This window comes from Chroicocephalus ridibundus, chromosome 9, assembly GCF_963924245.1.
Source record: "Chroicocephalus ridibundus chromosome 9, bChrRid1.1, whole genome shotgun sequence".
Taxonomy (NCBI): domain Eukaryota; kingdom Metazoa; phylum Chordata; class Aves; order Charadriiformes; family Laridae; genus Chroicocephalus; species Chroicocephalus ridibundus.
This window is the reverse complement of record NC_086292.1, coordinates 19,352,938-19,424,753: the sequence shown is the minus strand read 5'-3', so window position 1 is coordinate 19,424,753 and position 71,816 is coordinate 19,352,938. Positions and strand designations below refer to the sequence as shown.

Sequence of the window (71,816 nt, the reverse complement as noted above, 5' to 3'; positions counted from 1 at the left end):
AGGGTGCCGTGCAGCAGCTTGTCACCGCCATCCTGCGAGCTAGGCGTTCTGCTCTAGCAGACGGAATGTTTTCAAGCTCTCGGAAAGTTACTTTTGAGTTTTGGGTAATTTATCGCCAAGCTGATTTCACCGTCATTAGCTTTTGTACGTTCAAACAAGGTTTAATTTTCTTTGGAAGATGCAGACGTGTGTACAGCTAGATAATACCCTGTTTATTTTACTGACTAATTCATCACTTAAAGTGCAGGACTATAGGTTGAGAGACCAAGACTTACGCACAGTCCCATACCCCTAAATCAGGCCAATAAAAGTTAAATTCGCACTGTTTGCAAGCACTTTATGCAGATGGAAAATGTCACCTTGTCTGAAATACTTTATGGTGCGATGCTGAAGCAAAAAGAAATCCCACAGTGAGAGATTAAAAAGCTTCACTAATGGTTAGCTGGGAGGCACGCGGATCTGCGCCGCCTCCTCCCCGTGCGATGGGGAGGATTTTCCGGGAAGCAGCATCTGGCTGCAAATGGAGCAGCTCCACGAGCTCCAGAGCCCTGACGCCCACCTGGGCATCCCTCAACCCAGTCTGGAGTTGGGGTGGCCATAGGGGACGTGGTCAGCCCCACCGATGAGGAGCTTGTTGGCTGCCGGACAAGCTGCCGGGGCTGTTGCATCCCCTCAGGCTGTTGTCCCACGTCGTGGCTTTAGTGTGTCACAGGGTTTGTGGGACGAGGGTTTGGAGAAGGCTCTGAAGCGGGTGGTTGTGCTGAGTATATTTTACCACTCGGTTATCGAGGGTCATGGAAGGGCAGGACATGGACCTGTTGGAATGGGTCCAGCGGAGGGCCATGAAGTTGATCACAGGGCTGGAGCATCTCTGTGAGGACAGGTTGAGAGAGTTGGGGGTGTTCAGCCTGGAGAAGAGAAGGCTCCGGGGAGACCTTCCAGCCCCTTCCAGTATGTGAAGGGGACCTACAGGAAGGATGGGGAGGGACTCGTTATCAGGGAGTGTAGTGACAGGATGAGGGGTAACAGTTTCAAACTGGAAGAGGGGAGATCGAGATGAGATCTGAGGAAGAAATTCTTGGCTGTGAGGGTGGTGAGCCCCTGGCCCAGGTTGCCCAGAGAAGCTGTGGCTGCCCCATCCCTGGAGGGGTTCAAGGCCAGGCTGGACGGGGCTTGGAGCAACCTGGTCTGGTGGGAGGTGTCCCTGCCCAGGGCAGGGGCTGGCACTGGATGGTCCCTTCCAACCCAAACCATTCTGTGATTGATTCTATGATCCTGTGTTTCTGTGATTCAAGCCACCTCCGTGCTGTCTCCTGCTACCCAAGACAGAGCCAGGGCTGTACTACAGCCATGGTGGGAAACGAACTTTTTAAAAAGCAGCTTAAAAATTAGAGAGAGGACATACTAACTTGGCCGGTGGGCCACTGTGGGACAAACCCAGCATGGCAATAGCCCCTCCAGTGAGTGCTGGGCTGCCCAAGGGGTGCCCTGGCTGAGGGGAAGCCCCACTGAGACCCCAGCTCCACGGAGCCAGGGACGTTTGGAGCCCAGGTCCCCGCTGCTGGCCCTGCACTGGGCGAACACGAAGCCGCTGGAGATCAGCGTGCGTGGACCTGTTCAGCTGAGCCGAGTTGCGCTCACTGAAGCAAAATCAACAGTCTCAAAAGCCCAATTCCCGGGCGGGAAGAGAGATAAATCCTGGGGGGAGCTGTCGCCCCGCCGCCTGCCCGTGTCGCCCAGGCTTGTCCCGGCCACCGAGGCGGGAGCAAGGCTGATTTCCACTTGCAAAATGCTGCAAAACTTTGTCCCTCTCCCCGCAAAAAGGCAAGGGGGGGGGGGGCCGCCCCACTCCCCGTGCTGCTCCGGCTGCAGGCAGAGCATTAAATGCTCTGAAAGCGGTTTTACAGCAGGGAAGTGGAGACTCTGCAAACAGCTAATGGGTGTATTTCAATTCCCTATTAATTGCATATTTATTACTCGGCTGCTGCAAGGAAACGTCATGTTACGTTGATTAAAGCTTTGCAAGCTGTACAGTAAATATTTTAAACAAAAAAGGGTTTGATCTCTGTTGCTGTTGGGAAGGGTGGGGGGAAGCTGCCATTAGAGTTGCTATAATTAGCAAACCCCGTTACAGACAGTATTTCCCACAGGCTCTGCAACATGCTTCGTGTGTGTCTGCATGTATTCAGACAGAATATTATTTTATGTATACGTTTTCTATAAATTATATATATTTTTCTATAAGTCTTGTGTGCAGGGAAAAAAGGAGAGAAGCAGCAAGCCTACGCCGCTATCTCACATCTCGCAGACGGGAAAGATAAAAGACTTAAAAGGCAGAAAAGAAAAGGGGATTTACGTGCACTGACTGAAGTTTGGAGGGGGGGTGAGATGACCTGCCTGCTAGCCCTGGCTGCCCAGATAACGTGTCTGATTAATTAAGCCTTCGCCTGTACATGCTTCTGTTACTAACTGCCAAGTCCCTGCACATATGCTGTCGGTCTCTCTCGTTTGATGGTGTCAGTGATGGACCGTGCGTACGGGAGGATTCCACCGGGCCAGCTCTTGGAATCCTCCGGACGCGGGGTGGAGATGACCAGCCACAGCCATCCCCAGAGCTTCATCTCCTGACCGTCTGCCTGGTGTCGCCAACGTATCCCAACAGCAGGGCTATCAGAGGAGAAGCAGTCCGTGCTTCTGACACGCTGCGTCATCTTCATCTCGCGTTCAGCCCCCGCTCACCTTCTGCACAAGAGGCTGCAAAAACACCAAGACCCACAGCAAAACGACCCAGCAGAAGTTGCTGCTCCTGCGCTCACCTCAAAGGGGCATCGGTTTGGTCCCAGCCCTGCGCTCCCCAGCGTGTGGTGGCGGCGGGGTCCCCGTCCCCAGCCCAGGACCCTCTGCCTGCCCCCCAACCCCGCGCTGGCCAAGGGCAGCTCCCTCTTCCCCCGGCTCTGCTCTTCTCCGCGTTTGACGTGAATTAGAGGAGACATCAGTCATACCCGGCCAAACAGCCGCAGATACCTGCCACAGGACAGGACAGGCTAAAATGACACTAATAGAGGAGAGACAGCTCCAACTAATAAACCCAGTGATTTGCAGCTCAGCGGAGTCGCCAGCAAACCAGAGGGGTGTCGCTGCGGGGGGGCTCAAACAGCCCAAGGCTGGGCCCCGGGGCTGAAAGTCCGGCTCGAACACAAAGTAGTGCTGAGCTTTGGTAAACTGCTTAGGGGTCAGTACACCCTTCGGGGCACAAATTCGTGACTCTCTTCAAATCTGGTTTCTGTAATCCCCAAACCAGGAGCATGGGGGGCAGCCCACCCATCCCTCGGCAAGGGGGACGGGCTGGGTGGGGGGGTGGTCCGGGGCCTTCAGCTTTTAAATGGAGTTAGCAAAGCCTTGGTCATACAACGCAGGCACGCAAATACGGAGCCATTTATTTTACGGCGTAGCCCTGAGCGCAGCCACGGTGCTGCCTGTTCCCGGGTTGTTTCCCCAGGGTTCGTAGCTGCTATAGACAAACCAACAGGCAATTTTCAGGAGCAAGAATTGGTTGTTGTCAAGTCTTTGGAGTTTATTAAGCTGCAGTATTTGACTTGGCTCATTTCCTACGGTGGCTCCCTCTTGGAACTGTGCGATTGCAGGGGATGCAGCAGTTGTTAACAGTAAAACAAGTTTCAATCTCTTATGATTGTACATGAAGGCTCGGAAGTGTAAGCCTTCAAAGGCACAAAATACAGAAAGCAAAACCAGAAATTATTCAGAATTGGGGTTTTGAAACCCCTTTCAAAATTCAAGGGACCTTACGCCTGATTTTTGAAACAAAAGTTGGCAATGCTAAAACTAAATGAGCCGTATTTACATCCCACTGATTTCTGTGAATGAAAGGGTGGCGGTGGGGGGGGGGCACGACTCCATTTGGCAAGTCCCGGTGCAGAGAAAAGAAATTAAATAAACAAAGCAGGAACACAGTACTTTCAAAAAGAATCAAACAGCATGGACCATTAATGTTTTAAGAGATAGGAGCTGTATGTGAGCCAACCATCCCCAAGATATTTATTCCCTATCTTTAAAATAGGGAATTGCATTAGAACAGGTAGGATCTTTCAAAGCAGGGAAAATTTTTAAGGGCACTCACCATACTTTAAAGAAGACTTCAAAAACCATCTCCAGCATTGAGCTGGATAAGTTGGAGAGATTTGTAGGTTATAGCAAGGGAGAGTGATGGGAATACATACGGAGCAAGCTGGTTCCTGCAGTAAACAAACCTCCCCCAAACTAGTGGCGAGCGCTTCAGCTCAGGAACAAATGGCTTCACATCTAGAAATAACATTTTAAAGTGAGACAAGGTGCTGGGTAAACACCAGCCAAGAGCTATAAACTATTGTTATAGAAGGTGAAAGCCAACTAGCCTTGGCCATTGGGTTGGCGAGGAAGAGCGTAGCTAGACACTCCGTTCTTCATAGACTGAGATGTAGCCTTGAGGAAGCTAACCCTTGAAGGCTTTGAAATTAAAAATGATGAAAAAGGAGAAGTTTTCATTACAAAGGAGGACAGCATAACACAGCTATAGAGGCAGAGCTTCAAACAGTGCTGCTTTAAATCTGCAACAAAGCCAGCAACTGCACAGGAAGAAAGCGAATCTGCGCTTCTATTCATCCTGCACCATCAAGGGCAACACGCAGCTCGCCTTTCTGTGCATCCCGGCCGGTTTGTAAGAATGAACTATTTTATCTCAAGGAAAGAGACATTATCATTAATTGACTTGCATAGTGCTTTTCACTAATGGCTGGGTGCTGTAAAACAGAGATACTGTAATCATGCCGAGAGTTTGAAAATTAGCAAAGATTGCTGGGCTTTATTTACCCCCCGAAAGAGATGTAAGTGCCACCCCTCAGGCCCTGCCAGCTGGCAGCTCCACGTGGCAAGCGGTGGCCAGGCTGGGGTTATCCCTGTGAGACAGAGGTAACTGTACCTCCTGCATCCTTGCAATATTGCCCCACCACCACGTTAGGATTTGTTGTTATTATTATTAATTTTAAAAACCATCCTGGTCTTCTTTTTCAGTATTTATTATTAATTTTTATAATTATTATTCTATAATGTGGAATAATTAGATAATATACTACACATAATGCATCTACATAATATACTGCATCCAGCTCTAGAGCCCTCAGTGCAAGAAGGACACAGAGCTGTTGGAGCGGGGCCAGAGGCCACGAAGATGCCGGGAGGGCTGGAGCCCCTCTGCTGTGAGGACAGGCTGAGAGAGTTGGGGGCGTTCAGCCTGGAGAAGAGAGGGCTCCAGGGAGACCTTAGAGCCCCTTCCAGTATGTGAAGGGGCCTACAAGAAAGCTGGAGAGGGACTTTATACAAGGGCATGTAGCGATAGGATGAGGGGTAATGGCTTCAAACTGGAAGAGGGGAGATTTAGATGAGATATTAGTAAGAAATTCCTTGCTGTGAGGGTGGTGAGCCCCTGGCCCAGGTTGCCCAGAGAAGCTGTGGCTGCCCCATCCCTGGAGGGGTTCAAGGCCAGGCTGGACGGGGCTTGGAGCAACCTGGTGTGGTAGGAGGTGTCCCTGCCCAGGGCAGGGGGTGGCACTAGATGATCTTTAAGGTCCCTTCCAACCCGAACCATTCTGTGATTCTATGACTATAGAATAATTACTTTCAGGATTTATTCTTCTGTCTCTGTCAGCTTCCAGAGTTGCTTCAGGGATGGACTGAGGAGTTGAAAGGCTTTGTTTTCCCATAGGTTGGGACAGATGAAAATCAGAGCATTCCCAAGGCCGCTGTAAATGGATCTTGTTCCTTGTTAGCCCTTGCGTGAGTGAGCAGAGAGCGGTACAGCCCTATAAGCCTCCAGCCCTGACTTGGTGCCCATGACCGGCAGCAGGGCTGGACTGGGGTCTTTGGGCCAGCCCAGTACCGTTCAGTGAAGCTACTTGCACCTCATGTGCTCCCAGGGACACCTTTTCCACCTTCCCTGAAGGCCAGCATGTTCCCAGATAGCGTGAAGGGTCCTTAATATAATATAAGATCAAGTCCAAGACGCTCCATTACCAAGGAGATACTTAACTAATGTTCTGCTTGTAGTAGGAGGTCACAGGAGATTTATCTGAAGAGATGCACATAGAAAGAATTAGCAGACAAGCCATTTCCCAACCTCTAATACCCTCACCTTCTTAGTTGCTCAGCTGAAATGCCTTAAGGGATACGTTTTACAGGAGCTCAAAAGTGAACTGGAAACTGCTTAGATCACACAACTTATGCATTTTAAATAGCGGTGTAAAATACCGTGCTTTACAAAAGCACACTGTTGTACTGAGCAATAAAGACATGCTCTGAGTGGTGATGCTGGAAAAAGTTGCAGGAAGTACGATAGAAAAAAAAACCCCACATACAGCAAAACAAATCTGTGACTTACTAAAGTTTATGATTAAAATTTAAAGACTGTTCAAGTTTTATTCCCCATAGCTGCTGCTCCCTGGACAAGAAGAGGCAGAGAGAGACTGACCTTGAATAATTAAGCTGGTCTGTGGCACCAGATCAATTGCTGGTATTGGCAGAACTCCACAATCAGGCATTTTGAAATGCAAGTGTCAAAGTGCATGTAACTATGGGGCTTTTGGTGCAAAGCAGCCAATATAGAGGAGAAGAGGTGAAGAGTGAGGGAAAATAGATTGTGGACTTTTGAGCGCAGTCGTGGGGGAGGGATGGGAAAAGTTTCCATTTCCTAACGCTAACGGGCAAAACTTGCAGCTGACACAAACCCAGGACGCGTTTTTTTTTTTTCTCCTGTAACCTTTTAGAAGTCACCTGGAGCAAGCAGAGTGTCTCCTGGGTGACTTAAATCCATCACCAGTTCTGGAAGAGACTCTGAGCAAGTACCAGTCAACAGTTTAATTGAAAAAAAACTTTGTAAATCCAGGGAAACATCGCCGTTCAACATCACTTACTGAACAAACCCAAAAGTGGTCAAATCCCGGTAGATGTTCCCAGGTGGGGGGGGGGGGGGGGGGCATTTTTGCTGCTGTTTCTGCACTCCCTCAGGTCAGATAGCACAAAGGTGACCCACCAGAAAGGGATGTGGTGAATTTTATAACAGCCAAGAAAGGCTTTATATTAATATCAGCCAAGAAAGACTCTGTATTAATTTCAGGAGCCATGGGAACTCCTATTTAAATCTCTTCCCAATCCCTTGACCTACAGCTGTGTACGTGGAAGAGCGGCATCAGGCAGACAAGATAATCATTGTGTTCCCAGTGCAACAGTCCTGGAAGATGCCCTTGATATTGGCATTATTCCTAAAGCTCTCTGCCAGACCTTTCTATCCCAAATTCAAGACGCCTTAGGTGGTTTTCCATGGAAAAGCCAAGGGATAGCGCGCCGAGAGTATTTTTCACACACAAAGGCACCCATGCACCCCTGCCCGCTGTCTCTCCCCAGCCACAAGGAAGGTGGCGAGATGTTGGCACAGCCGTCACAAGGCATCGGGGACTTTCCTGGTCCCTCTTGCAGGGTGGCCTGCACAGCTTCTGCCAAAGGAGGAGACCGCGTGGTAACAAGGGATGGGAGAAGACGTGGCTGTTTCGCTGCTGGTTCCGTAACTTTTATGGCATGTTTTGTGGTGCCTGGTGTTTTCCAGAAGGCTTCAGCCCCTGGAGTCCTGTGGTGAGACAACACCAGCCTCCCTACATTTAGTTTTAGAGCTCATAGTGAGTTAGTTTCCAGTTTTCTCAGATATACCTTATGGCTGCAAATTCCAGGAGGAAATCAAAAGCAACCCAAATACATTAAAAAAAGAAGACCATCGATTCTCAAACCGAATCATTATAGTAAAGACTTTTTAATCAATATATGGGGTGGCCATCCTGTAGTGGTCTGAAGACCTGGCTTAAAGTAAAGCGTGGGGCCATGGAGAAAGCGTCATTATGGGCAGGTGCTGGCCAGATGGGCTGGGGAGGAAGGAGGAGGAGGACGTCTTCCTCATGTTCTCCCAACCCATGGCCATTTTTTCCAAATACAGGGAGGGCCCTGCTCTCGCTCAAGTGTGAGTATAAAGGAAGGCAGGAGGCAGTTCGGAGATAGAAGAGTCTCTCGAGACTTACGGGGCTGGCTGCTACACCATCCCCGCACTACTCCAGCTCACATTAGTGCTGGCACATTACAGGCCTTTCATCGCCTTTGTTCCCGTCTTTCCATTTCATGGGCTTTGGGTTCATGCAGTTTCTACGACGGAGTGAAAGGGAATCAGCAGCCCAGGCTCCCCTCCTCGGTGGAAATGCTTTGAAACTTTCAAAGAACCCAACTCTTTCCCCACATCCCTGTGTTAATATGCACCAACTCCACTCTTGACGCACTCCATTGTAAATGATGTATGAAATGAAATCTCCTCGCTCGCCTAATGCAGAGAAGAAAGGCTCTGTAGGCAAAGCTACAACATTCCCGTCTGGAGAAAAAGGCAGCGAAACCTCAGACTCCTTATGAACGATTTTTATTTTTTTTTTAAAGTTGTTGCTCTTCAGTGTTGGTGTTTCTCCTTTTTTTTTTTTTTTTTTTTTTTTAACTGAGAGTGGGGATTTGAATTCAGATTTCACAGAGAAACCCAGAGCACTCACATGTATTTCTAAGCCTTTTGTGGTGATGGTGTGACTGTACTCATCCCCTCGTCAGAGGGAATAGCAGCAGTAAACTCATTAGTCCCACAAAGCGGCAGAGGGAAAAGAATGGCTTAAAACTCGCGGGAGGGAAGGGGCTGGGTGCATGGGGAAGCGGCGGCGGATGTTAAGCTTGATCTGGATTTGAGACCTCCTCCCAGTTTTTTATGAAGCTGTTTCCAAACCAGACTGTCTCAGCAGTCTCCAAAGGGAAAAGGGATCAGCGCGCACTGGGAGCGACCGAGAGCGAAGCCTGAAGGTCGGCGGTTTAAAGCAGCAACTACATGAAGGGCTGTACCCAGGGGCTGGAGCAGATGATGGATTAGTTGAGGGCAGAGGGAAAGTCATTGGGAAGGGAGAGTGGAGAAGGTGACCGAGACTTTGCAGGAGGCACAGAGAAAGAATCTGCTGGTGCTATATAGTCATCTACTGCTCGTGAAGCCCTTAGTAGGAGTTTACTCCGGGTGGCCCAACCTCAGCAGCTCTTGGGCTCAGTGTGACCCGTGTGTGGTCCCAGCCCACACCTGTGTCCATGGAGCCACCCTACGGGTTGGTGCCCTGCTTTGGCCAGGCAGAGCCCGGCCGGGGAGGAGGGCGGCTCTGCTGGCAGGGTCACAGCTTCTCTCCAGTGCCTTTTGGCAAGACCAGTGCAAGTTAATGGGTTGGTCCCTGCTGTCCCCACACCCACAACAGATACCTCATCCTCTCCAGGATGACACTGAGGCTGTGGCCAAGCAAAGCTTTGCAAGAATAAGGGGATAATAAGCCACGCTGTGTGAAAACAGACACAGGGACCCCCGGTTCTGGGCTCCCCAGTTCAAGGAGGACAGGGAACTGCTAGAGAGGGGACAGCAAAAGGCTACCAAGATGCTGAGGGGACTGGAACACCTCTCTTATGAAGAAAGGCTGAGGGATTTGGGTCTCTTCAGTCTGGAAAAGACGACTGAGGGGGGATCTTATCAATGCTTATAAATACTGAAAGGGTGGGTGTCAGGAGGATGGGGCCAGGCTCTTTTCAGTGGGGCCCAGTGACAGGACAAGGGGAAACGGGCACAAACTTGACCATGGGAAGTTCCATCTCAACATGAGGAGGAACTTCTTTCCTGTGAGGGTGGCAGAGCCCTGGCACAGGCTGCCCAGAGAGGTGGTGGAGTCTCCATCTCTGGAGACATTCCAAACCCACCTGGAGGCGTTCCTGTGCCACCTGCTGTGGGTGACCCTGCTCTGGCAGGGGGTTGGACTAGATGATCTCCAGAGGTCCCTTCCAACCCCCACCACTCAGTGATTCAGTGATGATTCTGTGACACTCCTGCAGCAGGTCCCACCTCTCAGGCCAGTTGACAGTCCCCAGACTGGTGGGCTTTTTGGTTTCCTCTGGTGACAGTAACATACCCAAGCACCGACTGCGTTTGTCTCACCTGCAGCCAGGAGACGGACACCCCATCCTTTGGGCTGACACGCATCTAGCCTGCGCTGCTCCTGCACGGCATGGGCACCGCGCTCTGTGTTTCTTGGCCTTGTGATGCCTCCTGCATGCTGCCATCCCAGTGCTGCTGCCACCAGCAGTAAACTGTGCCTAGACCTTATAAAGCTTTAGTAAACTTCTAGGGATGACAGTTTTATAGCTGACAGATGAGCTGCCTTGATGGATTATTAGACACCGTTAGCCACTCTTGCTAGACTTTATGTTACTAATGAGTTTTAGGGGCTTTGCTTTCATTTTTCTTTCCCTTTTGTTTGTTCTGAGCAGCAATGACAAAACAAAATGCTTCAAGGCAGCAGCTGGAGCTTGAAATTAATAATAAAAATAAGTTGAGCCAGTGGTTGGGTGCAGAGTCATGCTAGCAAACGCATGTGTTTCCTCCAGCCGCCATACTCGGAGCCGGGGCTGGGCTGGCACGTCAGTGCTGCCAGGGCAGGCAGGGGAGCAGGAAAGGGTTCCAGGGCTGGAAAAAATCAAAAAGCTCCACGTCGAGTTTCCCTGGGCAGTGGCGAGAACGAACACTTCCATAGCAATGAGGTGCCCCTTGCTCCCTGCTGTCCCTGCCACCCGCCATCCACGTGTCCCTCTCATTGTGGGGACACACCATCCCTCACCCCCCGAGCAACCCACATGTATTCATTACACCTGTAATAAAGCTGCCCTTTTTACATATAGGAAAGTACAACCTGCATGAGTTAAAAGTCTTTTTTTTAGAAAAAAATCCCCCAAAGCCCCAAACCTTTGCATAGGCAAGCGGTTCTGGCACGAGTTCAGCTACCATTGACCTCCTCACTCCCCCGTATTCATGAAGTTAACAGCAAAAATATCCCTGTTCGTCGGAGAATGGCACCATTATTTCATAAAGCTGCTTTATTTCCCTCGCTCTTTCTGTATTGGAAAATTTCCCCGACATAAACTGAACGTTTACTGCAGGCAGATTTTCTTCTCATTGTTCAAGGCTAAGATGTGAATGGGAACGGCAGGAGGCCAGCTATTCACTAGCTACATAAAGTGAAAATGATATTTTGAAGAAGATCAAAACGAGTAGCAAGTATCCAACCACTTCCACGATGCGTCGCATCATTTTGGCCACAGACAGGTGACAACAAACACAGCGCATCAACCCTTGGGAGCAAGATGAGATGCAAAAGTTTTTAACCAAACTCTCCGCAGGGAACATAAACCAGAGGAAAGCAGACCAAATAATAAAAGCCATTCTCAGGCAGGTTTACTTGAGCTGTGATTAACAATAATAACATTAATAATACTTTTTATTACCAGGTTTTGCCTTACCCTGTACTACTTATGAAGCAGTGCCATCTTATTTAAAAAAAAAAACAAAACCAACCTATTATTCCCTTCCTGGGACTTTGACAGGGACAAATCTGACAAATAAATAGCAAGGGTGCTCCTAGCTGGATGGCTGCATTGTGTAACATTAGGGAAAATTGAACCCCTCTGGTGTTACCCGACAGGCTGCTTCGGGGTACCCTGTTGCAAACGCATCAAAACAAACACATTCAGGAGTTAAAACCTTCAGGAAAACACAGGCGGTGTTTCCCGGCTTGCAAATTCCTTCTTCTTTCAGGGCAAGAACGTGTTCATGACGTAGCCGTCCTTCCTCCTATTTGGTACCACAGGTGGTAGCTCAAGCAGGATAACGCTGCTGGAATAAGCATCTCAGGAGGCTCGGGCCTGGAAAATATTAACTGTATAGTAGCTGCTCTGTCAGAAGGGATTTTGTAGTTTGAGAGATGTCGATTGACACCGGCAGGCGGGGGATGCTGGTTGTGCTGCTCTCCGTGACGGGTCGCAGCAGGGAGGACCGTGTCCCACGCCCCAGGACCCGCAGACACGCAGGAGTGGAGCTGTGCTGCTTGCGGGTGTTTCTGACCCCCAGCAACCTGCTCTCGTTGGTCCAGGAGGAGAGAAGAAACGCTAAGTCAAGCAGGGGGGGTTAACCCAGCACTGCACCCTCCCAAATCCAGCATTGCACCCTCCAAAAGGCTCCGGGAGACTCCTGGGGTGGCGCCGGATAAACGAGGAGCAGCTCAGCACCCAGAGGGGCAGGGAGACAACTCACGACAGCAGCGGGGACAGGCCCAGCTTTATAAACAGAGCTTTAGGGGCTCTTCATGTCACGCGAGCCTGAAAGGATGCCGCCTTGGAGAGCCACCATTTTAAACTCATAAAATTCACTCCAACAAAGCCGACGAGCACCATACAAGTTCCAGCAGAGCACTCCAACGCTCCCTGCCCACAAGGCGGCTGCCGGGGGAGGGAAGGGGGGATTTTCATCTCCCCAGAAGGTGAGGGCTGGTGCGGAGCCCCCGCCCCCAGCTCCCGGCGGGTACCGGCGCGATGCCACCCCGGCGCACGCCAACATCAGACATCCCCCGCGCTGCCGCTCACCTCATGTCAGGCACGTCAAGTTGGATTGAGCCCAGAGGGCACTCTCCAATTATAAAAAAAAAAACAACCCCAGAAAAGGTTTAGAGTCGGAGAGGGGCACACACCAGCTTTACGTGCCACCGCCAAGCCCATTGCAAACCCCCTTCCATTATAGTCATGCTAATAATAATTGTTAATCAGTTTTTTAAAGTCATTCACATGAAAAGCTATGAGCTTTTTTTTTTTTTTCTTTTTTGGAGCTAGTATAAATCAACCTTATAGGCAAAAAAATAAATACAGGCAGACAGCTGTACAGATCACACTGTCACACCAATCACTGCTTAAAAGCACACACTGTAAATAGCAGACAAAATTCACCCCCAGTGGAATGCCATTGACTGCACGGGCTGGAGCTGCAGCAGGGATAAATTGGCCTATCAAAAATACATAAAAATTTAGAAACAGAATTCAGTGACGTGCGGGAATGATTTATCATAGCTATGTCACTTAAAATGACATTATCACTCACGAACCCGTTAAATATTATGGGCTCTGTTAAGATTCCTAAGAGGCCAAACAACAAAGGCGGCGGTGGCAGTGGTTGGATGGGGTAGGAGGGCATTCACACGCTGACCCTGCGGCTATCGGCTACTCACCCGCTGTGGAGCCGAGCCTGGGGACGGGGAGGGGCACGGGCACGGCTGGGCACTGTGGGGTGGCAGCCATGCCGTGTTCCTGACCATGCCTCCTCATCCCCTGCCCAGGGCATCGCCAGACCCACGTAGCAGTGTCTCCTCGGTCCCTTGTCTCACAAGTGGGACAGTAAAGTCCAAGGAAACACAGTGCTTCGGCAGCCCGGCACCTTTGTCCTCACCCTGCCGAGTTCTGCTGCAGCGTCCCAGCTGCGTGACGCCATGGCCGCGGCGGCACTCTCGCTGCCTTTCCATTTTCAGCAGCTGCAGTTTGCAAAAGGGAGCCTTGCAGGGAGTGGGAGGGAGGGAAGGAGACATCTTTTTTTTTTTTTTAATCTTTCCTTTTTTTTTTTTTTGTGTGTGTGTGTGACTCTCATGGTGTTACCACGATCTCAGACCTCTAGCAAATCACCAGGCTGCTTCGTAGACCACTCATCAGAGGTGGGAGCCGAGCACACGGTGGTGTCTTAACAGCCGAGCACGGTATTTAGCTACAGTAGGAGTCGTTAGGTTCGGTGCATGGGCTCATCGGGGAGTATTGCAGAGACATTGTGTATCACAGTATGCATTTAATGACAATAATCATGTTTTCATGGAGATGGGCTGAGGAATTTTCCTCTCGTCTGGAAGTGTCCAAACCCGGCAGTTCTGCTCAGGGACCCGGACTCGGGCGGTGGCGTGGCTCAGGGTGGCTTCAGCCATGGGCCAGCCTGGGGCAGAGCATGCCAGGGGAGGGGAGAGGATGCTGGAATGAAAGAACAAGCAACTGTTTTCTCTTGAAAAAGGAAAAAAAACTCACAACTTGCTCAATGGCCTTACCAGGATTTGATTATTGCAGATACTGGGCAAGGCAGTGTCAGTCATAAAGCAATTTTATTAGGGATATCAATGTAAATAAATAGAAGGATTTTTTTTCCTAGTGTGCTTCCACGCTTGTTTTGAAAGGCTCTTTTCATTACTCTCACAATAGCTCAGCTCCCCTTCTCTTACGCAGCATCCGCAGCCATGGCATGTGGCACCCACCGGCTGCTGGCCGCACACCGCCAGGTTCTGCTCCAGCGGCTTTGCAATTTCCCTCTTCTTATTATTTTTTAAAATTGTTAAGGGCAGCAGGTACACCGGCTCACAAGTAGAAATACAGCCCCTTCAGAGAGGTCAGCAGGGAGATCTGACACCCCATGTCCTCCCCGTTACCGGTGCAGGGGACAGCAGGGGACCGCAGGCACGGCTGCTGTTGGACAAACGGGTAGCATCCAGCCCTGGCAGCCGGCGAGCATTTCCCTGGTGCAGTCACAGGTTTCACCTCGACGAGAGGGGGCAGGAGGAGCCGTCCACGTTTTGTGTAATTGAGGTGTCACAACGCATTAGTCTGGAGACGGAAAAGAACAACAATTGCATCTTAAACCGTGATAGTTAATTTATTATTGCAGAACCGAAAGGCAAAGTGTAAGAAGGTTTTTTTTTTTTTCCCACCCTGTACAGATTGTTAAAAAACAGATACATTAATCATTTTTTTTTTTCCCCAGGGCTATAAAAATAGAAAGCTACCGGTAGAATCTAGAAAAGAATTGTAGGTCTTATGACAACTTATGCCCCTGAAAAACTTCACCAAATCTTTCTAGCAAGAGTTGCTAACAAACTCAAACTGTATGACTGCTTGTTGTACTGCTGCTAATTGCTGTTTTTACACAGTACCGTACCTAATCCCTGCCTCTTAAACCAAATTTTATTAAAATTCCTTAGCAGTACAATGAGCAGTAGTTAGCTTAGGCTTTTTCCCATTTCTTATTCAGAAATCCCAAAGCATTTTCCATGCATCAAGTAGGCCTTGTAGGCAAGAGCTTTCATCCCCATGCGGCTGAAGGCTGCACCGAGGTAACAAAACTTGGTGCAACTGAAATCACATCGTACGTGAACAAGCCTGGCAGGAGAAGAGGCTTTCCTCCCAGCACTCGCCTAACCCACGAGAGGCTTTTTGCTTTGAAACAGAGCCGCACAGAGAGAGTTATTTGTTTTTACATCTCTCCTCTTCCCTCCTGAACCACACCTTATTCCTAAAAAACAACAAAAATATCCCGGAAACAATCGATTTCTTGGGAGATGTACAGACACACAGCTTCTCAGCTGGTTGCATTTCAAATCTCCGAGGACGGTGTCAGCCCCACAGCTCTCACCCCGTGCCTGGCGCCAAGCGTGATGCCGTGCTCGGGGCTGATCTCTTGCTGGCACATCGGGTGGTGACCCTGCCCCGTGGGCGCTTGGGAAAATGTTGCCAGTTGGGTGCTCTCTCTAGAGCCTAAATGCTGGCTTAGATCTGGAAAGAAGTTTGGTGTATCTCAAGCACTTGTCCCTTCTCCCAGAAAGCTGGGGAATGCATTTCCACAGCGAGGGTGCTTGTAAGGATCCACCATCTCTCAGCCTGCAGCCATCCTACCTGTGCTTGCCTTCCCTGAGCACCCAAATAAGTGCAGCGCAGATCAAATCATTTCTGTCACCTCTATTCATAGAGGCACAGAATGGTTCAGGTTGGAAGGGGCCTTAAAGATCATCCAGTTCCAACCCCCCTGCCCTTGGCAGGGATACCTCCCACTAGACCAGGTTGCTCAAAGGCTTATCCAACCTGGCCCCTTAATATAAGCTTCTGGACAACACTACAACATAACTAAAAGAACTAAAAGAAACCAAGAAAACTAAAAGATGGTAGATCCAGAGTAGATATAGGAAGAAATTTTTTACAATGAGGGCGATGAGACGCTGGCAGAGGTGTCCCAGGGAGGTGGTAGATGCTCCATCCCTGGAAACATTCAAGGCCAGGTTCGATGGGGCTCTGAGCAACCTGGTCTAGTTGAAGGTGTGCCTGCCCATAGCAGGTGGGGATTGGATTAGATGAACTTGAAACATCCCTTCCAACCCAAACCCTTCAATGATCCTATGATAACATTTGGATGCATTCCTTCTTTCATAATGAGATTGTCTCTTTGCAAAAACCAGGTATAGCCAAACAGCTCCTGCATGGCAGACAACCACAACCCATTAGCATCCAGAGATGCTTTGAAACGTTAGTGAATCGCTTCCATGCCCAATGGATTATGCTACTAATCAAATCCGACATATGACTAACCTGAATACCTAGGCCTTACTCGCAGCTGGAAACGTTATCTGGCTCGTATTCAAAAAACAGCTTAATCAAGAGGTGGCCTTTAGATTAAAGACAAAGTAAAATATTTTTCCAGATTTTGATTACTTGCTGTGGGTAGCAGGAAACTGAAATATATTAGTAAAGTCTGCGCAGCTACACGAGGTAAAAGCATCATAAATGCAATCATGCGCCGCTGGAGGGTTTGGGATAAGAGTTGGCCCATGGACTACGTGTCAAAAGCAGACACTGAAGAATTGAGCCAGTAAGATAAAAAAAGTGCTAACGTGGAAGTTGAACCCGAGGCTGTCCAGCGGGGCACTGTAATCCTGACCCTGCCTCCCCTTGTGCCCATCGGTCTGGCTCTTACCGCCCCGCTTGTCTGCTAAAAACCGAGCTGTAAATTGGAGAGGCTTTTGGAAGCAAATCTGGCAACTTTGTCCATAATGGAAGCTTCACCCAACATTAGGAAGCAAATAACTTCAGAAAGGGACAATTTGGGTTCTGCCTACACTGTAGTTTTATAGGACTGCGGCAAAACAACTGCAGAACCCAAAGCGACACGTTTCCTGATTCTCTCGATGTTGTTAGAGTTCAGCACAAAATGGGATACTAAATTAAATACAGCTATCACATAGGCTGATCCTCCTCACTCAAATATATAGTTATACACAAATACACGTTTATGTGTAACCACACATATGTCCCCACACCCATCCACCTACCTGCGGAAGAAAGATTTTTTGGGTAGTCTGCTGCGACATTTATTGACAAAGTCCCAGGGGTATTGCACCGATTCTTTTTGGCATTACCCGTGTAATGCAAGATATAAAATTCTCGGTAGATGTTCTAAGTTTGTATTTAATAGACCTGGAGGCTCTGAGTGCCTTTTCACAGATTGCGTTCCAGCTGTCTGCCGATATTTGAATGTGCAGGTCTTGGTCCCATGCTGTGCAAACAGGCAGCCTCCCACGCATTTTGTGTACCAGGAGTAATTTATGAGTCTATCTATACAGGAAATAACAGTGCGTTAAGAAGGGGTTATGTAAAGCTCTGAGATTGAGAAGTAGCTCAGTTAACTCGGTACAACTTCCCAACATCACCGTTATGTTTCAGCTGATTTACAAATACAGGAGGCCTTCAGCTGGTGATTCATATTCCTTCTGAAGCAGACAGGGGGGAAAAAAGCCTATAATAACTGTCTCTACATAAATCTCATGTCACTGAAAGGCTCCTACCTTGAAACCTCATATTCATTAACCATCTTTTGCAAATACGAGTGTCTGAATTGAACTGCGGGTCCCAAGACACTGTGGGATATTCTGGTACCAACGAAATAAAGGAAAAAATAAAATAAGAGGCGCTGGCCATTTATTTTCAATCTCTCACCGGGGGGATTTCTTCCAAATTGTCATTTAATGCAGATCCTACAGGCAATGCATTGGAATCCGCATAATAAAAGCCCAGGCGGAGCGCCGGGCACCTCTGTCGGGAGCGATGGAGGAGCGGGGGGACGGCAGTGGTCCCTGCCTGGCAGGGAACGTCCCCCCACCACGCTGGGGGGCCTTTGGTCCATCAAAACAAAAACGTTGATTTGCAGCAGTCTTTTTTTTTTTCCTTTCCCCACCCACCCTCACCAAAGAGGAAACCGGCCTGCAGCTATCAGAGGAGACACCCGTTTTTAAGACCTGTCCACAAGCCATTTGGGTCCTGCTTTGCAAACCCAGCCCGGCGGGTAACGGGGTCTGAACAACAAAACCTTCCCTAATTACCGAGCAGGTTGTGTTTAGCAGCCTCCCATCGCTTCTCGATTGCAAGCAAGACACAAAATGCAAAAGTTGCAAGCCGCTCAGCTTAACAAGTTCAGCATTATTTATTTAATGTCCCTCAGAACATGAATATTTAAAGTGGAAAATGACCTCTAAACAGAAGAAAGTTATCAAAATCCATACGTGCCACCTCTCCACCCAGAGGGCAAGCTGAGTGTGCTGCTCGGCTCAGGTCAAAGGGAACCAGAGCTTCATCTTTCATCTCGGTAGCTGGCACCCCAGCCATCATCCTCGTGGCACTGACCTACAAAAAGCATCTTTCTACAAATCTGCCTCTGAACCGTTTGTGTCCGTGGCTTGTAGCTTCTTACAGGCAACAGAGAAAGTGGGAGTGAGCAAATGACACCTGGGACGAGGCTGTAGGCAGAGGTCCCGTGCTTGAGGACGATGCTCAAGTACATCCCCAAGAGGCTGCAGAAAGGGAGGTGGCCAGGGTGTGAGACTCCGGTAGATGGCCAGGCTGCCTGGGCAGCTGTTACAGCCGTTACGGTGATCTGGAGGATGTCCCGAACTGTCAGATGAAAGATTTTATTCCAAATGACGGTTTTCAAAAACACTTCTCCCCACCTTACCCCAAGCTCGTGCTGGCATCAAACATTTCGACTCTCATACAAAGGGCTCTTTTTTTTTTTTAATCTCTCCCAATTATCTTGAGACTACTACTAAAATGTTACATACTTTTTTTTTTTGCGAGCATTTCTATCCAAAATCTCAGGGACAAAGATTAAACCAGAACACTGACAATTCTCCCCGAAACTCACCCTTTGGTTTGATTTGAAGATTCCAAGACAAAGCAAACCACGGGCATGGCATTTTTCCCACATTTATCAGCCAAAAACATCGTTGGTCTTCAGGGGTTTCTTGGAGACCCATCAGAGACGGCTACTGCAGCTGTAACCATGGCTGCACCGTGGGGCTGGGACCACCGGCACCACCACCTGCATGGGACAGCATCATCGACGCCGTCACGTGTGACATCAGGCAAATGGATCCACGTCAATCAGGCTCATCTGGAAATTAGAGAAAATAATATTTTCCTACCTTGTAGGCCCATTACAGGCGATCTTCACTAGTGCTGGGGAGGCAATCAGAACATGACCATGATGGGTGCCGTAAAAAGCTGTCCGTGAAAGGTGTCAGTCACTCAGCCAGCCAGCCCGAGCCAAGGCCTACCCTCTCCCCTCCTGTCACGCAAGTGTGACAGCCCAAATTTAAAAGCCAAGGAACTGTCTGCCATTTTTCTCTGGTATTTTAGCCACTGGGACTCAAGCTTTGCCAACTGTTAGCACCTAATGTTGCAACCAGCACATTTCAGCTTCAGCTTGTGAGATTTCTGGCATTTCACTTAAAAAAGATGCTGCGTTCCTAAAAAAAGCGCTTTTTTGCAATGGAAGCTTCTCATGAAAAATGATTCACACCCGTTTTTCACCAAACTGTGTCGAAAGCAAAAAAAAAAAAAAAAAGGAAAAAAAAAAGAAAGCAGCAAGGAAGCAGCGCTGGAAAACTCCCTGGGGCGATGAGACCCTGGCTGGTGGCGCGATGGTGTGATCGTGCCATTTGCTTGGGTTTGTAGAGCTGGGACCTTCAAAAGTTTCTCCATCTGGCCAGGAAGAGCTGAAATAATCATCACCCCGTGACAAGGCTGCACAAAACCTTCCCCTCTGGGAGGTGAATCCATCGCCATGTGGTGCAGGGATGCTTGTGCCACCCAACAGAGCAGCTGGACCAGGACCAGGCTGGGCTCTGGGATGCTCCATTCTGGGCTCCTAGACCTCCTCCAGGAAAGAATCACTTCCCAAATGCGTTTTCACCTCAACGACCAAAATCCCAGCTCTGACAATCAGCCCCAGCACCCTGCCCTCCGCCTCGCACTGACAGCTCCGGGTGGGAAGCAGGATTCTGGGTGCAGTCTGACACCGGGCCAACCTGGAAGTTGGATATCAAAAAGGACGAGAAGTAGATTCATTATAGACTAATTAATCCAGCAAAAGACTCCTGGACAAAGGTTGATGACATTCACTTCGGGATAATTTTGAAATAAATATGAGGATTCACAGAAGAAAAAAAAAAACACAGTCAGGATAAGATTATTTTTGAAGCATAAATATAGTTCATTTCTAGACCCCCTCCTCCACATATCAATTAATGAAGCAAATCACCCGTCTGAATCAAAGATGTGGGAGAAAAACATAGTTATCTATTTGAACTACAAAAAAATTAAAGGATTTTAAATGAAACATATAATTAGCCTGTAGGACTCTCTGCTGTAGGTTATTGAGGCAAGAAAAAAAAAAAGCAGCTTACTAACTTTCAAAAAAAGGACTCGACAGCTACAAGAATAGCTTCTGCTGCTCTACAGACGAGGGGGAAGGGTTCATCTTCTAGAGACAGCAAGGTCCTTCCAGAGCCCAGCTCCGGGCTCCAGGGTTTGTAATTCTGCCCCTACGCAGGCTCCAGCCCGGATCACATTTTGCCCAGCGTTGTGTGCTTTTATTGGGTTTAATTTTACTTTTTTTTTTTTTTTAATCTACTTACACGTGCAGGAGCACCTCCCACCTCCTGCCCTGCAGCACGCGGTGGTCCCAGCCCCTTGCTGGGGCAGCTCTCCACAGACTCGCAGGAGCCGCCTGGCTTTCCCTGGACCGTTAAGGGAAATTAGGAGAGCCAACAAACCCCTTCGCGTGTCAGGTCCTGCGTTGATGTTAGCCCGGTGATTGCGGCGCTGAACCTCCATCAAGGATGCCGGCTCCCAGTGCCCTGATACCAGGCAATCAACAGATAGCAACAACACAATACCCAGCGTATGAGGGGTTTCATTCACTGGTGTTTGTGCTCCTCTGATTGAAGGCAGGCGAGAAGCACTACACATGGCGATTTTCATCAGCCCCCGGTGCTGCAGGACACATAGCTGATGAACACCAGCTGGCAGCGGGAGGACGCGTTCCCACCAATTAGCTGGATGATGATGCTCCGCAATCTCCTCCGAAGCATCTGGCACGGGCCACTGGCAGAGCCGGCTCCGGGATGAATCGGCGCTCTGTTGCGCCGTGGCAACCCTTACGTTATTAAAGTTTAGATTGAAATGAGGAGTTCAATGTCAGATCTACAAGCCCGGCCAAAGACTCAGCAGATGCTGCATATATAAACGCATACAAGGGTTAATATTTCTCTGGATAAGGCTGACACTAGCTTTCACAGATAAATTGCAAGACCATCCCTTAGCAGGCATCTTTTTTTTTTCCCAGAGATTATCGCTCGCATAAACATCAAATACCTATGGGTCAGGTCTGAAAAATCCCTCTTTAGCATTGCTATTTATTTTCAAATGCGGTAGCTGGGAGAGACCCCAGGCAGCAGGGGCAGCACTTACCTTCCACCCAGACTTGGAGCCCTGCCTAACCTTAAGCGTGTTTGTGTTGCCGCCGCTCGCACCGATGCGGAAGCAAGCGTGAAACGCCATCGTAGGCAGCTGGTGGCATTTTTCACCCGCTCTTTTACTGCTGGAAGCAGCTACCCAAAGCCGAGAGAAAACTCCTGCTTGGTGCCCACAGATGAAGTTTTCTGGACCAGGCGGGTCTCGGCATAATCCGGTCATCCTCAAATAACAGGCCGTTCCACACCGCCATAGGGACAGCAGGGGTTTCGCTGGCTCAGTTAAAAATTTACGAGGCTCTTAAGCACGATCTTTAAAAAAAAAAAGGCCAACAGAAAATGATTCCCTTACAAATAAGATCACTTTGACTAAGTTACTTGCTTCCCTTCAGAGGAGATTTAAGCTTTCTCTCTCTCTTCCTCTGCAATCTGGCTGCCTTTTGAAGTTAAAAGAAAGAAAGGTTCGGGGGCTTTTTTATTTAAGAAGAAAAAAACCCCTTTCTCCTCTTTGAAAATATTTTTCTTAGACAATTGCTGTCTCAAATTTTAACAAATACTCACTAATTTGCACCTTGTTCAAAAGCCAAATGGTAACTTTGATTTTTTTTTTTTTTTTTTTTTTTTTTTGCCTACTGCATGTTACTCTGCTTTTCTTTGTCTTAGTGGCAGAAGGGAGAGTCTTAAAGAAATCAAACTACCAGCTCCATTCCAGATTTCCTCAATTTGTTATATAATTTCTTAAAAGGAGCCATAAGGCCACTTGGAGGAGAGGGGAAAAAAAAAATTCTTTGAAAAAGAAGAAAGAAAACAGATTATTTTTTTTTCACCCACCTTCTTCTAGATGAAGTAGATGAGACTAAAAAAGGCGTTTCATTTGAAACATTGTATTGAAGCCCAAGAAGAAAAAAAGCCAACAAGGTGTCCCTGCTAGGAATTTCATTCACAGGGAGCAGACAGAGGAAAGCAAGAGACTTTCTCAAGGACAAAGAGAAAGGAAGTTTTGAAAAAGACGAGCTCAGTTTAAAAAATCCTTTTTTATTTTTTTTTTAATTTCTTATTTTTTTTCCCTAGCTGTATGAGAAGAAGAGACGTGGGGTTTTGTTTTCCTGAGAAAGGGAATGTGGGTTCTGCATGTTTCGGGCACGGCGGGTGGGTGAGTGCTGGGCAGGACTTGGGGCAGGCTATGGATACGTCTCCCTGCGCCGCCGCCGCCTCGTAAATACGATAAGGCTTTAACGATGGAGCAGGATTTTAGGAACCAGGTACTCGAGGCTGCTCTGCGTTGCTCCAGCAACAAGAAGCTCCTCTGAGCCACCAGCCAGGTTTTCCCCTGTGAGAACGAGCCCGCCAGGATGTCACAGCCGCGGGCAAAGGGGGTGGCCAAAAAAGCAGCGAGCAGAGAGCGTCAGCGCCTCAGAATCACAGGATGGTAGTTAAAGAGCACAGAATCACAGAATCGCTCCTCTTGCGCTGGAGGGATGGCAGCAGGTGCTGCAGCGCGGCTGGGAGCAGCCCCATCCTCGCAGCGCTCGGGGGCCTGCATCTCCTGGGAACCATCCCATCCGGAGAGGCTGACCGGTCCTCCCGCTTCCCCGGGACCTCCGGCCGTGAGTGGGTCCCCCAGACACCTCAATGCCCGCGTCTCCCTCCATCTCCTGCTGCGCACACGTGTAGGCACACGCGCCGTTCATACTTATGCATGCCCATGAGGGAAGCGTAATGAAATGCATCCAGCCCGTCCTTTCCCAGAGGGAGCAGATCCTCCTGCGGGAAGGGGGAGGATCCATCGTGCTCGTGATGGAGCACATGCACCAGCTCCCCCGCGCCATCGGGCACACCAAATCCATCATTTCCAGTCTCGTCCTCCTCTGAGGTGGGCTGATAGCACCTCATCCTCCTGCCCAGATCTGGTCCAGCTCCCCGCAGCTGGAGAGAAGCCCCGAGGCTGCTGCCTGCACAGAGAGCATCACTCGGGGCTGCAGGACCTTCAGGCCAGAGGGCAAAGGTGAAGGCAGCAAGAAAACAAAGTGAGTGCAAGAGATCAGGAAAGTTAAAGGTGGTTCTGGGGGAAGACAGGCTGATTTTTACACCAGGCACCGGAGCTGGGCAGGGGTGAAGAAGACTAAACGGCTCTGGGGAGAAAAAACAGCTTCTGGTTTGTTGTTATTTATCAGTTTATGAGCACTAGCCTATGCTGTGGTGGGTGTGTTTGCACTCTCTCATCAGCTAAACAGTTTGTACGTAGCCCTGGAAGAATGGCAAATTAACCCAGGATTCTGGTGCTGGAGACATTTTGTACTGAAAAGATGCGTTTGGTGGCAGGCTCACAGATTCCCTCCTGGATCACACATTTGCGTCCAGGATGTTTTCTCTCCGATATAAAGCCAGCAAAAACAAAATCAAACAGCCAAACACCCTTTCCAACAAAAATAAATGGAGCTTAAGCATCAAAACATATCTGCGCATTTCTGCTATTTGCTTATAACAAAACAAAAACAAAAGTCAAAGCCTTCAATAGCAAACTTTCAGGTCTTTTCAGCTCAGAACATCATCTCATTTAGAAGTTTCCTCCAATGGCTTAAATGCTTTCAGGTGAAAATCAAAGCAAAATTAACCCAAATGGCATTTTCCTTTTTCTCCTTTCATCAAAAATCCACCCCCCCGCCCCAGGCTGCCCCCACCAGCTCTGTGCTCTCCAGGGAGCTGAGGACGCGGCTGCTCTGCGGCTCTGCTCCAGGACGCGGAGCCAAGCCCAAGGGATTTCCATGGCCCCGTTCCTGCCTCAACCACATCCCCTGAGCTCACACGCTGCATAAAACACCGTGGCATGGCCAATATTGGGGCCGACCTTCTTGCCCCAGAGAAGGTTGACTGCATCTTTTTTCCCGGTGTGTCTCAAGCTGCATCTTCTTGGTGAGGACACGGTAAAGCGACCGCCACCACGCAGCCAAGGAGCGCGTGCTTCGGGTCGAACCGCGTCATGGATGCCAATAATGCCACGCAAATGAAAATGTATTCCGCATTAATATAGCTTTTCCACGATGCTATTACAATAAGGATAATGGACACGAGTGAGTTAGCACTGCATTAGGGAGCAGGCTTCGACTTGCTTCATTAGCAGCCGCCCCGTCCCTCATGCAATCATTAAAGGTGCACTACAAAGCTATAGAGGTGCGAGGGGGATGGGGACGGGGTGAGCGGGGCAGAGCATCGTTCCAGGGCCCTGTTCCTGCTCCTTCAAGACGCGCGGCAGGGTCACCACTGCTTGCTCTTTCCTCCCTCTATTCTCTCCCTGCTTGGTTTTCACAGATTAGAAACTCAGGGTTTAGCTTTGCTGGCCCAGGTTGTTCCTGCCTCCTCCCCAGCCATATTAAAAGCCACAGGAGGGTGTTTATATGAGGAAATCTTTGCAGAGAATCCCCTGCTCAGTCCCTGCGGAGCCCCAGGTTTGTTCTTCCCCAGCGCCATGCAGCAGAAAAGCTGCTTTCAAATCTCTCTCATGCAAAGGCAGCTGTGCAGTCCCCAGCTGTGACGAGGCCACTCCTGCCAGAGCTGGGACAAGGACATGCCTGCATTGGGCATGTCCTAGCCCCCCGTTCGGTGGCACAGGACATTCCCGTGTCCCCTCGGGACAAAGCACCGTGGGGATGCCCCACTCCCTCCCCAGCACAGGGGACCGATTCCTGCCCAGCAACGGGGTGAGACAGACAAACATCTCCTTGACGCAGAGACATTTCTGGAGTTACCATTTTTTCTCACCTTTTCGGTGACGTGCCCGGGGAGGCAGCAGCAGACGCATCCCCTCCTCGCTGCCTGCACCCTCGTGCTCCAAGGCAGGATTGCTTCCCACAGCCCCTCTCCACAACTAATTGCCCGAGCTGCTTCCCCGGCACCCAGGGGAGAGGAAAAGATCATTATCCCTTTCAAAATGAGACTTTGGAGAAAATATACAACCAGTCCAAAACTCCTAATTGTGTTTCTCAGGGCTGGAGGGGCCCTTTCTTGACAGGCCCGTAAAAAGCCTGCCTCCAGCTCCGGCTCCTTGTCCACGGGCAAAGAGCACATCGGGACCTCTGCTCTTCCCCCTCCTCCGCCTCTGCTCTGCCCTGGGGAGGCCGTGTCTGGCGTACTGGGTCCAGTTCTGGGCTCCCCAGTTCCAGAAGGACAGGGAACTGCTGGAGAGGGGACAGCAAAGGGCTACCAAGATGCTGAGGGGACTGGAACACCTCTCTCATGGAGAAAGGCTGAGGGATTTGGGCCTCTTCAGTCTGCAAAAAAGACGACTGAGGGGGGATCTTATCAATGCTTATAAATACTTCAAGGATGGGGCCAGGCTCTTTTCAGTGGTGCCCAGGGACAGGACAAGGGGCAATGGGCACAAACTCGAGCATGGGAAATTCCACCTCAACATGAGGAGGAACTTCTTTCCTGTGAGGGTGGCAGAGCCCTGGCACAGGCTGCCCAGAGAGGTGGTGGAGTCTCCATCTCTGGAGACATTCCAAACCCGCCTGGAGGCGTTCCTGTGCCACCTGCTCTGGGTGACCCTGCTCTGGCAGGGGGCTGGACTAGATGAACTCCAGAGGTCCCTTCCAACCCCCACCATTCTGTGATTCTATGTCACAGGGCGCCACTGCTTGCTGTAGGGCAGGGAGAGATGTGCCAGTGGTGCTACCGTGGCTGTGGAAAAAAGGGGATGCAAGCTGTGGTGACAGCCTCCGCCACCGCTTCCACAGCCCTGGGGTCTAGCTGCAGGGTGCTGCGTGCTCCCAGCCGGCACAATGGCCGGGATCAGCAGGTTTACATGGAACCAGGCCCCTAAGGAGCCCCTGCCTGAGCAGGGCTGATCTCACCGCTGCCACTTCCAGCCCAAACGCTGAGCGAAAGCCCCACAACCCCCATCCCACGCCGACGCAGGGGGGCTGGCGTGCCGCCGAGCCTCTCCCGCAGGTCCCCATCACGATGCGCTGCCGGTCTCACCCCAGCAGCTGCTGCAGCCCCTGATTCCCTACGGCTTGTTTGGTTTGAAGCTGTTGTGTTTGTTTTCTTTCACTGTTAACTTTCAAGTATAAATGTGCAAGCTGGGGAAAGTGTTCCTAATGCCCCATATGTTTCCCCTCAGGAGCAGAGCTATTCCTTCCTATGCTTTAGACTTTTAAGATGTTGCTACCTCTTTTTTTTTTTTTTCCTCCCTGTTGCTGCAGAGGCAGGAGCTGGGCTTGGGGAGAAACCGAGCATCCCCTGCCCCGGGACAGGCAGCAGGACGGGATCCTGTCCCACAGCCTCATGCTGCACCTGCGAGCTGGGGTGTCTCTTCCCAGTGTCTCTAATGAAACGCTTTGGACATAAAAATGAAAAGAGAAAGGAAAAGGATGTCCTGTTCCCTCTCCTGACACATACACATGCACGCACACACTCCTGCAGACTTCTCCTTCGCCTGCTATATCAAATGGCCGTGTCTTTTTGAAGTTACCATGGCAGTGAGAGCAGAGCTTCGGCACAACTCGCAGAGGAGGAAAGAGCGAGGGAAGAACACTGGCACAGGGACGGGGAGGACAGGAAGGGGCTGAGAAGGTCCTCTGATGTCTGCGAGATGTGGTGCAGGAAAGGCTTTCCCACCAGAGAAATTAAAATAAGCAAATAAATATCCAGCCATGAGAGGGCAGACAAAAAGTAAAGAAAAGAGAGATCTAAGAGCAGAGCTGGGAAAAGGACAAAGGGAGAAGCAAAGCTGAGACAGAAATTCAACTAATTAGAGAACAAGGGGTGTACAGAAAGAGAAACAGAAGAAGGTGAAAGATGATTTGGCATCAAAATGTAGAACGAGATTCATTCCAGGAAGCAGCAGGTCTGAAGACAAAACATGCAAAAATGCCAGTGGTGGATTGCTTCCCAGCAGCCGGCTCAGCCATGGCCGCCAGCCGCGGCAGGGGCTCTGCACCCACGGGAGCACCCCCTGTCAGGCCACCTCCGTCTCTGTGAGCCCAAGCAAGCCCAGGACCATCAAACACCACGTTGGGGTGAGCAAAGAGCAGCTCAGGACAAGGCTTGAGCTCACAGGTGTCCCTCATCAGGAAAGCCTTGGCCACCCTGCTCGGCCCAGGACGATGGGTGCTCCATGCGAAGCTGGGCTCAACCCACACGCCCAGCACGTCCCCACGGCGTGTCCGTGTGTCGCAGCAGGTAGGGAAACAGCAGGTGCTTCAGAAACATAGAGCACGGGCGAAGGAGGGACAACTTTAATGGAAGGCCAGACGCCATTCCTGGTCACACACCGCATCTCCTCCCCGCGTCACGAGGATGTCCCCTCTCAGTTCGGAGTCCTGTCCTTGCTGCATGAGTGTCGAGCTAAGCCTTCGCTCTGCATCCTGACTTAGAACCACTTAAAGCCCATCACCAGCCTAAGAGGCCCTTGGCGTGACCAGTTGGGAAAGCACCGCCGACCTGTCTTCCAGCCAAGATTAGATATCTCCTACTGCAGATCTAATCCGCCCCAGCAACAAGGGCCTGACATTTCCCTCTTGGGCTATTCCACAGATTTAATTGCCAGAAAGTCATTCAAAGCATCCCATTTTTCTCACCGTGAGTCTGTACTCCCAGTAGAGCCATGCTAAATAATTCCTTTTTGCTCTGGAAGTTTAAAATCTTCATATGTCATTTTGGCGTTGTACCTTATTTAAAATGGTTGACATTTCTTCAATTCTAGGCTTACCTGGAGGGTGCTAAGCAGCAGACCAAGAGACTGGCAAACTTTGCAAAGCGAAAATCTGACAGAACAGGAATGTAGGATGAAAACAGCATCCCACGCATATTTAAATACCAGCATCCAGAGCGAGCAGGATTATGATTGCTTGGCCTGAAACAAATGGTTCCACTTTTGCTGCCGCTAATACCATTAAATAACCGAGAGAGCGAGCGCCGCTGATTGGAAAATAGCACAGACCATTTGTGAGCGCTAATCAACTTTACAGAAATGTTAACTTCCAGACCTAAAAAACCCTTGACAGTGTCCCTGTGAAGTTATTTCGGGTGAGGCTCTGCATGCCGAAGCTGTCCCTTTGCATTAGGCGTGATCCCTGCTCACCGTGTGCGCGCGCCGCAGAGTGCACCCTTAATGCTTCGCAATTGCACGACAAGCAAAGCAACTTATTGGCGCTCTTTATGTTAATGTCCCGATATTTTTCATATTTATGATATCTAATTACGTTTGCTCCTGATAGTGATGTAATGTTTAGGTACTGGAGATTGAGAAGACTGCTCTAATGTTAATATATTTACATTATTAAAAAGTAATACATTACATAGGCAGTCTGCTGTGTAGGGCTGGATTTCCAGATGAGCTCTCAAGGCAAATCCATTATCTTCTCCCTCCTCCTGTCCCCTGTACAGATTCTGATAACTAGGATTGACTGGCACTGTTTAAAGTGACTGCAGCTGGTATCATGGTGCCGAAAGGGAAAAGGTATCTTACACATGCATGAAATTAAATAGGCCCAGGGGTCTCAAAGGACCACACTGCATTACCAGGCAGAGGAATTCAAGACGATAGCTCAGAAGATCAGCATTGCAAAAATGGTAAAAAAAAAAAAAAAAAAAAAAACCAACAACAAAACAAAACCCCCAAAAAAACCCTCAAGAGGGCTAGAGAAAGGCGGCCTCCCCTGTGCAGTGCCATCAGAGGCACTTTCTGTGAAAGTCCATTAGCTGGAAGAGAAGTCTCCGCCAGCCCCTCCGGTTTCAGACTGCCTTTTCCCCTTTGGTCAGGGAATTGCGCATGTCTGATGATCACCAGGGCATGCCGCAGAGCCCATTACCCTCTTCAGATGAGGAGAAACGGTGTATTTATAGGAAAGGTTGAGTAGTTGTATTCTCTAAGGATCACCTTGTGGGAGGGGCACGTTCCCTTTGGGACTGCATCCTCCTCCAATGCTTCCTCACTGATCACATCTTCAGAAGTTCACCAAAGAAGCCAAGACCCAGGCCGGTGCTTCATGCATTTTTTAGACACACCTCAAAGTAGCTAACTCAAAATTAAAATGAGTTATTCAGTATTACATCTCTAATCGACTCAAGAAAGATGTCAACTGCAAGTGAAAAGTGGGGGGACGGGAGGCAGAAGCTGTGGTTAGCCTTGCACCAGGGGACGTTTGCAAACCAAGCAGGTGCTGAGCATCTTCATCTTCTGCTGTGATCTTTGAGAACTGAGAGTGATCCGCACCTCCCCTAGAAACGCAGTGTCTCAAATACTGGCTCCACATCAAAAACCCTAAAGAGCCCTTCTCTCGTTGCGAAGATGAGTCATAACCACACAAGAGGACGCAAGGATGTCCAGCACTAACAGCGCTGGAGGATGTATTGAGAGAGTGGCCTCTTCAGGATTCATTTACAAATTCCTAATAAATGACAAATAGGTGCTTTAATGAACAGCAACTGTAGATGTGCTCTTGAGGCTTGAGTGATTGACACTGAAGAAGGAAAAAGACAAGGCTGGGGCACACAAGCCCTGTTAATAAACACTGCATAACAAAAAAAAAAAAAGGCATAAAATAGTTGCAGAATCCTTACTGACCACAGCAAGGTCTACATAATCACCCACGACCTGCTTGTAAACTGGGGTCTATCACCTATACATGCTGCCAGCCACCCATTAGAAACCCACCACATGGGGCATCCACACTGGAAGAGACCCCTGGCAGCAGTGCCCACCGGTGAGGCCAGGCTCTTTTGACGATGTTAGACCCTGGCCAAATTAATTGGATGAGGTGGCGATGAGCAGGTAGACCCCCAGCACCTGCTTTGGTGTAGGCAATTCCATTCAGTACAATGTACTCCCGTCTTTAAAAAGGAAAATGTACGAAACTAGGTCTTCCTGGCTATTTCGACTCCTTTGGATGTAATTTCTCTCCTTAGAGTGATGTGTGCTTACACCGAGGAATTGGAAATGACTCCTGAGTCAGTAATAGCGGCGGAGAGGACGGGGGGGGTGTTGCTTGCAAGTCAGAACTCATCTGCATTGACAGAGAAGTTGTGAGGCAGCTTCTGTGATTTCTACCCAAATTAAGCCTAGCACAAAGGAGGATTCTCAACCTCTTCTTTTAATGAGCACAGAGCTATAAGGACAATTACGCTGAATGAAATAAAATTAATTAACGCACACATTTGGGGACTAAAAATGCTTATTATCTAATATGTATGAATTTGACCCAGCTTAAAATTAATGACAGAGCCAGAATGTACACGGCATTCAGGTTATATAAAACTGAAATAAACATGGTGCAAAGAGAGATGTTGCTGATCCCTTTAATATCAGCACTGCGAGAGCCAGGAAGAGTGGATGAAAGCATGTGCTGTACATAATTTTCATAGAAATTTGCTTCGGTTGAGCTTGTACTTTACATGTGTTTTAACAACTGAACTTACTGGCAGGAGTGAGCTTGGCAAAGTGAATATTAGGTAATACTTCCATGAATATTTTCTCAAGCTGAAATACTCTCTTTTGGAAAAAGACTTGCACAATGCAGCACTTCGCTTTCCGGGATGCCAATAGCACTTACGCAATTGATTGAGTTTGTGGTTGCCTGCGTCCTGGCGCTTCAGCCAGGGTGCCTGCTTTAAATGCTGGATCAGGAATTTTTATTCTTGGAGGATTTCTTTCAAGGAGAAGCGTCCATCCAACCCGAGAACAGACGTACGCCATGTGGCCTACCGATCCAATTAAACTGACCAATACACTTAAAACCCAGCATCAAGAAACGTGCAATTAATTAATCACTTGCATGCAGTTGGCGGGCCACAAATTATTCATCCAACCTATCTAGCAAGAAATAACTGAATTATGAGGAAATTCAAGAACATCATAAATTGTTTGCGGATTACAGCAAGGCAAAGTTTATTAAATAACTCCAAATTACTTAGGCCATTTTATGTGTGACAGTATAATTTTGGTGTATAACAACTTCTTGGATGACGTTAAAGGGCAATCCTCTCTGGATAGTGGCTGTGAAATCACATTTGGCATCTCAGGAACTCCAGCTCAGCATGCTCCCCTTATTACAAAAATGTACAAATGTGGAGTTTTACTAGTCGGTCCAAAAAATGAGCGTAAGGGAAGTAAGGCACCATGGGTCTGCCTGTGCTTTCTGATAATATGAAGAAAAGCCCCTTTGCAGACTAGAGCTCCCAACCATCCGCACTGGAAACCCTTAGGCCTACACTTGGAGAGCGCTACCGAAAACCACCGGAGGATGCGCAAACGATAGGAATAAATCCTCAGATCATTGTGTTTAGGACAGAAGATCTGTGCCTAATTATAGTGCCCGTTTCCCGAGCCAAGGCAAGGCTGTTTTCTGCAGTGATGCACACACGGGGCGTTCCAGCGCTTCCCCCGCTCCTACAGGCGCCGGGGAGGGAGGAGAATTGGATGCACATGGTTCAACGGGATTTGGACCAAGGAAGTCTGAAACTTGGCATGGCTCATGAATCCAGTGGTCTCCTACATATACAATTCCAAATAAACCCTAAGTGAAAGGAGCAGAATAAAATTGTCCCTGCTTATGTGTGCATGTCTGCGGGACCTGGGACCCACCTGGGCACGGAACAGAAGGGTGATACAGAAAGGATAACGTGTAGCACTGACTTCCCATCCCTCTGCAGACGCCGTTGCTAAGAACGCCCTCAGGAGCAGATTTCCTGGGGGCGGCAATGCCGAGGACAGGGAAAGGACCGCGAGCGACTCTCGCTCCCTGCATGTGGGTTCCCGGTGCCATGTGGTGGCTGCTGGGGTTCTCCAGGCAGGAGGGGCTCTCTGCAAGCCCCAAATGCATGTGGGGTGTTTGGGGGGAAGCCCTTTCCCATCGCTGCGATGGGTTGAGGCAGCTCCAGGGACACAAGGGTTGTCCCCGCAGCTCTGGTGACAGGTGCGGGTGATAAAGAAAGGATGAAGATGTGCGATTCCTCAGTCAGAAAGCCATGGATAAGAGTTTTCTGAACTAAGCCACAGGTTTATATATGTAACCTCGTTTTTCTACAGCAAAATCTCCCGTATATAACTCCCATGTAATTCCTTATTCACTTTTATAATCCCGTTTTTCTTCTGTGGAGATTTCCTTCACTCCATCTGCCCCCAGATCCACGTCGGGATATAGGCATGATTTATTCCTAAGGGGAAAAGACTGTTCGCACTCCTCCCAGCTGCTGTGGAGCAGTCCCTTAACCCTGCAGAGGAAGAACCCTTTCCTAGTCATGCTCTTAGCATTCCCTACTACTTGCATGTCGTTTTTCTTTTTCCTATTCATTCTCTCTATTTTTTTTTTTTTTTAACTTCTGCAGTGAATTCTGCTTCAACACCCACATGTCTGCTATTGAAGCCAATCAGCAGGATTGACTCAGGTAAGTTCTTTTATTAGGTACTGATTTCTTTGTGTCTGATGTCTTTATCCAGACTCCTTTGAAAATCCCATTTTGGCTGAGCATATTGAAGCAAATGCCTCTCTCGCTCTCTTTCATTAGCAATTTTAGGGCAGCACTGGCAGGTTTTTCACTACTCTCTCTTGAACTCAGGGGGAAAAAAAAAAGCTGCAGTGGTTTTATCTCTTTTCACTGTCTCCTGAGGATGTCCTGCCAACAATCCCCCACCTCCAAAATCGGACAGAAAAATGTAGGTCTCCAGCAGTCTGATGGGCTGAGATTTGGAAGCAACAACATTTCACGACACTGGCTTTCTCATTTCCTCAGACTAGAATTAGTTCTGCCACCAACATTTTGCCCAGGGCCCCCAACCCCAGGAGTGCTCACAGTGTGTCTCTCTCTCTCACAAATCATTATGCTCCAATGAGGATGTTCCTAGCAGAGCTCTAACGTGTCTGGCAGGGATTCATGTTATATCTAGGTTTTGACATTGGGCCTGCTCCTATAGAAGTCAATGTCAAAATTCCCTGAGAGTATTGGAGCACGAGGATCAGGCCTGCTCCTCTGATTTATGCAAGTTATTTTTATATGATAGCGAATTGGATGCAGTATTATAAAGTCTGGAGTTAATCTGCATTCCAACACTTTATAAAAAAACAGCAAAAAAAAAAAATCCCAAATTAACATCCTCCTTAACCTTTATTTTTATCAAGTGTACTAAATCAACTGAAGAATAATTGCTCTGAGGACTATGCCAAATGAGTGCACATTTCGTTTACATATTCCCTAATGTAATATGAATTGATGAACTTTCTGAGATACACATGATATAAATGATCATGATGTGCCATTCTTAATTTCTTTCAATTGTCTCTACAAAAACACTTTGCTCTTAGGATGAAAAGTGTGTTACGTGCATACCGGGCCCACAGGAGGGAAGGAAACGCGCTTATAAGTATTTGCCCTTTTGGCAAGAAGAGAAGCGATTCTAAACAAAAAGGTCAAAAGCTTGCTGTATAGCGACTGGCTGGGACCGGGATTATTGCGCAGGGCACGAGCCAGCAATGTCCCACTGTGTCAGATTTGTATTTGCTGCTCAAATGCCTGCACGTGCCACCCACCGTGTCCCGCAGGAACGAGCACCTCCGTGAGAGTGAAGACCTCAAGGACCTTCTCTGCGTCTCCTGCTGACCACTGTCAGAGACTCACCGTGGCATTGCTTCACTACAACATGCCATTACCAGATGTTTTCCATACCCTACGAGTCTCCCAACCTTGTATGACCTTGGGCACATCTTCTCCGGTCCTCAGTTTGCCATCTGTTAACTGGGGCATAATAATGTGCTACAGGTTTTAAAGCCAAATAGGATAAGCAATCATCTGAGTTGGAGTGCTGTATAATAGAGGCCACTGGACTTCCCTGAATTCTCTTTTGAACAATAGCAAACCTCTTAGAAAATGTATCTTGCTTTGACTCGCTCATAGCTAGACTCTGAGGATCCAAAGGAAATGTGGTAAATGGTACCAATGTTAATTACCATCACAGATAGATACATCTGCGTTTGGCTCCCTGCATGGACTCCCACACTTTGCTGAGCAGAAGAGTCCAACAAAAAGGTTTGCTCCTCAGATAGATATAGAGCATGATCAAATCACACCTTACCTTTCCTGTTATGGCACTGAATTATAATAGTAACATATTATAATAGTAATATTTATCAAATGTTTCTGTCCCTGCCTTCAACCATATGGTTCCTCCCTGGCTCTTGCCAAACTCCGCTCAGCGGATTGCGCACCAAGGCGGGGATGCCAGCGCTGAGCTCCCTCTTCCCGTTCCCTCTCCTCCGCGCGCATCCCAACGGCTCCCCGGCAAAAAGGGGGTCGCATCTCCATTAACCTTGATAGGCGCTCCTGCAGTGCAAATAATAATGCTCGTGGTGATCACAGAGCTCGCTGCCTAGGGAGAAACTTTTCTTCCCTGACACCTGTGAGCAATCTGGAGCCATTAGCCATTTCACTCCAATACTAATGATGCTCCCTTCAGTCATTACCACTTATTTTTTTTGATAAAACCCTACAGTAAAGCTGAATCTAACAGGTCATTAAAAGCCCAAGGAAGCCCTGACTGACTTGATCCCAATTGTTCCTTATGTCTGACAAGATTTTCCCTATTGAGCATTTGACTTGCATTTTATGTTGCCTCATTAAACTGTGCTAGACTTTAATCAAGGTCAAATGGGGGCAAATTTGCGTTCCCAGAATCCAAACAGCTTTTGCCAGGGTGCTGAGCCACAGCTTGTGCTGTTGCATGAGCTCTCCCCACATGAGCTCTCCACACAGAGCCCTGCGGATTTCCTTAACTTGGGGCATGACCTGCGCCCCACGGGCCCGTGGAAAAACCAGGACCCATGGTTGTTTATACTTCATTAAAGTCTCATTCAAATCCTTCCCCAATGCCTCTGAAGTGAAACGCCCGGACGAGGAGATCAGTGAAGAAAGAACGCTGTGTCACAGCATGAATAAAACATATTCTAATTTTATCAACACCTAGAGTCCCGGTCTTTAAAAACCTGAGGTATTTTTTTCCCTTTATAAGGTATATGATGAACAGCCGATTACATTTTTGATGTCTTTTAATGATCATAATTAAGTATGATCCATCATTGTAATTTCACCACTAAATCAAGGTAGATCACCATAACAGTCATGATAAATCACGCTCTTTGCACAACTATTCCCGAGGATGAACCAGAAAATGAAGTTAGAGGACTTCAGAACCTCTCTGCTCCGTCAGCAGGATACTTTGCGGCAAGTGCATCCCGACGGCACCAACACGACGTGATGAGTAGAACTACTCAGATCCACGGGCTTGCACAGCTCCTGTCAAGAGCCATGCCTCTGGCCCTGCTTTCCTGCATCCGAGGAAGTTAATTCTTGGTCATCCCTTCTGTTTATTTTTCATCCTGAAAGCCCAGTTTCAGTGTTTCTTATTTAAAGGAAGATGGTACCTTAAGAAAACAGCTCCGTACGCTATTCCCTCTGCAAACCCTCATCTTCAACAGAACACAGTTTTTAAACAATAGGAACAACTGTACAGTCACGCCAGCCATGACTAAAGCCAAAGTCCTCGCCATCGGAGGTCATGTAAGACCCCTTGGCTCTATCTGTATTTATCAACACTCTAAATCAGTCTGTAAGGCAGTTTACGACGGGGCAATATATCCTCTTGGGGGCCATTAAGGCTCCCATATCACTTCTGACATCTCATCGTTAAGTTGCTTAAGGGCAAAAATCTTGATAGTACTAGGAAGATGGATTTTTCTTTCGCCAAATTCAAGTCTACATGGTCTTTTCCTGACTTTCCTCCGTAATTTCAGTTCCGTTAGACACTGTTCTTCAGTGTTACATGCCACAGATGGCTGCCTACCCAAGAAATGTAAAGAGAGCTCTTGGGAATATAAAAAGCAAAAATCTGACGTAAGTTTCTCAGCCCAAAAGTTGAGCAAAGAAGTGCTGAAATATCCTGTTGCCTGGTCTAGGGCTCTCTGGAGGAAAAATAAATAGTCCCGCTAATGTAGAACGTTGACTTTTCCGTGTAGTTTTGTATGACGGAGCACGCTTAAAGTTCACCAACCAAAGCTCTCAGCAGCCCAGATAAAAGATGCACAAGATTCATCACCAGAGAAATGGGGAAACCGAGTTTCACAGGTGTGCAATGCTGGTGTACAGGATGTCAGTGGCAGGACTTTTTCTCTCTGTCCAGTGGGCACGGTTTCCTCCTGAAGCCCATGAAAAGTACAGAACAAGGTCCCTCGAGAGGACAGTAAAGATGGTAAATTCCCCCCATCATGGTCCAAATGAGAAGTACAGTAAAGGCGATCCATCACAGCTAGATTCCCCACTCTCCCGCAAGCTAGCAGAGGGCTCCCATCACTCTTGGTCTTCTTTCTCACATTCATTTTAATCAAGTCTCTGTCATTTACAGGTTTGGGTACAGCACGCTCAGCTCGACCTGCCTTTGGCTTTGTGTCAGGGGTGTCATATTATCCATCCGTGTTACAATGGTAATGCTTGATAGCCAGGAAGGTAATTTCATCTCTAATAATTCCCCCCAAAGGGGATATGAAGGTAGAATGATTACGGAGTCATATACCTTCTTGCAGAATACCTCATCCTCTTTGTTGCTAGATTATTTAAATGATAAATGGAAATTGGCCAAGGGAAAATCACTTAGAAATGAATTGTGGTCATACGCCATAGGAAACACATTAGGTTTCCAGAAAGACAAAATAAAAATCATCAAAGGTTACTCTCTTTCCTAGACATGGCCCAAAACATCTGTTTGAAGTATTTTAGATTTATCGTCACGCACCTGTTATTGGGGAGGGAAGTACCATGAGGCAGGGAACCTGTTCTGCAGAGGTCCATCACTGCACGAACGGCCCAATAAACTCAAACCATTTGTCAAAACCTGGACCTGGTTCTCTGCTGATCTAGGAAGAAGGCACACGTGTACAGCTAGGCTCTGTAAGCCAGAGGCGCTCACATGCTAATCTTAGACTGTGCCAAGCTAAGAGGAAGCAGAGATGCTCCTATATAGCTCAAAAAAAAAACCCTGGGAGCTGAGATCTGAGCTCTTTCCAACACAGGATGACAATACTGTAATTCTAAAAAATCAGAAAAGTATTATAATTTTTCTTCACACTGTCATCTGAAGTTTTGCTTTTGCTACTGCCTTTGTTCACATTCTTTGAAATACAAGTAAATACTTCTTACAATCATCTCTGTGTAGTCAGCTGGGAGAGGCGAGGGGGTGCCGGTGAGGATGGTGAGGTTCATCCCCTGACTCTGCCACCGCGCAGCCCAGTAGCCTCAGGCTACCCAGCCCAGCATCGCAAACCCGCCTCGGATCTCCCGATTGTAAAACGGGGCTCGTAATAATACTGCTGGGGCTCTGCGATGCTTAATTAACGTTGGGGAAGATCTCTGCATGGTAGACGCGCTGTCAAAATGCCAATGCCTTTGTCGTGTTGCTTACAAGACGAGGAGATGACAGCAGGTAGGTTGTGGTCATGCTGGGCCAGCCCGCACTGCGCTGCGTGGTCCTCACTGGCACCACGTACACGCTTCCCTGTCTGCTCCTGCCCGGCTGCTGTCTCTTGACTAATGTTTAAATCATAAGCTCTTTAATGCAGAGGCATTCCTTGGTCGGGATCAGTGCGGTGTGGGAGCCCGGTTCACGGCTAAAACTCAGAGGCATTGCAGGAGGACAAATATTATCACTGCAAACGGTCGCTCCGCTTTGTGGCATAGGTTTAGTTTGTGGGCATGTACTGAAATCCACCTGCTTTTCCCCACTCCCTGTGTTTCTTCTTTATTGACAGCTTAATCACCTTTATGTCTGCTGCTTATCTTGGAGGATTTTCTATGAATTGCATTCACTTACCTCCACTGTGACAATATCTGCCTTTGCTAATTAACCGCCTGGTGGACACGGTTACAAGCCACAATAAATATTTTCTGTACCAGAGAATAATCATGATGCTGCCACTTGACCTGAGGGTTTTCACATCTTTTGATGGGTGTTTTTTGGTTTTTTTTTTCCTTTTCTTTTTTGGTCTTACAACTCTGTTAGATGTCTCACTGCAAATGCAAACGGATGTTTCACGTCTTATGACTCAATGACCCATTCCACAAACCTAAAACAATAAAACTTCAGGCACTGATGTTTCTATCAAATGAAAAGTCCATCTACCCCTTTCAGCCTAGTACAAAAGATGAAAAAAAATAAAGGTTAGCCTAGGGGAGCTTAGTGTCCAAAACCACCGAATCCTTGGAGACTACCAACAATATTAGTAATTACTGCTCAAAGCAAAGCTGAGTTGGCATGGAGACCACCAAGAGCTGGGTCTTTAAGAGATCAGCTCCTATCCAACACATATATTAAGTGCTGTATTAAGCACCTACCGAAACACAGAAAAAAAAAATATATATAATCACAGAATTATTTCTAAATGGACTTTTAGTTTTTCGTAAGTCAAGAAAGGGGGTCATGAATAGAAAGGGCAAAAATCAGCATGGAGAAACATTTACCTCAGCCTCTCTAGGTGCCATTAATCACCCGTTCTGCAAAGCCTTGTACAAAAGCCATTAAAATTTAAGATAGGAGAAATCGCTGCTATTCCGACAGCTACAGCTATTGCTGCTGCTACTACTCTTAATTAAGGTCTGAGAGCAGTTAAACATTTAAATATGATAAGGCTTAGAGGTGAGCTGGCTTGCCAAATGGGGAAAGAAAACACTGTCAGACGGGATGGGAGCGCAGAGCCGGGGCAGAGACAGGGGATGTGCTGCTGAGCACCTGCACCGGCACCTCCTCCGGGCAACCGAAACCCAAGTTATGCTCCGTCTCAAGCAGCAAATGCTGATCCTGAACAGACTTTTCTGCTCAGGTACCCTGAGATGGGTCTCATGTGAGGGCCACCTAACGTAGGGAAGGAAGGAGGTGTTGAACAAAACCGTGGGGATCCTTCCCTGGAGAAAAGCCCCAGGCCAAGAGCTTATATGAAAAGAAGAACAAAAGCCACAGCCAGAGGCTCCACATTTTCAGGTCTCGCAACCCGGGTCTAGAAAATCTCCGGGTGATGAAAGGGCTTTGGTACCATCGCTGAGCTCAAACACCTTGATATAACTTGTGCTCAGAAGCGACTCTGAGCATTACCCGGGAAGTTAGTGTCGTATTGTATAATCCACATTTGCTTTATGATGACACAGTGTCTTCCCTGCTGGATATTTTACCTTTCAAGCAGTAAGAGAATAAACTACAGTCCCTGACAAGAAATGTTTTCATTGCCATTGTTTTAGAAACACATGTTTTCTCTTTCACTATCAGCGCCGCCTAAATCAAAAGGGGTGACTTTCACAATAAATCAGATAAGAACGGCTCAAAACTGATATCTGCCAGCTTGTTTTCTCCCTTAATGGTGCTCCTGAGGCAGGCTGAGGCGCCTTTTCCCGGAGCAGCCCGGAAGACGGGTGTGAGGAGGATGGGGAGGCACTGCCAGAGCTGGACCGCGGCACAATGGTGATGCCCAGCCCGGCGTGGGTGACCGCCCAACACCTCTGGCACTGTGATGAATGACGCTGCGTAAAGTAGAGCAGTATGGGAACTATGCAGAGAAATACAGGAGAAATTAACCATTTCTGAGCCCTAAAAAGCGCACTGCCAAACAGCACTCTTTAAAGCCATCGCGAGCCTACAGTACAAACACAGCCGCTGCCAAGCAGGCTTTTGCCTTAGCCATAAAGCTGGACTTGTGGCTGTCAAACTGCGGATGTAGAACAAAAAACCAGTGCTGTGGATTTGATGCTCACAGTTAAGGGCTTAGGATTCTATCCCCTTCCCCTACAATATCCGGGGATACGCAGGATGAGTTAAACACAAATGACCAACAGACTCATCATCCTGGAGCACCTCGGCAGATGTTTGCCCAGCTGGGGACGAGCACAGGTTGTCTCAGCAGCTGTGAGTCTGCGCTGCACACCTGCACGCTGCAGCCATGGGTAAACAATAACCCTGCCTTCCTCCTCTGCTCGGCTCTTTGTGAGGTCTCTGGGAGGATGAAAGAAGGGTAAATGGAGGACCTGCGCGCTGCAGCTCTCCATCTCGCTCTGCTGCAGCTGGTGAAGCACCACGCCGAGGCCAGGCGTTAGAAAGGATGCCTGAGAGGAGCAGGTGGGTGGTGATTAGAGTTATTTCTTCTCTTGCCCCAGGTGAATCTTTCCTGCTCTAGAAGAATCTTTCTTACACACAGAATAAGATAACTTATGCTTTCCGTTGTGTGCTGCCCTCGTTTTTCCCCATGCACAGTGGATCCGGCTTCTCCCTCAAAGCAAGCGGGTTTTGTTCAGATGCCTTGGTCCCACGGGGTCCCAGGGACCATGCCTGAATGGAGTCGATGCTCTCATTTTTCCCTGATTCCTGCTTTCTGGGAGCCCAGCGAGACCTGCCAGGCCAGCAGCCAAATATAGGGCATCCAACACCGCCTCTGCGCACCAGAGCTGTTGGGTGTCCTTTCCCACCAGGCTCCAGATCAACAAAGTGCGTGTTACAAACCCTCCCCAGGAGCAGCTGGACACTCCATGGTGCACACCAACTGGTGAGACTGGCTCAAACGAGAGCCAGTGCCAGCGCTGGGAAGGAGGCATCTCCTCACATACTCGAAACCCGGATCCCACCCGCTGTGGTGCACACAAAAACCTTCATGGGCAGAACTCTGAAGGGGGCCTACAAGAAAGCTGGAGAGGGACTTCTACAAGGGCATGTAGTGACAGGATGAGGGGTAATGGCTTCAAACTGGAAGAGGGGAGATTTAGATGAGATATTAGTAAGAAATTCCTTGCTGTGAGGGTGGTGAGCCCCTGGCCCAGGTTGCCCAGAGAAGCTGTGGCTGCCCCATCCCTGGAGGGGTTCAAGGCCAGGCTGGATGGGGCTTGGAGCAACCTGGTCTGGTGGGAGGTGTCCCTGCCCAGGGCAGGGGGCGGCACTGGATGATCTTTAAGGTCCTTTCCAACCCAAACCATTCTGTGATTCTAAGAACTTTCAATGTCTGTACATTAGCTCCAAAGAGCGAGAGCTCACATGCTTGTGTGCAGGGATGCAGCGGAAAGGCACACGCAGGTCAGCAGCTCCATAGCAATCTTGCTGCTATGGAAAGGACATCCCTTGCCTTCATAGGATCATTCCCTTCTCCCCATGCTGTAGCTGTGCTGCTGGTCATTAAGGCACCTTACTCGGGCACCATCTTCCACTTGGAGGCTTTACGACCTCTTATCCAGAGCAGGTCTGAATTTTTAAAAGTTCTGCATTATGTCTGCTTGCATTTCATATTCAGCTGCACAGCCAGAGTTGCTGTCTGCGCTCTCATTATCTCAGACCTCCATTAACATAACATCTTCCCTGATCTTGAGGAATTAAAGCTCAGGGTGAACCCTGCTGCCAAAATCAGCATCTTCCCCGACCACATCACCATTGTGTACAGCCTTTCCATAGCCCTGATCCCTGTCGTACCAAACATAACCTGTACATCTCTGCGGGTGTTCTCCACACGACTGACCATCACTCCCAGTCCAAGCTGACACTCACATTTTTAGCTCAAGGCTGCAAGCCTCTGCTGTCCTACTCCCCAGGAAACACTTTCTTACTTTCTCTCCTTACCCCTCATGATTATACAGAGTCTTTGTAAACATTCACTTTGTTGTTCTCCCCAAACATTTCCTTAAGATGCCAGTTTGTGCTGCAAAAAGATAGACATTGATTAGATGGCTGATGTGTTTCAAACAGCGTCTAAAAAGGTGACTAGCACGTCCAGACCACAGTCTCATTATCCTCTACTTTTCCATCTCCAAGTCTGCATTTCTGTTTGTCTCATCTCTTACATTAAATCTTTTGGAAGGTGGAGACAAGCTTTTTGTACAGCAACATGCACCAGCTCTTGGTCCTGCTCCACACCCAGAATCTGTGGCTGAAGCTAAGTAGTAACAGGGAAATTGCTTCTTCCCCCTTTGGGTGCACACGCAGAGCAGTGCAGGGATGGCATCTCTCCCAGATGTCTTCTGCTGGCTTCTCCTCCTCTTCAATCCCTTTCTGTTTCATGTCCAGTGCCTGCTCTCCATTTCAACCTTCTTCCTGTCTCTGTTTTCACCTGTCCGCAATTTTTTGCCTCCCCCTGGATTTTTTGTCCATCTGCCTTTCCACCATTCAGTCCCTCTGCTCCCATCACTCATGGCTCACCGAAAGCCCCACTTGTTCATGCCATCTCCTGGTCTCCGGTCCTGCTCTGCCTCCCTGATGCATTTCCCTGGGCTCTCCCGCCTCCCTCTTCAGTCTTTCCACTGATAGTCCACATCACTCGCTCTCTGCTCACCTCTTGAAACACAGGCATGTCTCACAGATGGAAATCAAAATATATGAAAAGAGGAATGGGGATAAGACAAGACCCATTGCCTGTCTCATCCAGCACACTTCCACTGGCACCAGCTCTTCCAGACAAGAGTATTAAAATCCCATGAGCAGCCTTAGGATTCAAACTCCCCCCACAGGAACATTCCGCTGTAATCCCTAATAGTTACAGATCATTCCGTGTCTTAAAGCAGGAAGTTTTATGTGTCTGTGTTAAAACATTATCATTCAAGACATGGGTATCGCATTACCATACCCAGATGTGGGAAGTACTGCAGGACTTGCTGCTTTTCCCGAGCGTGATTTAATGCAAGGAGAGGGATGGGGGTCTGTATTGCTCCTGATGGAGCTGCGACAGAGCAGGGGGGGCAAAATCCCATCTCCAGAGGAATTACACATAAACACTGCTTTTGTGTGCTGAGGGAAAAAGTGGCATCCTGGTGACTTGCTTCAGGACATCAGGGCAATCATCAGTCCTTAGGAGGGTCCCAAAGAGCATATCCCAACGCAGACATCCCCCGTACCTGCAAAAGGACCCCACGGCTACCACAAATTCACTTCAACTTCTGCCTTCCACGCTATCAGGGACTGGGAACCCTGCTGTAATTTGGGTTTTGCTACGACTCTGGACTGAGATTTCAGGTTGTAGCGAACTCAAGCCCATGCCTTTCGGAGCTCATTAAAAAAAAAAAAAAGCTTTGCACAGCTCTAGTTTTCATTTCAACATTTGCTTTTCACCTCCAGGCTTACTAGAAAGCTGTATTTGTATCGGCGGAGACCTTAATTTGCATACAGAAACAAAACAAAAAAACAAAATTAAACATATGAATTCAATTGCTGAAAAACATCCTTTTGCTAAGGGTTCAAATGTAATGACACTATCATTTAGAATAGCCTCATGTGGGTGTGTGCCTACCGAGAGCTGTGAGGGGAAAATAAACCGCATTAAAATACAATTCCTCTAGCAGTTTCTGAGGCGCAATCAAAACCTTACAACAGGGATTTTTCAGAAGACAGGATCCTAGCTCAATAATATCTATAGATTGGGTAGTCCCAAATGGCTCGTGTGGAATTTTTATTCCAATCTAAAGGTGGCAATAATCTTTGTGTATACATGTGCGCACGCACAGTCTTCGCCACTGGAATAGCCAAGTGCCTTGCGCTTGGATTCTTCTCCTTGTACAGCCCATGTGAAACTGGAAATTTAGGATATGAGGCAGGGATTAAGACAATACAGGCGTTGATGCCGCATATTTGTAAGCACCCTGTCTAGCTGGCTTCGAGAGCAGGCTGCTCTCCTCAGGTCACCTCCCAGGACAGACACTCCGCAGGGTCACCAGTGCGGGAATAAGGGGGATCCAACATATCCTCAAAGCGCTGTTGGCAACGCTTCTCACCAAAGGGCTTTAAAGAAACATAAGGAGCCACCGCGCAAAAGTAAAGAACTTCTCTTGCAGTAACAACTGTTCAATGGAGACAAAACTAAAAAAGGGAATAAATGGTCCATACTCGCAGTGGAGGAGGTTATCTGCAGGGATCTGCACTGCTCAGAGCTGCCCAGCGTATTTGTATTTGAGATGGGAAACACGCTGTTTTGGTCTGCAGCTTCCAGACACGTTCAACTGGAAATGGTATGGAAAGAATACAGATGTGACCATAGCTGTGAAAGGGCTGCCATCCAAGAAGCCATTACTTGGGCTGGCATTCCCTACCCTTCGGAAAGGGATACATGCAAAGGCTATAAAATCAGGAATGTCACGTAGGAAAAATAAAGGGGACAATTATTTACTGTTTCCCACAATACAAGAAGTAGGAGAGTTCACTGTCTGAAAACGATTAGCTGCAGGTTCAAAAGAAACTGAAGAAAGCCCTTTTTCCCATGCTGCATAGCTAAGATTAAGCACAACTGCACCTGAAATGCCTTCTGCTGGCAGACGGTGATGTTGGTCACCGAAGCCCAAAGGGTGGAAGTTCCTTTTTATATTAGAGTACATTTATATTAAATAGAAACCTGTTAGAGAATATTCCCCAGGCACACATGGGCATAGGCTTAGTCAAGCCTTCAGAAGATAGCACTTCCACAATAGTCCTCCCATCGAGTCCGGTACCCTGAGCAAATCCCATACATTCACAGCTTCGGCAGTGCAAGGACCTACGAGGGACCCCGAGAAATCCCAGCCCCTCACTCTTTGTCTCTCCAAGTCCCTGTGTCTGATCGGAGGCAATGACTGTCACCTAACCATCCAGCCTGCTCCGGTGATGTTTGCACCCAGCGGAACATCCACAACTGGAGAGCGAAGTATCAGTAGGATCATGTGCCGAAAACAAGTCCTAAATACCCATCACATCTAGTATCTTCTGGCTTATCCAGCCAGAGCCGCTATGATGGTCTTCTGTGGCAGAGACACTGACAGACCCTGAGACTATTCGCAGCCAATCTCCGTGCATTTTTCAATCAGATCTGCTGCTGGCGGCCGGGCTCACCAATGCACATGACTCACTCCTGGAACGTTAGGAAGCATGAAGCAGAAAAACATCCATAAAGGATTAGATCACAATCCCAGTGACAGCACTGACGATTACTAAGGGGGGCAGAAAAAAGGTTCGTATTAAAGACTTTTTCTAGGATGAGTATTTTGCAGCATTTAAAATTCTTTGAAGACTAAGTCTGTGTTAAAAGATACCCTTGCTCAGAAAAAGACAACCTTTGGCTGGTATTATATGATACAGCTATGTGGCCATCTGGATTTTGCCTTCAATCATTTTCATTGATTCCAAGGCATTTTAAAATGCTTAAGTTACTACATTGGATTTAAATTTCAGATCAATGTTGTCTTTGCAGAACTGCTCTGTCTAGAAACACGGCTGAGCACACCCCGCGCAGCGGCAGCGAGGGGCTGTGCCAGGCCATCGTTGGAGCGCGCACCTCTCCGATGCCGGCAGCTATTGACAGCCTCCTCTCAAAGCTTGTTGTGTTAACTCTGCTTGCAACCTCCGAGGGCTGGGTGCCTTGGATGGCGCAAGGTCTTTGCTGAGAGAGGTGGGGGGGTTCAGCCTGGAGAAGAGGAAGCTCCGGGGAGACCTTAGAGCCCCTTCCAGTCCCTAAAGGGGACCTACAGGAAAGCTGGGGAGGGACTTTTTACAAAGGCATGTAGTGATAGGATGAGGGATAATGGCTTCAAACTGGAAGAGGGGAGATTTAGATGAGATCTGAGGAAGAAATTCTTTGCTGTGAGGGTGGTGAGCCCCTGGCCCAGGTTGCCCAGAGAAGCTGTGGCTGCCCCATCCCTGGAGGGGTTCAAGGCCAGGTTGGACGGGGCTTGGAGCAACCTGGTCTGGTGGGAGGTGTCCCTGCCCAGGGCAGGGGGGTGGCACCGGATGATCTTCAATGTTCCTTCCAACATTAACCATTCTGTGATTCTATGATTAAACGCTTCTACTGGCAACAGCAAAGACGACTCCAATTACCATCTTTTTGGCAGCTTATTAACGAGAGCCAAACAGTCTTAGGGTAGCTTGGTTGGGTCTACAGGTGGTTGGCATCTGCATCCCATCACTGTGTGGTTGGACGGCCCGTACCATGCTTGCTGTCCCCATCACCTGAACCACGACATGTTGAAGGAGCAGCCTCACCATTGCCACCCCACTCCTCCTCCTCACCCATCTGTGTGCTGAGCTGGCACGGTATGGGTCTGGCTCCTGCTTTGGAGGGCACCGCAGAAATCAGCCAGATGTGCTGCTGGGAACTGTTCTTGTGCTCAAACAGAATCAGCCACACGCCCTGGCTACATTATCTGCTTCATACAGTGAAGGCGAACTTTTCCATCACCCACCCCCCATCATGACTACCTGGCTAAGCCTTTGGAGCGCATTCGGCTGCAGACTTTGGTTGAGGCTTGCTCCTTCTCCGCTGGTCCTGCCCACTGCTTCGCAAGCAGCCCCTGCAGAGGGGATATTAGTTCAATCCCCTGGTGCCTCTTTTCCAGTGCTTGTGCAGGGAACGATGCTAATTACTGCCTTACATCCTGCAGCTTGAAAGGAATTCACAATGAAGCCGACAGAATTGGACTGAGCACGGAGCAAGAAAGTGAGACTCGACTGTCAGCAGAGCCGTGACGGCACCACAGGACATAATTCAGCCAAACTCATCTGCCACCATGGGTCCTGTGCCCCATAGTAAAAGAAATGAAGATTTAGGGATAAGCCACCGCCTTGCACAAGAAATGCAGCTCGTCCTGGCTGTAAGGGGCTGCTGAAGCTGAACCATAAAGGCTTATGCTAAATTACACACGGTCGGGTCTCAACCGGGATTATATTTTTCCTTCTGTATTTTGGTACAAAAGAGATACTCTTTCACAAAGCTGGAATGGGAAGAAACGCTTCCTCCTTTCAAGCTGCACACAGTCACTAAAGCTTTGTTGTTCCCTTAAATACCTAACATCAAAAATTTGGAAATCAGAGGCATTATCATTTCCCCAAGCTTTCAGGGCTGTTCTACAGGGGTAAATTGCTGGCTGACGCATAGAAAGCCAGCAAACCTTAAAATAATTTTAGGAGATCCTTCCTCTTTTCCTGCAGCCTTCAAACATGCGTTTAGGGATTAGTATCCAGCGCACCTATCATGACAGTCTTTAACCAGGATCAATAGAAGGAGAAATGCATAATCGATACATTGATGAGAACAGCCTGACCTTTCCGCAAGAACTGCAGGGACAAGGGAGCGTTTAGAGAAAGTTTCGGTAAATTTTCATAAAACGAATTTCAAATTTGCAGAAAGTTCTCGGCTATATATAGATCAGGGCGAGGGAGCAGACATCAAACAGCTGCACAGGCAAAGGGCCTCTGGACAGCTTCTGGTCCAACCCCGCCACGCAGCCCGTCTCCCAGCTTATTTGCATGGCAGCCCAAGGTGAAAATACAAGATCAAGTGGGAAAAATAATCATCTCCCGCTGCAGATGCGGCGAGCTCTCGGGCAGGTCATGCCTTCTCGCCAGCTCACAGGAGCCAGGGCTGCCTCTGGAGGGACGGCCCCGTGGATGCCTTCGCCTCCTCAACAGAGGAAAATGAGGAAACAGAGGCAAAACTCTGCCCCAGCAGCTCTAGAGCTGCTACGGCAGCAGAAAGGCAGGGCTGACCCTGATGCTTCCAGAAGGCACGTTATCGCTGCAGTGCCCAGGGCATTAGCAGAATAACTCCCTCGGAGAAGTACACAGCTAATTAATTCCCCATGTACTGTGCTCGGTATGTGCTGCTGAGCAGCTGCCATTGTGACCAGAAATTAGTCCAAGTGCGAATCTGACCGCGTAGGCAGGGCCTGACTTATCTTTCGCTGACCCCCGGCCACCCATCGTGGTGGCAACACCAGCCCTAATGGGAATTTGTGACAAGCCACCAGCCAGGGAAGCTCACCTGGGCTGGAGGACGAGTCGTGCCCCGGGACCCAGGCTTCTCCTTCGCTGAGGGCAGGGATGCGTTTTGCTTCTCCAGGGGAAAGGGACAAGCGGTGCTAGCAGAAATCAGAGCGTAGAAGCACTCAGTCTGCTTCATGCACCCAAAATACTTCATTCCCCAACAGCCGTGGCCAAACAGCACATGGGGCCTGGTCAGGGCAGACCCTCCCCTACAGCTCCTTTTGCTGAGGGTCAGCACCCTTTGCTGGGGTCCCCTGGGGTTCCATGGGAACCCAGGCTGGGACGAAGCCAGAAGCATGGTGGTATTCATGATGGTAGGGGAGAACCCGTGGGGAGCACCTTACGCCTACCCTGGTATGGCCAGGGGCTCGGGCAGCAGCCTGAAAGGCACTGCAGGAGGTTTAACTTTAGTAGCAATCAGAGTGAGGAATTGTATAATCTTTCCCCATAGGTGATTTTGCAAGCAATTACATAATTGCTGCTTTCAAGATTGGCATAAAAGTACCATAAAACCGTGCCAAACCGAGCCCAGGACTTAAAAACGCTTGGAAACCTTTGATACAGGCAAGAGGTGGGACGGGCTCATATCTGCAGCGCTTGGAGGGGACTCGGTGTCAGTGACAGAGGCTCAATTTTTTATTCTGCTGCAGATTTCCTGGATGGTACCAAATATATAATTTATCCCCATTTCCGAAATGGGATTAATCTATTTCTATTAATTTGCAGCAGCACCATAAGCTGCTGGAGGCAGCTGTATGTTGCCCAGTACAACAGGGTGCCTAGCCCCATTAGAATAAAACCCTCCGCATTAATAAGCCTTGTCAATGCAGGACTTGTACGACATGCTCAGACTTTGAAAATTCCTAACAAAGTCAGGAAAGCACAAGGCTCTGTCTTACACTGACAGTATATTTGGTTTAAAACCTATTATAGATAGATAAATAGATATTACAAAGTGTACGTTATATATACATACGTACAAATATATACACACACACACACACAGAGTTTTTCTTTAAAGCATCTCTGTTACATTTCTTCTTTAAGTGCTATTGCTTTTCCTGTGCACCTTCAAACCCAGAACTAGGTATTTTAAAGCAAGGAAATTATGACCAAAGGTATAAATACGTCTTAGCATACCACTGACTGACAACATGAGCTTCATTTTCATGCTTTATAACACCATCTGAATCACTAAATATATTTCTGTTCTTGTAAGACAGCATTCCACATAACTTTTATTTGTGAATAAAAGGCAGAAAGATGCACACACACTACTGGAATCAGGAATAAATTATTTCGGCAGAGTCCATTACTCTGGGAAGCAGTCTGAATACCAAGTCTGCGACGTAAATATAGACCAAGACTAACACTATTCCATCACCGGCTTTTGCAACACTGGTCCCAGACTCCCAAGGTACCTCTAATGCACCCAAGTCAAAGCACCATCAGTGCCAGTCCTCCCATTGCCACCCACAGGCCGTGGGTCCAGCACCGCGGGACTCCATCTGTTGCCACATGCTAAGCAGAAGCCTCACGCTTGGGTTTCGACCCACCAACTTGGTGGGTTTCAACCCACCAGCCATCACCGCAAGACCGTTGCTGCTGCGACGGTTGTGCCAAGACCCAGCCAAGACCCAGGGCCAGCGATCCCATTGCATGCCTGGGCACACACAGCCCCGCAGACACCTCAGACAAGGAGCACTGGGAAGGGTTGGGTTGAGGTCCCTCACAGGTGGAACTAATAGCAGATATCTCCCTGGGGGCTGAGGGAGAATATTGGTATTTTTGAAGAAAATTTGCACCTGAGATTTGGTGTAACCACATTGGGTGCAGTCGACCCAACAGCTCCTTCCAGCCACACGTGCACCAGGGACCCCCCAGCTTTAATTCCTGTTGGAGGGCGGGGGGGCTGGTTTGCATGAGCTTTGGGTGAAAAAAGGATGATGTATCCAAGCAGCGCCCAACAACGTCGACTAGTGACAATGATGTATGGAGTCAGGTCCTCGCTGCTACACCCGCATTGTAATCCACGTTCATCTTTCATTGAACGCGAGAACAAACCTGTCTGATCTACATCTATCACGCCCAACGGTGAACGTGGAACGATTTCCGTTTGGTGTCAGCCCCGTCCCAGCCATGACACTGAAGGTCAAAAAAAGCCACGGGCAATACGTACAAGACTGCTGCCCAGGTTTAAAGAGCCTAAGTCCTATTGCCTGAGGTATTTGTGATCATTTGTTTCAAATACTGCTCTGGTTGTGAGGACTATATAAATAATCATAGTGACCGCATCTTTCCTGTCTGCCTTAAATGCCTTTTTCACTCCAGTCTTCCCATCAGCAAAGGATACCTTCAGGGCATCCTCGTATTTCTAAATTTTCCAGAAACTGCAGATGATTTACTCTCACAGACCTAATGGAGCTCAATCCATTCTCATTTTCTATTCGTGACAGCAGTAGTTTGCTAAAGAACATCGGCTCCTACCAGTTCACATCGTTCATGACAACTTTACAGTATCTGATATAATTTCTAATTTTTGTGCCTCGAATGGCAATGCGCATCCCAGCAGCTGCGTGTTCCAGGGAAGCGCGAAGGCACAGTCTGCATCCTGCCACCAGATGGTACTCCATATGGACACAGCAGAGGAGGACATACTGGTGCTGCATCACCAGTGGCAATCCAGGCCCTTCCCCCTCACCATATTCTCTCTAAAGGCTGTACATGGTGTTGGGAATCGAATAGCCCAAGTTCTCCGTTCATTTCAGCATGCCACATAGACTCAAAATGGGGTGGAGGCCACTTCACCCAGTACATTGTGTTCCAAGGAGTTGCAGGCAAGTGTGGCAACCCCGTTTGTGTGCACTCTCCCCAAGCCGGTTTGCTGAACTCACACCGTTTCCACCTCGCCTGCGAGCCCCTGTGCACCATCGGTACAGTTATAAGCTCCATGTGGAGATAGATGGCATTTCTCCAGGGACACACGTGTCCCAGTATGGTTTGGAGGCCACAGACCGGCTGCCGTTTGGGTGGTGCAGAAAATCAAAGCCCTGCCTGCTGCCAGCCAGAAAAGATCCTGGCCACTGCTCCTTCTGCCAGCACAGAAGAGGGAATCCCAGGGTACTAGCCAGATCCCAATTTCTGTAATTACTTATTGACCTGAATGTCTTCACTCGTACCTTCAGGTGGAAAATCTGTTTGACATTCTGGAGCAGAATCGTCCAGACAGGATGATTGGACTGTCACCAAGGAGATTATTTTTAAGTGAAGCAACATACCCATCCCTGCTTGAGCTATGGATCTGACAAACCTGTTACTGGAAAGGTCCTCAGTACACTTCCGCGATGATTACTCACTTCCACACTCCAGCACTGGATTAGTTTTGACTTTCGTACACAGAGACCAAGACTTGTACACCCAGCTTTCATACAGAGACTGTGCTACAAAGCACGTCCCACACCCCTCTTCCACTGCTTCCCTGCGGCTGACGGCACTAAAGATAAGGGAATATCAACGAAGTATGTGCCCAACGAAGGCTGGACTCAGAAGAGGGACACGTCTATTTTTTGCTGCGTGAGGAAATGGAGAGTCTTCTGAGCCACCGGCACACAGCAAAGCCCACTAATAACGTACGTACATAGGTGAGCGGACACCAGCACATTGACCACTGCAGGAGGAGGACAGTGCTATGACCAGCATCAAGTACCATGTATCCCAAAATCCTGACTCATGACCTCTAAATGCTTGAGTTCAGCTAAATAAGCATTGATTCTGAGCCTTGAGGATTCGTTTTCTTCTTACATACAAGAGTTCTCATGCAAACCCATCTACTGGGGGTGTCTTTGTTGCAATCATGCCATCCCCAGGCGCAGGAGCAGCCCACGGATGGGGGTGCAGGTCACGGCACTCCCATAACCCCGCAAGCTGCCGCTTCAGTGCCATGAGGAGAACACAACGTCATCTGCTCCAGCAGCCAGGGCGACCACCAACCTGCGGGTGCCCAAGCCTGGTCTGCCTCCCATTTTGCTCATTGACACCTGAAGGGCTACCAAGACAACGCAAGCCTGGAAGCGACACACGGTCCTCTGAGAGGGGTGGAGGGAGGGGAAGAGTCAGGCATGTGCCTGAACAAGTGCTTGCTGCCAGGAACCTCCCCTGACTAGAGGAACTGCTGAGACTTTGCTGTCTGAAATCCCACCGGGCAGCAAAACAGCCCGACGACTCAGCAGCGACTCGGGACAGCTTCCCTGTGAAAAGGAGCTCCCAACCCTGGCACTGTGGTCCCGCGGTTCCCACCGCCCCCTGAGTGCGGTGGAGGGAGACATCCAAGCATTAGATCCCCTTTGATCTTTTCCAGAATAAAAGCCTAAAAAAGAACAGATTGTTTTCCTTATACGTGGGGGGGGGGGAAGGAGCGAGGGCGAGGAAGAGCAAAATTGGCCTGCTAGGTTCATCTCAACCATAAGAAAAAGTCTTTTTAACTTCTCTTAATGAGGACTACTTTTTTCCAGATACTACCTAATTATTGCAAATTGCTTCATCTTTTAATTGTTACTGCAAGGCAACTAAACATTGTTACGTTGATTGCTCAAGAGTGGATTGTTAATGGCTTTAATCATTTGATAATCCAGTAATACAATCAATGCAACCCTGCACCTTGTAGGAATAATTTTGGGATCCACATGCTAGGAGACATATATTGCCCTGCCATATGTCAGCCTCCCTGGGCCAGATTCTGCCGCTCTTCCTCAAGCGCAGCTGTACTCTCCCACAACACTAGTCCCGCAGATTTCCGTGGGAACGCCCAAGTACCAGTGACTCATTTTCTATAGGGCTGGCCAAATGGGGGAGGCAAAGGGAAAGCCAACGGGTTTGGGTTCCGTGGCGCAGATGGGTGACCTATCATCGCGGGAGAGAGAGGAGGTAAGTTCATGCCTATGCAACCATCACCGGGGCTGGGCTCTGGCTAAGGCATGGAGAACTATGCTGTAGAGCATGTTTTCTGAGGGTCCTGCTGCTCCAGAGCTAAGTGCCCAGATGGCTGCGGTGGGGAGGAAGGAGGTGGCAGGGGCTGACGCTGGCACAAGGCAGGGGACCCTCTTCCAGGGGCCTCCAGAGATCAGCCACCAGAAGTGTCAGAGCTACTTGAGCAGCCAGACAGAGCATCAGGGAGGAGCTGTGTTTCTTACCTTCATGCCTTTGGTCTCACCGTTGCTCGGGACTGATCTCGGCAGCTGAGGTCCAGTGTAGCCAGATGCAGGGCGTCTCTGCAGCCCAGGACAGGCTGTACCCTGTAGGGAGTCCCAAACAAGAAAATCAGGCTGTTTGGAGAGGCAGCTCTTACATGATGTCAAAAAAACAAAACAAAACAAAACAAAACACATTTGGCTCTTGAGCAATATTTAGCCCTCACCAAATGAATCTCGATCCCCTAGGCTTTAAGGCCCTTCATTATTTTGCTGGCAGAAGCTTTTGGTTTCCTGAAGTTTGACTGCCCCAGAGGAGCTGGGCTTGGCACAGGCACCATGTGAGGGTGGCCACCTCCACTGGGCTGCTTCTAGGCTAGGAGTCCCACTGACCGCTTATCTGCAGGGAAAGCCAAACACCAGCCCCAGCCCTGAACCGGGCATGGTCGTTGCTCCTTGTGCAGAGAGGAGAGGGCTCCTCCACCCGGGTGACCACCACGCGCCGGTGACACAGAGGGAAGGGGACAGGAGGTTATGTGCAACATTCAGGGAGACACGGAGCAGTTCAGATACGTGTGCAGCAGGAGCAAGAGGCACATGGGGACCCGGGGGTGACAGCACGAGCCAGGAGGAGCTCTGCCTGGAGGTGGAGGTGGTTGAAAGAGGTGTTTCTGACCAGCAGACCAGAGACTTTGGCCATGTCACACTCAGACAGATTTTCGGCTTCAGACTGAGCACTTTTGGAAGCTCAGTTGTCCACCAGGGATGCAGGACAGGCCCAGATGGCTGGGCCAGGACAGGCCACCCCTTCTCTTCACTTCAGTTGACTCCCCCCAAGTAACTGGGAGCAATTCTCACTGAGGACCACGGGGACTCCGCAAAATGCATCTCTGAGGCATAAAAACACCACCGGCGGGTGAATTCCTTCAGAGTGGCTGGGAGCGGGGGGAGGAGGAGCATCACCTGACAGAGGCTCAGTCAAAAAAGTCGGTTCTGACAGACAGCAAGGAGACTAATAAACTAAAGAGTTGCTTTGATTTAGTCTTCAAGGAAAAGGAGACAATTAAGAGGTTGCGTAACTCAATAACAGTTAGCAGGAAAAGGAGCTGTCACCGGCAGAGGAAAGTGCCCAGACACCCCGCAGAGGAAGGGAGCAGCAGGGCACAGCCACGCTCGCCCCCGGGGAGGAGGAGGGAGGGCAAAGGGGAAAACATCCCGTTTCTCGGGAGAGTAGGGGAAAAATCAGGATAATCACAGGTCAGCTTCCCTTTACTTTTAACGCCGGATAAAACGAAAGGGCATTTAATGCAGCATGCAGGGGAAGTACCCACAAAAAAAAAACCTAAAAAGATGATGTTGAAAGTCAGACGAGCCCCATCCAGGGCAAAGCTTGCCAGAGCAGTTTAGCCCCAACTTCTCTAAAATGACCTCAGATCAACAGGATTCATTTTTATTAAGGCTTTTCTCCTGTGCTGGGAGCATATTTTCCACCAGTGCTCAAGGAACAGGCTGACATTCGCTAGCCAGGGATCTGCGGGATCAGTCAGGACCAGATCCAAGGGGATGCTCCCAGAAAGCACCGGCCTTGGAGACTTGTCTCGCTGAGGGGAATGGAGCAGCACCCATTGCTGGCAAGCAGCAATCACCTAAAGCAGGCGTGTGAAACGCAAGCTGGTTCTGGCAGTCAGAAGCATGTAACTGAATTAGGGAGATTTCTTTTTTTTTTTTCTCTGTCACTTCTCCTTTTTTCTTAAAGGCAACTTCTATCCCCAACAGAGCAAGGAAAACCTGCTAAAGATAAGCTCTTTTGAGGGGCAGAGCATCTGATCACAAGGCAAGACAACCCCGGGGCTGGAAAAGCCAGAGGAGGTGTGAGATACTGCCACCCACCCCAGCGCTGGGGACTTGACACTTTGGGTTCTCCCCTCACTCTAGGGACCAGCCTCATGGCCCAACACCAGCTTGGCATGGCCCCTGCCTCTGAAAACCGCCCGCTTTTACGCTCACCATTCATTAGAGTCCACAGGAGCAAGTTTCTTGCTGATGCGCCTTCCCCGAGCAGGACCAAAGGGCTGCTGAACACAGCCATCATCATAAAAACCCAAGCCCCCAGGCTGGCCAGGGCGCGGGGTGGGAAAGCTCTGGGGAACAGGGAAGGTTTGTCACAGGATCAAGGCCTCGGGGTTTGGTTGTGGGGTTTTTTTGACGATGCAATATGATATTTTAACTTCAGACTTCCCACAAATCCTGACCATTGGTATCGGCAGCTCATCAACAGACACGGGCTCAAAGACCATTGTGTCAGATACTATATCTATCACCGGGAAGATCCTCGGGCGGGTGGCTGGAGCTGCACAGATCATCATTTTTATTATCAAAACATCATACAGCTCTTTACATGGTGCAAATAAGACGGATTACAAGAACAAAGATGTGCTGCTGATTAAAAATACATGTACGCGTACCTCAACAGCTCCGAGTCCAGTGGGCAGAAATGTTAAGTGGGGTCTCACTGAGTGCCCTGCGAGGTCAATACCATTCAATAGTTTTATTAACAACTTGGAAACCAGACCAGGGGTATGCTAATCAAATCTGAACATTTTACCGGGATGGGAGGGCAGCAAATAATTTGCAGGACAGAAATAAAATACAATACAAGCTTGATAAATTAAAGAAGTGGCCCGCAATCAATACGAAGAGATTCAGCAGGACAAATGCAAAAGATTAACACATAGGAAGGAATAAACAAAAGGACAGAGGCGGTATGGAGATATCTGGCCAAACAGCTATACAACAGAGAGTGGTCTGGGGGGGCGGGGTGGGGGGGATGATCGATTGAACAGAAGTCAATAACATCAGGCTGCTGCAGCCCAGCAAGGTAATTATTCTGCTCTTCCCGGCGCTCGTCAGGCTGCCATTTGAAGCAGCACACCCAGATCTGGGCATCGCGTGGTAACAAATACAGACAAGCTGGAAGGAGTTCAAAGAACAACAAAAACGCCAAAAGATTTGGAAAGAAAAAAAAAAAAAAACAACCCAAAAACCTTTGTACGGTCACGAAAAATGAACCGCCAAGTGGGAGACCCGGCTCTCGCTTTTGTTCCCGACCGTTCCCAGGACCCTGCTGAGGCCGGAGGAGTTACAGCCCCCGGGAACTGAGGCTGGGCTCAGACACAGCGTGGGGAGAGACATGCTCAGTAACAGGATGCTACAGCTGGGCAAAAGGGATGCAACATAGATGCGGGGATTAATTAGGGCTCATTTTGCCCTTGGTGAAATTGCAGCGTCGGGCCAAAGCTCCAGCAGAGAAAATTTAGGGGAAATTTGACTCTGTAGTGTTTCTGAAAATTCAGGTAATGAAAAGCGATAAAAGAGCAGACCCCTCCTCTTGGGCGGGAGCTGAGACCAGCCAGAACACCAGCAAAAAGAAGAAGGGGAAAAAAAAAAAAGCACACAGTGCCCAGAGAAATCGCTAAAAACCCACCGGTTGGAAATGCTTTAACTGACTCCCTGCCACGTCTGCAACAAGCCCCATCACACTCAGCTCCCACGGACCCTCCTGAAGGGGTTCCTCTCCACGCGGGAGAAAGCCCACAGTACCTGTCAGCCCCACGTAAACCCAGGGCTGAGTCTCACCTTCCCCCCTGCCGAAGCGATGCTGTGTTTACACACGTGCAGCTCCTGCTGCCATCAAACCTGGCCGCAATTAAAGCAGAAACGAGCTCTCCACCCTCCCCGATGGCTCAGAGCTGTCGGAAATCAAAGCTACTTGGCTGCAGCTGGGGGAAGGACCCCCAGGAGCTCCCTCCGCCCCAGACAGCTCTCCCGGCACGGAGAGTTGGAGGAGGGAGCAGGAGCTGGAGGAAGGCAGTGCCTGGAGAGGAGCCAGAGCATCGCTCAGTGCTCCAGCGTGGAGACGGAGGTCTGCGACTCCGCAACACACTGTGCAGGCTCCTGCCAAAAGCCCAATTGCACCATCTGCCAAATTAATATTCCTATTTTTAATATCTCGTTTAAAAGGGAAACATTAAGGGGAGAAAGGAGAGAAAAATATCACACCACCGCGCTGATTAGATTTCTAAGCTCTGCAAGGCATCGGGTCTGCTTCTTCCCTGTCGTCCCGCGATCAATCCTCTCTCCAGAGGTGCAGGGCTGCTGGGGGGAAGGCAGGGAAATGCACTGCTGAACACCATGCTGCCGCTGCCACTGCCGCTTAGCACGGAGAGGAGAGCGGGGAGGCTGGAGAAGATGAACCCACGTGGTTCGTTTCTCTGTGAGGAGCTGTTGCCCCATCCTATTTCCATCCCTGGAAGCAGCCCCTCCAAACCTTACTTCTCCTGGAAGGAATTGCACCCTAAACATGGAACGGAAAGTGGAGGAGAGAGAGAGAGAGAAAGAGAGATGGGAAATCCCTCTGGTGAACCGAAACGGAGCGCACGAGCCGTGTGTCAGGAAGGAGACAGCCTGTGGAGCGGGCAGCGGCAGTGGATGCTGAATTAAGCTGGGGGAGCGCAAAGCAGAGGCAGATGCTGGGAGCTGGGGCAGGGCCCGATCCTGGCTCCCAGCCAGACGCCAGGTCCCCCTTCCAGCAGCGGCACCTCCTGCGGCTCACCCAAGCAGCTCCCGGGCTGAACGGCAGCCACCGCTGCTGATGCTAATGGAATTAAACATTAATATGCTAAACAGAACGAAGAGCGAGAGAGGGGCTTGGATTTCTCTAGGTAGCAGACATGTCTGAGGTTAATGCCTGCCAATTCTTATTTGCTCTGCAATGTCAAAATCTCTGTCGTTATTAGCCAGCCCATTAGTCCCTCGAGGCTAGTAGCCCATTAGTTCTGTCCTGGTCCTCACCAGCACTTAATGCTCTCAAGGAGGCTCTCAAAGAGTTTCGCTCTCGCCGCAGGGCAGAGTGTTTATAGCCAACCTGTTCCCACCTGGCATCCCCAACCAGGGGCCCTTGCGGGGGACCAGCCCGGCTTCCTGAGACCTGGCCAGGGGCGTTAGGAAGCCAGCCTCAAGCAACGTGCTCAGGGAGTGCTGGTTTTACCTCTGCCACCCCACTTTGGTGGTGGGCTCGGTCATCCTGCCACCTTCTTTGTAGTCTGAAAGGTGAGATGGGCTTCCTCACCTTCCTCCTCCTCCTCCAAAATCTTTTGGGTCTGCTCTGAGCCTCTCATCGTTGACGTTACCCTGTGGATCCTACGGGACAGGAAACTTGTCTTCTGTTTACCTATAGCACACTGCTCTGTACGTAATTAATACTAATAATTAGCAGGCATAACTATTAGAGACAAGAGATTACCAAACCCCATCAGGCTGTTAGTCCATTAAGCTCAGCATCTGTCGGGTGTATTAGCACGGGGGGGGCAGCGAGGGATCTCCAGCCGCGGCTCCCACCAACCGGGCAGCAGCTGCGGGAGTTCAGGGCACTGCAGCTGGGCAACTCTGCACCAGCACGAAGTTTGGCCTGTCCACTCCTACCACTATAAACAGGGATTTGCTGTCAACAGGTCGTGAAGCACTTCACTAGTGAGACCTGTATCATCATCCTCTCCTTGCAGATGGGGGAACTGAGGCACGCAGGGATGGGTATGATGGGGCTTGACCAAGGTCAGGCAGCAAGCCAGGAATCTAACACAGATTTTCTGCAACACTCCTATTTCCCAGCTTTAAATTAATCCTAATATAAGATTAAAAGGGTGAAGAGTTCCTTCTTCACCTCCCCCCAAGAGGGAAGTTACTCACTTTCATAATTTTCTCACATTTACATACCAGGCCATGGCAGTGAAATAAATTTTCTCCTCCTACAACCACGAGAGTAAACGGTCCAAGCTCAGTTTGGAGCGATGTGTTCAGTGCGGATAACTTCCTAAAGAAAGATCACCAAAGACACCGGGATGTAGATAGGAAATTTGCCCTGGCACCAGTTTCTTCTACCTCCAGAGTAAATATTTCCCCAGAAGGTCCCCCCTCTGCAGGCAGGATCCTTCCGTTTATTTCTATTCCCAGACCTCAGATTTAGCAAAGCGCTGAAGCAGGTACTTACCTTTAATCAAGCCCATTAGTCGCCCCATTGAAGTCAATGGGACTTCTCAGGTGCTTAAAGCGAAGGCGGCGCTCGGAGTGTGCTGCTAAGCCAAAAGAAGTGGTGGTTGATGAAGACAGAGAAAAAGCAGTCAACAAATGAACCAGAACCATCTGCAAACGACTCCCAACTGGGCAGGCTCCCTTGTATCTCCTTACACTGCTTTGCTTGCTGAAGAATTTTTCATTATGAATACAGAGCTCCTGCTGCTGCCACTGCTTTTACATGGCGCTTAGTAATGCTAAACCCTTGGGGTATGCCGCAGACACAGCCAGAGCCTCCCGCTCCCTGCTTGGGCACTTCCAACCCGTAACGGGAGGGAGGTCAATGCACGGCCACTCTTTGTTCACGATGGGGAATAATCCCAGAGACATCATACAGGGGGAAAGCTGTGATGGAGACGCTCTTACTTGAGTTAGGCTACCCAAACTGTAGGCCAAATATGGTGGCCTCCTGGGACAACCGGTAGTCACGCTATAGGGGGAAGCCCCATGCAGCTCTGCATCCCCCAGCGTTATCCCGTGACTGCCCTTCCCTGGTGGAGTTGTAGCCTGTGTGAAGGCACCTTGAGAAACACTTCACGCAGAGCGCTCTCTGGAAGTCCTCCCTCGCCTGCCCTACCTGCTTCGTTGAGTGGGTCACCAGTGCCCAGCCTCGCTCAGCCACCCGTAACCCTTCGAATGAGCACCCGGTGTAAACGCTTCTTCCCAAAAGCTCAAAATTCATGTTTCACAAATAAACCCTTAAAAATTCACCGTTTTCTGCCAGTAAACCACTATAAAATATTCACAACATTCAAAATGAACCTGAATGCAAAATAATTCTTTCCTTTTTCAGGTGAGAAGTTGCAGAAGATGCTACCCCCAGCTCCAGTCCTGGGAGGCAGAGCTGTTCGGGGTGACTTGTGCCTGCTGTCTATTGCTTTTTAAAGACATTATAGGTGGCAGATTGATTTTTATTAATTTTTTCTATTGTGGCAACACCTAAGGCTGATCTGATGTTTCTCTTACATTGTGTAGGAGTAGCAAATAATGAGATTATCAGGTTGTGTGCTGTCTCTGAAAGTGCTGTATTTGGGACTTGTATCATTTATTGTAACGTACCCTGTAGACAGCATCTATCAGAGCAACACAAAAAGAATCCATAACATTCGGCCGCCTCCATGATAAGATTACGATGGCAGTTCATGGAACAAGTTTCAGTGTTCTCCCAATAAGGACTGCACATAACGACCACCACCACCAAGAAGAGAATAACTATCAGCCGTTCTTCAAGGTGCTTTCTTCTGGGAGTACTCTTCTTCTCCAGGGCAAAGCCACCTCTACCAGTGTCCAGTGACTAACTGCACCGAATGACAGCTCCAGACCCTCACTGACCCATCTATTGTCAAGGTCGAGGGAGGTGATTCTGCCCCTCTGCTCCGCTCTAGTGAGACCCCACCTGGAGCATTACGTCCAGCTCTGGAGTCCTCAGCACAAGAAGGACATGGACCTGTTGGAGCGGGGCCAGAAGAGGCCACAAAGATGCTGCAAGGGCTGGAGCCCCTCTGCTGTGAGGACAGGCTGAGAGAGTTGCAGGGGGGTTCAGCCTGGAGAAGAGAAGGCTCCAGAGAGATGTTTTAGCCCCTTCCAGTCCCTAAAGGAGCTCCAGAAAAGTTGGGGAGGGACTCTGGATCAGGGAGGGGAGCCATGGGACAAGGGGGAACAGTTTTAAACTGAGAAAGGGGAACTTTAGATTGGACATGAGGAAGAAATTCTTTGCTGTGAGGGTGGTGAGCCCCTGGCCCAGGTTGCCCAGAGAAGCTGTGGCTGCCCCATCCCTGGAGGGGTTCAAGGCCAGGCTGGACGGGGCTTGGAGCAACCTGGTCTGGTGGGAGGTGTCCCTGCCCAGGGCAGGGGGTGGCACTGGATGGTCTTTAAGGTCCCTTCCAACCCAAACCATTCTACAATTCTATGATTATCTCCAATCTCTTCAGCCAGCTACTCACCTTCGTTATCAGAGATGCACATGTACCAGACATGAGATGGATATCTACTCAAGAACAGGACACACTATGCACGAAGGGAGCAAAGTGCTGACAGAAAGAATGTAGCTTACTATTTAAATCCCACTTTAAAAAAAAAAAGTATTTTTTAATAAATTTTCCTTAGAAAAGTCTCTCTTGTGTACACAAAGCCGTGGGGAAATTTCCCAAAGGGTACAGCAGAGATTACAAGATACAGCTTAGGCTAGAGCATCAGGGGGTGGATGCTTTGAACTCAGGGGGTTTCTAAAAGCACAAGGGAAATTCTTCCTGAAAGAGTCAGAGTATTTCACAGTGTTTTAATAGGGGACAAATTACTCGGTTTTTTTTTCCTACCCTCTGCAGATCTGCCCAAAGAACCACAAACATTTTTCCTCCCTCAAATCATTCTTTAGTAAGAGTGATAACAATACATCCCTGATAGTCTAACTCCACCTATAGATCTCAAAGCACTCAGTAAAGTTTCACAGGTTTCACGACAGCTATTTTTCAGGGGCAGGGAGAGGTGAAGTGACTTCACTAAAGAGCTAACGTAAGTAGTCGAATCAAAAAAAGACCTTATTATAGTAACACAAAAGCTTTGTTTGAGATACTACGATTTGACATCATCCCAAAAAAATACAATGCTTTAGGGCATGACTCCATAGCCATTAACGTTTGTGTAAGGCTTTCCATTGACATCGGTGGAAGCTGGGTCTGCCTTTTAAAAGCTATCCCTTCATCCACTCAGACAAGCCGGTTGTTGGTTTTTTTTTTCCCCCTTCCCATTTGCAGCTGATGTTCTCCAGCCTGTTTTCTGGAAAGCGACAACTTTTCCATTTTCGCGTAGAGCAACTTTATTTCCATGGTACGCCAGTCTGCTTGGGATGTCATGGCGTGGCTCACAGCAAACGCTAACGTGACATGACAGGCAGATGCAACTCGCTGAGCTCTGCCTCAGCAGGACAAGCCAGGGAAGAAGTTTAAAGCAGTTTTTTCCAAGGAAACACGATGGAGAGGGAGGAGAGAAGGCTGAATCCCCCATTTCTGCTTCTGGAAGGAGAGAACCAAAGTTTTACAGCCAGTTTTTGCTACAGGCACGGTACCATGTCCACAGAGCCAGCAGGGACAGCAAGGGCACCATCAGCAGAGTCAGGGATGACCACAGCATCCCGAACCACAGCATCCCGAGCCAGGGCAACGTGTTTCTGTGCATGGCTTACCAGCCCCCAGTCACACAGCCGAGTTGTGTGCAGGCTCGGTTTTGCCTCTCAAAACACCCAGGAGACATCCTGTAACCAAGGGACAAAAAGGAATAAATCATGTCTCCTACCTGGGCTGCAATACCCTGGAGTGATGCCAAGGCAGTGAAGCACACAGGCGAGTACCAGACAGAAGGAAATGTGCCACACCTGTGGCAGCACGGGGCGGCTCATGGACGTCTTGGGGGGTGAACTCACCACCCAGCTGGGCTAAACCAGGAGGAGGATCGGTGCTGTGTCTCCAGGAACCTTCTGGAGGGACAGCCAAAGCAGGAGCTGGCTGTCTTCTCGCCTCCCTTCACCACCGGCTGAGGAGCAAGGTCCAGCCAGCCCTGCTGGAAGGTGTGACCAGTCCTCGGCGTGCACCAGAGCTCTGCTCAGACCATTCGCTGGAGAGAAGACAGTCAGCAAAGTGTCCTGCTTTGGTCTCCTGGCAGCTACGTAGACTTCTCTGGGAACAGTCCTTCTCAGTTCCACCACTCCATTGTCTTGCTGCATACACTTCCTTGAGTCAGGCCTGAAAAAAATCCCGTCAAGAACAAGCATTGCATCGGGGATGAAAGAGCTCGGCATAGCTTTGGACTAGAGCCGGCCTTCGCAAGGCGCAATATTCCAGCCACACAGCAGACACCGTCACTTCTTGGACAGGATGAGTATTTATGATGACCCCAGAGCCTGCATTAATTCATTTACCGTGATCCAGAGACTGGAAGACAACCCTCAGCTTCAATGGGATATTGGCTCAAGCCCATATACATCAGACTCTATCTGCAACATCCAAGCTGTCCCCATCTGTTACCCTGACTGTGAAGTTTACAGATGAGAAGCAGGAAAAAAGTTACAAAATGCAATGTGCAAGCCCTGCTCTTGTGCGGACATACGAGGCACGTTTAGCTTCTCTCATGGAGTGTAATCGCGGCACTCCCCGCAGATTGTCCCCGCAGAGGGCCACTAATGCAGAGACACGGGCACGTGCACCGGACTGTCAGCACACATGGCTCAGCGCGAGCAGAATGAAAGCCAGCTCACACCTCGCAGAGCCCCAGACATGTGCTTTTCAGGAGCTTCGTTATCTATCGAGGTAATTAATATCAATATTTATTAATATTCATTAATATCCATTCTATACAGCGCAGAATGAAGTCTCAGGAACCCCCTCTCAGAAGGCAGGATCGCTTTTTCCAGCGGGCTTGGCAGGACCGCATCCCTGCCCAGCCCCAGGAGGAGCTCGGGGTGGGCTGCACCCCCTCCCGCCCTCCCCCGAAGCCCAGCCACCTCCAAACATCCCAGGGCAGGGACCATCCCTGGAAGATTTATGACTCCCTTTGGTGCACGAAGCCTTGGAGGAGCCCAGGAGTTTGTGGACGCTAACTCCAGGGGCAATGGGGAGCCCTTTTGGCGTCCCCCTCGCGCTGGCACTCGTGGTGCTGCTGCCACCTCTCCGCTGCGGCCACTTGGCAGCCGGCACAGCAGCCGCGGAGCAGGCGCTTCCCGGGAAGGGTCGGTGTCAGGAGGAACAATGACTGCACGGCGGCGCTGGGAAGCGGCACAACAGACTCTCAACACAGAAATTACTCCAGGCACAAAGAAAACACCAACAAAGATCCCACTCAACAAAGAGACGCAGGAATTTCACAACAGGAGAGAAGAACAGAGACTTTAAAAACCGCTTTCATTTCACTCGGCAGCTCTGTACGCGGGCAGTCAAGCACCAGAAACGTTGGGGCTCGGGGCACGCTGCAGGTCACCAGGATTTCCTCATTTATTGCTTATTTCTTATATAAGCTCACTACAAACACAGGAGTCCTCATCCTCTTTGTATTCTTTGGAAAGAGTGACACTGAATAGGATCTTTTCTTTTTCTCTCCTCTTCCTCTGAAGGGCTGCAGTAATGAGCAGAGGATATAGTTCACTTCTCAGAGAGGAGGCTATTAGAGCTGGTGCTAAACACCCACATCAGAGTGGCTGCAAAGACACGGCTCCCTCCTCCCCTCCTCTGGGAAGTCACAATCCGGCAGCTCCACTCGGAAAAGACAAAGAGGAAGGCACTCTAAAGGACACCGCCGAAAGGATTAGCTCCTCCCGGTCCTAGGCTCCAGCAGGTCCCCTTCACGCCGAGGTTTCACTGCGGGGCTGAGGATGGGGCTCGGGTGCAGGGAGCGGGGTGGATGAGAAGAGGATGCTGTGGTCGGCATCTAGCCGGATTGCCTCCCAGCACTGAGGAATTTAGGTTCTCTGAAACCCCCCGTCAGGAGGCCAGGTTGAGATCTGCTGTGACCCTGAAGTGATTATCGCCTTAAAGTAGGTTAGTGTGTTAATAAATTAATTATGTGCTGGGGTAGCCAGTTGCCTGAGGAGAGAAGGATTAAAATTACCTCCTAGATAAATTAGGAGCAAGACGCCCTGTGGGGAAGGCAAAGGAGGGAAGATCGGAACCCAAAGGAGTCCTGCAGGAAACCCAAAGAAGAAGCTGGAGATGAAACCTGCCCTGTGTGCCCGTCACTGGAGTGCGTGCCTTGGTGATGGGGACCCTGTCCAGAGTCAGCACCCTCGGTATCAGGTAACTGCCAGCACCACCATCACCCCGCAAACAAACCGCACGGGCAGCCAGGGGTAAGCAAGGGGATGCCAACTTGCAGCTAAAGCTGCCACAAATTCAAGTCCTGTCACCAAATGATCCGCGGGATGAGATAAACGCTCCAGGAGCGCCTTGTCTCTCCTCCCCTGAGCAGGCGGTGATTACTAAGGACATTTCCATGAGCGGTGTATGATCTTTATTTTTTTCATGCACAATGACCTTTAAAAGTACTGGCTAAGCTATTTGCATTGCCTAGCCCAGAGTTTCAACAGACAGCAGGAAGACGAGCATTAACCTTAATGGCTAAATCACTTCATGCCACTCCGAAGATGGAACACTCCCATGAGTCGGCAAAAGACCATTTCCATTTGATTATTATATATTTAAACAGCAACAAGCATCTCTTAAAGCCCAAAGTTACATGCCTGCCAGGGCTCCCCTGGTTTTATGGAGGGCTGGCCCAGGAAACACCCTGCCTGGGGCTTGAGGAGCACTTTGGGGTGCTTTGTGGAGGAAGCGGGACACCTATGAAGGCACCTTGCCGCTGCAAGATGGGGTGGGAGAGGCCATGCCCCGGCACAGCCACACAACAGCTCCTCTTCTCCCCACCACGCAGGAGCAGGCGGCGGAGAGCTGAGAATTCAGGAGACCCCCAAAAAATTCAGGAGACACCCAAATCCAGGAGACCTCCCAACCCATCCTGCAGCACTTCCCAAAGGTTTGCCACTCCTTTGTGCTGGGATCTCACACCTTTTTTTTTTTCCCACCCCCCCCTCTCTTTTCTCCCCAGAGCAAAAGGATTTTGTAATGTGTTAAGTTCTATTTATACCCACAATAAAGAAGCAGCATAAAGAGCATGTAAATAGAATCACGGCCCCCTCAGCATGCTGCTTAGGTGAAAATACCTGCTTTGGAGCGGGTTTATTTCTACGTTCATAAACACGAAGCCCAATGCTGAAATAAATTCCTCGAAACTGCAATGCTCATGGAAAAGCGTTGCATGTTATTCAGCCAGCCCTGATAATTAAATCCTCGCATCCAGCCAAGGTCAAAATATGGCCCTCGTCCAATGCATATTTACTTCCATGGAAAGGTTTGCACTGATCCTAAGAGATTCCCAGCAAAGATCAGTTTGCTATCCCTCCCACCGGCACGCTGCCACCTCCGATAATACAGCTGTTTCCTAGCAGCTCACAGTGTTGCTCTGCAATGATTTTGGAAGGAAGAGGAGAGCAAACGCGGCAGTAACCCAACCACAAGGCGTGGGTGATCTCACCCAGCCAGGGCACCCACTCCAGCCTCTCCCTCTCCATCACGTCAGCTTTAATGACCGATTAAAATCCAGACCTCACAGACATCGCAGCACCCACTGAGCCACAGCCACTGCTTTAATTCCGATCTGGAGGGCTGTTATGAAGCCATCGATGTCACCTCTTACACCTGCAAGCACCGAGCACGTTCTGCTCCAGCAGCTGGGTGCGACTGAGCAGCACCCCTCTCTCCATATATCTGTACGTGCAAGGAGAGGACGTGCTGCCCACCCGCGTACAGAATGGCATTCCTCACCTGGCTCTTGCTTACTTCTCCCCCTCACCCCCCGAAACCCGGGCTACCCCTGACAAAGACAGCCCAAAGAGAGCTCCCGGCTGCAGCGACCTCCGTGCGCACGATCCACCCCCCGCAACAGACAGCAGGGATGATGTGGGGTTGTAGCTGGCCCAGCCAAAATCTTGGAATCTGGAATCTTTATGGTTGAAAGAGACCTTTAAGATGATCATCGAGTCCAACCGTTAACCCAGGGCTGCCCAGTCCACCACTAAACCGTGTCCCTCAGCACCACATCTACACTGCTGTTAAATACCTGCAGGATGGCGACTCCACCACTTCCCTGGGCAGACTGTTCTGACATTCGATAACCCTTTCGGTGAAGCATTTTTTCCTAATATCCAATCTAAACCTCCCCTGGTGCAACTTGAGGCCATTTCCTCTTGTCCCATCGCCTGTTTCTTGGGAGAAGAGACCGACCCCCCCTGGCTATCCCCTTCTTTCAGGGAGTTGTAGAGAGCGAGAAGGTCTCCCCTCAGCCTCCTTTTCTCCAGGCTTAACAAGCCCAGCTCCCTCAAAAACAAGCCCCTGGTGATGAGTCCAGCCCCACAGCCCAGATGCGAAGGGGTGAACATGCCCAGGGGACAGGCAGGCACCTGGAGAAGCCATTTCCCTGCTCAAGAGGTCGGTGGCTGCTGGCAGAGGTCACAGGAGACACCGGTAACATCTCCAGCTACCAGGGGAAGATTTGACAGAAGACATCTGTCAAAACCCTCGTACTACAAACTACTCGAGAGGAAGCATGTGATCGTATTATTGGAGCTTGTATTGTGCTGCTGAGCAGCACTATTCTTCATGTCCTTTTGTCATTTAAGGGAGACTTTTGTGACAGCATTTGCCTATCACTTGTAATTCTGCGCAGGTTTGTGAAGTGTCCTATTTTAAAAAAAAAAACACCATACATTAGATTTTCCCATTCTCATTTTTCTTGATGTACAATACTGTCTAAATCAGTTTAAGATCAGGCCTGTACATCATCTCTGGAAATGAATACAAATCCCTCTTATTCCAAGTCAAATTAAATAATCAGGAGATACGGTGGCCACTCGCATATTCAATACGAAGAAACGCAAAGCCCGGAGCTTTCTGCCGTTGCGAGACCACCCACGCCGCAGCCTCTTCTCCTCCCACGGCCACACTGGGAAGAGCCGATGCCAGCACTGTTCCAGCTGGGAGAAGCCCCATGAGGATGACACCAGACCTGCGCCCATGGCTGCATCCAGCAAACCCTACACTGGCACAGCCCGAGCCAGAGCTCCGGTGCGGGGGGAGCCAAAGGGCAGCGCCAGTCCCTGGGGAACCCCCCCAGCCACGGTTCTTCTCCTCTCCAAAAGCCAGAGGGATGGAGACACGGAGCATTGCATCATCAGGTTGCCAAGGGCCTGGGGACTGCCCTCTGGTCACATTTAAGCTTTCACCGAATCACAGAATGGCCAGGGTTGGAAGGGCCCTCTGCAGATCATCTAGTCCAACCCCCTGCCAGAGCAGGGTCACCCACAGCAGGTGGCACAGGAACGCCTCCAGGTGGGTTTGGAATGTCTCCAGAGATGGAGACTCCACCACCTCTCTGGGCAGCCTGTGCCAGGGCTCTGCCACCCTCACAGGAAAGAAGTTCCTCCTCATGTTGAGATGGAACTTCACATTTTCAAGTTCACGCCTGTTTCCCCTTGTCCTGTCACTGGGTCCCACTGAAAAGAGCCTGGCCCCATCCTCCTGACACCCACCCTTTCAGTATTTATAAGCATTGATAAGATCCCCCCTCAGTCGTCTTTTTTCCAGACTGAAGAGACCCAAATCCCTCAGCCTTTCTCCATAAGAGAGGTGTTCCAGTCCCCTCAGCATCTTGGTAGCCCTTTCATGCACTTTTAATCCAAAACATACCTTAGATCTTAGCATTCACTGCCGGTCGTGCCTGCCTGGCCCAGCACGGGCCATGTGGGCTCCCCAGGCACTAGCCCCGTGTGGGGCAGCATTTGCCCTTGCTGGGACCAGGGCACGGTCATGCTCAGTGCCCAGGGGCAACCACAGGCACCTGGGCTTCCATAGGGTGCTAACAAGGAGCAACCGCCTCCTGGCAGCTCCGGCAGCCTTGGTGGAAAGAGGTATTGGGACAGCACACAGTGACCCTCTTGAAATCCATTACCTCCTTTTAATGAGCTGCAATTATCCTAATTGGATGCAGAGAGGCACGGAGGCTAGCAGCAGGAGGCTGGGGGAGCTGCTGGGGCTGCAGGTACTGACCCCCCCAAGTTGTTCGTGCCTGGCACCTTTTTGCTGCTGAGAGGAGCGAAGCCGCAGGGTGCTGTGGCCCGTGGAGGGAGGGACGTGGAGCCCACAGGGGCACCCTCACCCTTCCCCGGCCACCACATCTGCCCCCATGGGGCAGGGAGCACCATGGGCTCTACGAGCCCCATCACTGCCTGCACCCTGCATCTCCTCCCCAGCTCCAGCAGCCGGCTGGGCCACCCAGCCGCCCACCCGTGCTTTGTATGCCCAGCCACGCTTCCTGTCATTGGTATTAGCCTCCTCCTTGACTGCTACAGCGTGATTTTGTTTGGGTGATGGAAGCTGAATGCAGTAGTCAAGGCTGACACGTAACGCTGATTGATATATTGGCGCATAAGAGTTTTTATGGTACTGGCAAGCGACTATCAGGCGGTGTGACTAGCTGCGTGCCCCTTTTGCAACTCGCCAGCAAAAAAAAATAAAAAAAATAAAAAATAAAGCAGCAGCGCACGCGGCAGGAATGCTAAAGGAGAAGCTGCCCTGACGGCAGGCTCCGGGGAGCGGCGCCTGCCCCAGCCCAGGGCTTGCAGTGCAGCCGGGGGGCAGAAACCATCTGCCTGCGACGGCGGCGAGGAGTTGGGCTGCAAAGGGAACAGGACCCACCAGTAAAGTTGGTGCCGAAACCTGCGCTTGGGATGAACAGGACCAGAGGGGCTCAGGGCCACCAGCATCCCGCCTGACGCTGTGCCTGGAGGTAGCCAAGCCTACCCGTGTCCCCTTGTCCTCCCTTGAAAAGGACCTGGGGCATCCTCATGGGAAGCTGGCACCATCACGCAGCCCCGCTTCACCAGTTGCTCTCTCCTCCGCTGCCCGGCTTCCCAACAGCATCAGCTGGGATCGCGGCTGCCCGAGTCCCAGTCCCAGGCAGCGAGTGCGGGAAGTGGACTCGAGCGTGGGACTTGAGTAGCAGCTTTTATGAGCTTTACACAAAAAAATTATGCCTTTATAAAAGCTTAACAGCAGGTAGGCATAAGGCCATGAGAAACAGGGAGGTGGTAATGGTCTTTTGAAAGTAATTCCTTTCAACCATAAAACCAAGACTTGATGAAAATGATAAGCCATGGGATGTGGCTGCCTGATAGCGTATTAACATAAATGCTTCGAGTAGCAGCCACAGTGGCCTCGCGAGCCAGCGGGAACGGGGGGAATTAGCGGCCTCGTCAGCCGACGCGGGGAGCTGCTGCACAAAGGGCCCCACGAGGGAAGCAGCAGCGATAATTAATTGTTGGGCTGGAAATAGGCCCACCTGCGTGAGCCGCCTCTCCTGCCCCACAGCCTGGGCAAGAACAAGACATCATCTCATCCCACCCCATCTCATCTCATCCCACCTCACTCCATCCCACCCCATCCTACCCTGTCCTGTCCTGTCTCATCCTGTCCCATCCCATCCCATCCGTTCCAGGCACAATACTCTGTCATCGCCCAGTGCTTGCTGTGGAGAGCAGGAGATCTTGTTTCTACCTCGTTTGCCGTCTTTGCTCTTTCTTCCTCCTGCTCCCCAGCAGACAAGGAGACGTCCCTGCAGAGAGGGCTCCCAGGAGACCTGTTCCCAAATTCAGATCCCCCTGCGGAGATGCTCACCTGCACCCTCCCTGCCCTGCGTTGCTCACGAGGCTCCCCCGCCCGCTCCCCTTAATGGATCCATAGTTAGAAACACAACTTCTGGCCAATGAATTCTCGGAATTTCAGATGTCCCCTTGCAAAACTAATATTCCAGTTCACTGGTGTCCCTGCCAGGAGGATGCGATTTGGTTGCACAGTCTATTATGTTCCAGAACGTGAAAGGTCAGGCTTAAATGGGATTTTTCGTTGTAAAAGTCACCTACATGAATGACACACAGTACCACCACAAGGCATTTGTAAAGCAGAATCCAGGATTATGGATGCACCGTTTACTTCTGTTTATCCCCCAAACAGAAAACTGGGAAATATTTGCCTCTCCCGAGCGTTCAGCTTAAGAAATTTCCCGGAGCTCTGAGGTCTCTGGGGGCAAGCTGTCAAAGGGAAAAAAAAAAAAAGAGAAACGCCGGGAGCAATTAGCACAGCTGGGGATTGAAATCCTGCCCTGAAGTTTCATTCTGCCTTGGGGTCCATCTCAGCGGGCATGAAGATGCTCTTTGGTTGGGTCTAGGTGCTGGTAAAGAGGAGTGCTGCCTGCAGACCAAAGCAGCGGGATGCCGGTGTGCTGGTGGGAGCCGGCTGTGCTCGCCGCGGCCAGGAACCGCACAATGCGGGTGCACAGGGCTCGGTGCTGTGACACGGGGAATGGACCGAGGGGACACGTCAAGCCTGACCACGCAGTGGTTCACGAGGAGCTGCCAAGGTCAATGCGTACCCCCATGGGTGCCCCTCGCTACTCAGCAGCATCCCGTCCCGTCCCGTCCCAAACCCGCTCTCCCCGGGTATGAGCCCCGTCTCTCTCTGCATCGCCTTTCAGATTTCTCTTCGTGCTTCTGATTTTTACTGCCAG

The 71,816-nt window shown here is 49.6% G+C and overlaps 1 long non-coding RNA gene across 2 annotated transcripts; it reads right to left on the bottom strand.

Annotated features, from left to right (window-relative positions):
• Window positions 1-14,344: 14,344 nt before the first annotated feature.
• On the bottom strand, window positions 14,345-57,333 carry LOC134520941 (uncharacterized). Of its 2 annotated transcripts, none has more exons than XR_010072588.1 (4): window positions 57,165-57,333; window positions 53,532-53,633; window positions 18,956-19,204; window positions 14,345-14,598 (listed from the first exon to the last, which is right to left on the bottom strand). It is a non-coding gene; the product is annotated as an uncharacterized LOC134520941 (long non-coding RNA). The 2 variants fall into 2 exon arrangements; XR_010072589.1 differs by lacking the exon at window positions 14,345-14,598 and adding an exon at window positions 18,214-18,705.
• Window positions 57,334-71,816: the final 14,483 nt, after the last annotated feature.